Genomic DNA, 60,948 nt, shown 5'->3' on the forward strand with positions numbered 1-60,948 from the left:
TCTTAGCAAACACTAAGGGGCTAGCTGATGAAATCTGAGGATATGACTCGCTCAGAAACCTTTAAGAAATGAAAGATGAAGAAATTCCCAGTAAGGGATGACCAAGTCATCCCTGCAAGTCAGGGAGCCCTATCAAATCTCTCCTTTCTGATTTCCTACTTTTAAAGTTATCAACATTCCAAAAGTCCAAGAAGATCTTTAAAGGGTACTCCAACCCCCCTCGAGAAACAGTGCAGGTGCAAGGCACTGGATTTGCTATGCTTTGAAGACAAGGAAGTGGTCCTGACCAGACTCAGGACGATGTACGCAGGAGCGAGGAAGACTGGACTCAAGGCCAGGCTCTGCCACTAAGTGGCCAGAGGTTTCTGGGCCCCTCACACTGCTTGTCTGGATGTCTGTCTCCTGACTAAATCCATGAGAACATTGGCCTATAAAAACTACTTCCATGATCACGATAATCCAGTTAAACATCCAAAGGATTTTCACCCACGGAAGTGATAAGTAATAAATGATCAGTTGGTTGTTTACTTGCCTGCAGCCCTTCTCACAGAGGACCCCTGAGCTACCATTCACAAAGGCACCTTCAGGATGCCCAGGTCTCTTGGGTCACCCCAGAAGCACCTGAGGGGCATCATCTGCCCAGCTGCTGTGCTCCTGGTGCCAGGCCCTGATGCCGTGCTCTGCTCCTTACTCTTGTCATCTGCCAATTACCCTGGACCTCCTCTTCTTTGTGTCTTCACTGGCTGTGCTCCCGAGCCCTGGGTCAGGGCCAGCTTCATCAGGACTCTGGGCCAGGGGTCAGATGCACCCGAGCCCAAAAGACAGAATCAAGAAGCAACAGTGCGATCTGCTCCCCACAAACCACTGGGCAGTGCCAGGGTTCAGAAAGAATGCTAAGGTGAGAGTGGAAAAGGCCATGACGAGTTCCCATTCTCTGAGTGGAGGTGGCTGCTGCCGCCCCGGGTGGGCAAGTCGGAGAGGAGCTGGGCATAGAGATCTGATGGGGTACCCTGTGCTCGTGGGCACACCCCTCAATACAGGGTCTCCACAGGAACTCTGGACTGAGAACCACAACCACATGCACTCTTGGGGAAAAAAAGTCCAAAAGAGAAAGGCTGGAGGGACCTCCCTGGCCAAGGACAAACACAGCTTCCCTCTCCGGGCAGGAGGAGCCCAGGCTTCAGTGTGGAGAAAAACGTGTTCTTCTCAAACCTGTGTCCAGCCCATGTAGGCAAGCATGTCCCTGTCAGGGACCAGCTGGAAGCTTCCTGCAGGTCCCAATGCATCTGGTGTCTTCAACTCAGAGGCTGCACTGCAGGATGAAAACCTTAAAAACTAGAACATAATCAAAACTCTAAATGCATTAGGTCATTTTTGTAAGATTCTCCTATAATGAGAAAGAGAAGTCATGGTAAAAGAAACTCACATCGAGGATATGCTGAAAGAACAGCAACAACAATCACTGCAAACCAGAACAGACCTAGCTCTTGTCACCAGTGAGGGACAGCCTTAGGACAGTGGCCCTAAGGCCATAAAATCCCAAGGGAACCACCCCAACCATCCAACCAAAGAATCAGTTCTGGAAACAAACACCGTTTTCCAAGGCAGAGAGCAAATACACACATTGCACATCAACAACGAAGCAGATGGAAACGTTTCTCCGGTTAGTCCTTGGAAAATTAGACACTTTTATTAACTGATTCTTGAGTATCTGGGACCTTCCTCGAACATTCTGGTGATATGGCACTTGTAAGATATACAAAGTATTCACACCCTGCGGCTTGACAAAATCAGACACTCAAATCCTTTTTGGAAATGAGATAGAGAACAAAATAAAATATAAAAATCCACAAAACAATATGGAAAAGAAAAGGGGACAACGTGATAGGCTACTTTTTCATGGCCCTTCAGAGGCCTGGAAAGGTTAAGTGTATCTCGAAGTCGTGACAATGGCCGTTGTCCAAAATTTGAGAGGCACCTCAAGGCATTTGGAAGAAAGTACCACTTGGCTAGGAAAAGTGGTAACAAGGGAGGTTTGGGTCCATGTAACAATAATTTTAATCAAGTGACTAGAATTGGCTTTGCACAGGCTGTCTCTGCAACAATTGGCAAAGAATATCTTTCTGTTTATTTCCACAGTTGACCCCAAATCCTTCTTCTCTAGCATGCATTAACATCTTCATCTACTTGTTCTTAACATTTAGGAGGTCACAGATTCATCTGAGAATCCAATGAAGCTAGGTACTCTGTCTACCAAAAATTCCTGTTGGCACACAACTGACAATGAATTTGAAAGGACCCCAAAGCCAACACGTAGACCTTGGTTTGGAACTTCTGTGCTAAAATGGATGCCATGTGGGACCTGTGAACCAAAGAGGGGTGCGGGTCCATTTCCCAACAGCTTCAGTGTCAGAGACCTATTGTGTCTGGGAGCCGATGGGAATATCCTAATCACATGAGAAGAACATCTTAGCAGCTCCCAAGTTTGTCCTGGGAATTTACCATACATGCTCATTATTGTGGAGGCATCAATCCAACCTGCCCAGGGCCATTTCTCCCAGGTGCTTTCAGGTATTTAAAAACTACTGATTGGATTGACCAGACAAGAGGTATAAGACAGGACAACCTAGCAGTACTCAAATCAGGGACTGTCCTCCTTAGGTTCTATTCTGTAACTGGTGTGTGTGTGTGTGTGTGTGTGTGTGTGTGTCCTTAGGTTCTATTCTGTAACTGGGGTGTGTGTGTGTGTGTGTGTGTGTGTGTGTGTGTGTGTGTGTGAGTGTGTGCATGTGCGTATGCTTGTCTGCCCAGGAATCTCCAGCAATCTCAATGGCTGGTTCGGTTAATCTAGGCTCACCTGAACCAATTCTTTACTTTGGAGCATTTCCCCAAAGAAATTGTGGAAAAAAACAACAGAACAAACAATTCAATGGTTTGGCCCAGAAATGATCATATCTCATCCCTTCACAGCCCTTTGGCCTGGAACAGTCCTATGCCCGTGCCTAAGAGGGTGGAAAAATGGAATCTCTCACAGAGTCCAAGAGGGCAGAGCCGGGGATCTGCTCAGAAGCTCTCCTCCACACTCGACTTACACAAAAGGTCTGAGGGACCACCTCCCCTGGGACACTCTGGGTCTGCAGGCCTCCCCCTATCCCACACTGGACAGGAACATTAACGGCAGTCCCTGGCCTGATGTTACTGATGTCTTGGAATACTGGCTGTGACACAGGTGGATTTCATCTGACTTCCGAGTTGGCAATGCACCACGAGCCTCCCGGTGGGCTTGAGGGTCATGCTGCAACATTTGGTCTCCATGTAATCACTGTCACTAGGGCACACAGAGCACGTTTTCCTGCTGCCCCAAACCTGCTCTGGCTGCAGGTGCCTTCAGCAGGGCCCATTGTGACACAGGGACCAGGGAGGCCACTGGTGTGCAAGCCCCTTTTGCTGGGGCCTATTGGGAAGGAGCCAGAAGGTCAGGGGGGCATTGTGGAGGTTGTGAAGGGAGGTTCGCCTTCGTGTTGAGGCTTGGTGGTTTTAGATGTAGATTCTGAGCTTCCAGTCTGACATTGTGCCCACAGCTGGGTGATGCTGGGGGCCTGGGAAATTAGCCTTGCTGGGGCTCAGGCCTTGGGAGCCCAGTCTTCACACTCTGAGCCAAAGGGCTAAGCAGGGACTATGCCTGAGGGTAGGGTCCTCGCCTTAGGGTAGCACCTGAGGCCCATAGCAATGGTTGAGCCAGGGTCCTGGGGTCCTGGGTGGGACCCCTGCAATATCAGCTAAGAAGGGTTTGGAGTCAAGTCTTTGTCCCTAGGCTCCTTGTGCTGGCTGCCTGTCCCCTACACCTGATTCGGGGGTTTGCGTGATTTATTTTGAGAGCACTTTACACTCAGAGGGCCCTGAGCCCTCCCCTGTCCCAGGGCTCTCCCTCGTTTCCCTGATTCTCTCTCTCTCCCCTGCTACAGTCCCTCCCTTGCTGCTGGTATGACATCCGTCCTCGGAATTGACTCTGCAGAGTGATTTAACCCTGGTAGATATTCCCGTCAGACACTCTGGCTTAGGGAAAAAGCTGGAAGTTTTTGTCGGTAACACGGCTGCCTTCTTCCCTCGGCAACAGCATTACATACATCCCACTTTTCCTGGAATTTGCCCTTCCTGCTCTTGTAAGCCTGGGCTGAGCGATGGGAGCCTCCCCGTCGGCTGCTTCCTGCAAGTGTGTCTTTGGCCGGCCACACAGAAGCATCAGATCCAGCTAAAGATTTCCATTTGTTCCTTCCATCTCCCCCTTCCCGGCACCCTTTCAGTTCACTCTGAGGGTCTTTGAATAAGTTCACGTCTCTGGCTCGCACTGTTCCAGTTGAAAGTTCACTGCGTTCCTTACAACCAAGAAGCTTCACGCTGAGTATCTCTGAGAAACTCTTACTCAGTTGATTACAACATTGCTAAACTTTTGGCTGAACACATTTAATTAACATTAGTAAGTTTTTCTCCCACTCAGATTCTTGGTTTTGCATATTATATCATTTGTGGCTGAGTGTACATTGGGTGGGAGGTGGTATACAGAAGGGCAAAATGATACAACTTACTCACGTTGACAACCATGCTGTGTACTTAATTTTTCTCCCAAGGACAGGTATCTAAGAGCTATCCATGGCACCAAGCAAATATTCCTTTCTTTAAACCGGGTTTCTTTTGTTTGCGGAAAAAGCCACCTGCATGGGTCCTCCCCTCAGTGAGTCTTCCTCATGCCTCAATCACTTCCTACTTGGGTTATAGTTAGGTTTTGTTTCATGACTGGCCTACAATGATGTCTTTTGAATATCAAGGAGTCAAAACAGACATCAGAAAGATTGTTCTAGGCTCTGGAACATAAAATATTAGTCATCTGCTTTACTCACTTGTGAAACACGCTGAAGGATTAAAATTCAAATCACTCACCCAGATTTCCAAAGTTTTTGTCATCCCAGTTAGTCCTGTAATTCAAATCCAGAATCACCTTCACCTGTTACGTATGCCTTCCTTTCCTTGGTGGAGGTGAGGTGACCATTTCCAAGCCACTGGCCAAGGAAGACAGAGGAACTATGGAGGACCCTCCGTGAGAAGCCCAGGTCTGGCCAATATCCCGCCCAGATCTAGGGCTCACTTCGCCACAGGCCCAGCTGTCTCCAGAGGGATCTGTGAAGCTAGTTCTAAGGACCCTCTGACCTCCGGGGTGTCCTGGCCTGAAAGGACCCTCACATTGGACTGTGCTGTAACTACCTATCCCGGAACACACCTGTCTTTCTTTCACTCACCACCATTCCCTGCCAGGGCTCCCTTCTCCAAGTCTGCTCTCTACGAGGTAGGTGCCAGCCCAGAAGGCTGGAGCAGGGGACAGTCCACACACGTCTCTTGCCCAGCCCAGGCTCTGGATCTGGTAGTCTCACCCTCCTCTCTGTCCTTCAGCAAGTGGCCTCAGGGAGCAGCCTTCTCTCACAGTCACCTGCTTCCCTCTGGGCCTTGAACCTGCTAAGTGCACTCTACACCCAAGTGTGGGGTGGCCCCTGGGAGACCGCCCCTGGGTGACAGCCCTGCCAGGGACCATAGTTCCCACCTTCCTTGCATCCAGATGAAGCCATGTGACCACTTCTTACCAGTGGAAAAAAAGCGGATGTGCCATTTCTGAGTGTCATTTCTAGTTTGGGGGCCTTAGGGAGCAGATGTGACTTGCCATTTGCCAGCTGGAGAAAGAGCAAGCCAAGGGGCCTGGGGGATGGCAAAGACAAGATGGAGAGACAAGGCCTCTGACATAATGTGGGAGAAAGTCAACTGTTGGCCGAGTATGCCTGCTGTGGACTGCTGGTATATCAGTGAGACAGAAAAGTCTACAGTGCTGAGCCACTGAAATGGGGACCACGAGTCACAGCAGCTGGTGTTACCCTCACCTTCCCATGACCATCTTTGGCCCCTTCCCCCGAAGCTGCTTGGTTCCTGGCAGAGCATCCGCTGGGTGCGGCTGCCCACCCTGATGCGATCGCACTGCCGAAGGGCTAATTCTCCCGCAACAGTTGAGACCAGCACCCTGCGGGCCAGCGGTAGCAGCAGTCTGAAACCTCCACATCTTTTGGTGAGATGATTTCTCCTGTCCTGTCAGGGGACGTCTGGTGGGTGCTGCCCAGGCTACTGTGAGGAGTACTAGGGTTCACTCTCCAGTAGGGAAGAGGTGAAGGAAGCTCTATGGGGTCAGTCCCCCCATGTGCAAATCTGCACCCTGACTGCACAGGGAGCCTCGTCTGTCTCTCCCTCCATTCCCGTACCTGCTAAACAGGAGACTGATGTTTGTCCACAGGGTAACTGCAAGGCTTCCAAAGGGTAAGACACCTAAAGTACCTGGCACGTGGTGATAGCTCAGAAAACATTAGCTCCCTTCCTCCCTCCTTTCCGAGGAGGAAACTCAGACACAAAACTGTCTGGCTGAAAGTCACCTACAGAAGCAAAGTGGGAAAACCCCCTGAAGCCCCAGCCAGGGCAGGTCACTTCTGGCTGTACCCTTCCCAGTTGGGGTGAGCTTAGCAGGCCTTCCAGCATTCCAGAGAGCTGAGCCAACTGGGCCGGGGTCCTCAAAAACAGCCACCCCAGGCCGTGCATGACCAGAGCCCCTGAGGGGGCCACAGGTTGCATGCAATGCCCATGGGAGCCTCTCGCACCACACTGAGGGTGTCTCGTGGCAGGAAGGAAGCAGTTCTGGTGTGCAGCCACCTCCTCCCATCTAGGATGCAGACTCAGCGCTCCCCGACTGATCGTTTATTTATGCGATTCAGTCCAGGCCTTCACTCTGGAAAGGCTGCAGCTGCTTTCCAGCCAGCTGCCTGACAAGGCGGGAACACAGTGGTTCTTTTGCTGGCCCGGCTCCAGCTCTCACGTCTTCCGAGGCCCATCCTTGCCCTCCATGTCTCTTCCAGCACCTGGGCAGCCCAACCCAGTGTCCAAGGAAGTGCACCTCCCGTCCCGCAGAAACCAGGCCTGGGAGTCTGCTTGTCATGTGTCATCTCTTCAGGGCTCTGGCCTTTGTCGAAATCCTTCTGAGAGCACATGTTGCCTAGACATGGCTTGCCTGAACCCAGCTTCACTTCTGCATAAGGTCGGCCCTCAGCCAAACACTGCCAAGAAACCAAAGCCCACTGGATGTTTCTGGTGACATCGAAGAGTAATTCAGATCCTTTCAGTTCAAATGGAATCAGATACTGAAGGATTATGTTGGTTCTCTACCCTCTCCTAAGGCCCGATAGCTTCTGAATGTCTGCCAAGAGGAGCTCCGTTTGGGAAAAGCTGGTAACTTGTTGAAAGCCCTGGAGTTCATAAACAGAATCACCATTTCTTTACATGCAGGGGTGGGTGGGGAGCTCAGAATGGCCACTTCCTCTCCCTTCTTCTCAGGAGTAAGGGGCAGATGAGGAAGCACCCTCCATCCTTGCCCTAACGAGGCACTCAGCTGGGCAGCTATTTCCAAGAGGACTGGCCTGGGCCTGCTCTGTGGCCAGGCCCCCAGAGGCCCCCAGGCCAGCTTCCTGAGTAAAAAGGGAGATGCCAACTTTGGATGGAAGGGAGGAAATGACAATCCCAGATTCTCTTCCAGACCTGCATGGCAAAATCATGAGTATTTTTGGAGTATGTATAGAGGATACCCTTCCTAACATTTCTTCTCTGCAGATGGAGCCCACAGTCACTAGCACCCCGGGATCTCCAACAAAGCCCACATACCAGCCAGGCCTCCAAAGTCAAAGTAGGGGTATTCATGTTTTCAGCAGGGGAAAGGGAAAAGAAAGCCTGAGAGATGGCAGCTGTGCATGGCAAGGGTGGGGACAAAAGGGACTGTCGGCAATAGAATCAGGAGACCTGCTCCTCCAGGGTCCCCTACAGGCTTTGGGCCCCATTGGCAAAATCTCAACCACAGCAGGGTCTACAGGAAACCAACCCGTAGCTGCCCAGATGTCCCCCAAGTGACTTAGACATTTAGAGAAGACTGTTAGAATCCACAATAAAAGATTCTTCAAATAAATGAGATTTGGAGTTTGCGGCTACTACAACACTTAGGCTACAGATGTCAGTCGTCTCTAAAATTATAGACAAAATCCTTCATTAGAACATGTTTTTAAGCTTGACAAAATGCTAGCAAGTGTTTAAAGTACTCTTGATTTGTCAATGCTGCAAAACCATCAGACTTCAGAGTTTTTTGACAAAGGTAAAACTCTGAGGAATACCCAGGTATTTCAAGGACATCAGCTGCTTCATTAACAGTCATCCCCAGGAGGTCCCAGGTCAGCCCTTGGAGGCAGGGCGGACACCTGCCTGCATTCAATCAGGGGTAGGATTTACATCTCAGACGACTCTTGGTGTCTCTGTGTGCAAGGTTTGGCCATGCACCTCAAGTTTCTAACTTTGCATGTGACACAGAGAGGACATTCTGCAAGGACATGCTATGAGGTTTGTGAAAGAGGCTGGGATGAGGGTCACCATGGGGTGTACACCTTGTAGGAGGAGAGTGGTTAGGAGAGGGGGCCTGACGTGCTCCTCAGCCCTCCTCCTGGCCAGCCTTTCCTCTCTCTCCTCACCCGATCATGGCAGGTAGCACTCCCAGGTCACAGACTGTGGTGTTAGTATTGCCTTTGCAACATGTGCACCATCTCTTCACCAGATGTCGTAACACAATGGTCATAATGTCATCCACCTTCCTAAGAAATTTGTTAAGCACCCACCAGGTGCTGGTTGAATAAGACACCCAAGGGTCCCACCTTCATGAAGCCCACAGATTTGTGGGAGTAGAGTCTCCTAAGCAGATGATACAGGGAACAAAGAGACCACCTCCACACTAGGTGGGCAGAGGAGGCTTCCTGGAGGACAGTATGTCTCACCTGAGACCTGTAGGAAGCCCAGGATTCAACCAGCAGAAATGGGGGTCTGAAACAGGACCTAGGCCATGACCAGGCCTCAGAAGCAGCACGTACAGAGGCAGCAAAGTGAGAGAGAGTGCCATGCATGGGGAAGCAGCCAAGATGCCCAGGACAAGAAGTTTGAACTTCACCCCAGGGGCAACGTCAGGATGAAATCCTGGCACGAGAATACAGGGTGGGTAGCTACCCTCTGTTGTAGACTCTAAGATGCCATCAATTTGAAGCCACAACCTATTTCAGAAATGTTAAAATGTAGAAAACTGTAATTATTAGAATATGAGAGATGGAAGGCCAGCTCACTGAATGAAAAAAATGGTATCAGATCAAAGCAACCAACACACCAGAGTTGTGAGGCAATCCTTCTTGGGGTGGGGGTCTGGGGAGAGGAGGTTTCACATAGCACCACTTTGCTGGGGACATGCATCCCTTTGTTTCCTTCTCGCAACCATTTTGTCTAGGCCAAAACAGATAAAGTAAACCTCAAGGCCTAAGTTAAAATGAAAAAAAAAAAAAAAATGGAGAAAAGAGAACCCTATACACTGTTGGTGGGAATGTAACTTAGCACAGCCATTATGGAAAACTGTATGGAGGTTCCTCAAAAAACAAAAATAGAATTGTCATATGATAGAGTTTGGATGTGTTGTCCCTGTCAAAACTCACATGGAAATCTGATCCCCAATGTGGCTATGTTGGGAGATGTTTGAGTCATGGGGGCAGATCCCTCATGAATGGATTAATGCTCTCCCTGCAGGGTGGGGGTCTGAGTGAGATCTCGCTCTCTTAGTTCTCATGAGAGCTGGTTGTTTAAAATATCCTGGCACCTCCCCCCTCTCTCTCTTACTTCCTCTCGCCACATGATCTGCTTGTACCCGCAGGCTACCTGCCACTTTCCACCACAAGTAGAAGCAGCCTGAGGCCTGCGCCAGTTGCAGCTGTCCCAGAATCATAAGCCAAATAAACCTCTGTTCTTTACATATTACCCAGTCTCAGGTATTCTTTTATAGCAACACAAAATGGACTAATACATCATATAATCCAGCAGTCCCACTTATGGGTATTTACCTGAAAGATTTGAAATCAGTATGTCTTAGAGATGTCTGCACACCCACATTCACGACAGCACTACTTAAAATAGCCAAGTTATGGAATCAACCTGAGTGTCCATCAATAGATGAGTGGATAAAGAAAATGTGGTATAGATACAAAATGGAATACTACTCAGCCCTAAAAAAGAAATTTTGTCATTCGTGACAACACAGATGGAATCAGAAAACTTTACTCTAAGTGAAATAAGCCAGGCACAGAAAGACAAAGACCGCATATTCTCACTTATACGTGGAATTTAAACAATCAAACTCAAAGCAGACAGTAGAATGGTGGGGGGGAGGAAGAATAGGGAGACAGGGGTCAAAAGGGACAAAATCTCAAACAGGAGGAATAAGTTTTTTTCTTGGAGATACATTGCACAGCATGGTGCATACAGTCAATAATAACGTATTGTACATTTCAAAATCACTAAGTAAGTAAATTGCAAATGTTCTCACCACCAAAAATATGTATTTGAGGTGATGAATACATTAATTATCCTAACTTCATTAATCCACACTGTATTCATAAATCATCACCTCTTTTTGTAGCCCATAAATATATACAACTACAATTTGTCAATTTACAATGAGAAAAATAATTTTTTAAAAGAAGTCCAGAAAAGGGTTTCCTGAGTGGGATGTGTTCTTTTCGACGGGGAACATGGGCCAGTCCTCTGCACTTGAGGTTATTCCCCTCCCCCACAGAACTGCCTTTCTAACCCCCAACTCAACAGCAGTCCCCAGACCATCTCCTGCTCTGTGTCCCACCCCGTAGTAAGGCAGCAGCCATCCCGCCCTCCTCTGGATGGCCAGCATTCACACATAGTATTTCCCCATGGGTATATTCAAGGTGGTGGCATTTCTCCCTCCTGAAAAGCTGTTACTAAATTGCTGGTGCATCTAATCATTAATGTACGATCTAGAGCCTTAGACTCTAGAATATTCGGTAATCCACATGCCCAACAGATCATGCTGTAGCAACTATGACTTATTTGAAAAAAAAAGGGTACTCATGCTTTTTTTTTTTAACACTGCTGTCTCCAACTGGCCTCCCGTTTTTGCAGATGTGCACAAATAACCACTAATAAACAAATTCCAAGCTCTATTGGGTAATTCCTCTTAAAAAGGAAAATAACTCAGAAGTGTCTTTAGGATTATAGGAATTAGGGTCACAAGTATTTTATGGGGTGCTTTATACCTCTCTATGTAATAGTACAAATTTTGTAGGGTGAGAAATGACCCCAGCAAAGTAGAGGCTGGGCTTTGTGGCTGACTACAGTTTGCTTGGCTTGCTGGCTGTCATTTGACTGTGCCTGTTGACACACACCAGCCTAGTCATCGTCACAGGAGTCCAGTGACCACTGTCTGGATGTGGGACTGAGTGCGGGAGGTTAGGGCACTTACCTGTCTCAACGCAGCAACTTGAACACGGTTTATCTAATTCCGCAGACCCACAGAGATTCCCATGGTGTCCATGGTCCTTTAAGCTGAGATGCAAATCAGCTTTCCTGAAAGTTCCTCCCAATAGAAATGGGCATGTGGAATTCACTGCTCAGCTGCATAGCACTTCTGGGTTCGAGAGGAGTCGCAGCTGGGGGTAAACTCGTGAAACCTTTGTTTCTTTCCATCTCTGGCCCCAGCTACATGCTGAGAATGGCCCTTTTAACCACAGAGCAGTTGGCAGGGCTCCTCACCTTCTGGCGATGTCCAGAGAGCAAAACAGCACAGTCCAGGCTGACTGCCAGCCTCCTGCCCTGCTTACCTGGTGGCTCTCAGGAAGCCTTTCCAATGTGGCAAACTCAGGCCTTTCGTTGGCAGGTGCAAGCCTCTGTGCCAGCGCCTGGCCTGGGGCTATGGGAAAAGCCCCCTGAACATCCTAGTGACAAGGCTGCCCCTCAGCAATAGCATGGGCATCCCAGTTGCCCCATCTTGTCCTTCTCCCGCTGAGAAGACTCACATGTTTCCATGGCCTTCTATCACTCTGATGAGCTGGCTTTGAAAGGTGAGCCCTCATCCTTTCCATCTAAATCACGAGTCCAAAGACGAGGTGGAGGTTGACAAGACCAACGAGGACACAGACAGGTGAGGCCTGATACGGTGACTGATATGGGCTGACTTGTGTCCCCCAGAAGTCACGTGTTAGAGTCCTAACTCCCAGTACCCCGCCATGTAACCTTATTAGGAAAGAGGAACTTTGCTGACTGGACCATGTAAGATGAGGTCATTAGGGTGGGCCTTCATCCCATGTGACTGGTGTCCTTATAAAAAGGAGTGGTGTGGACACAGAGATACACACGGTGAAAATGCTGCATGAACATGAAGGCACAGATCAGGGTGACCCTTCAACAACCCAAGGAATGCCAAAGACTGCCAGCAAACTACCAGCAGTAAGAGAGAGGCCTGGAGCAGATTCCCCCTCACAGCCCTTGGAAGGAACCAACCCTGCCCACACCCCGACCTAGGGTTTCTGTCTCCAGAACTGTGAGGCACTACGTTTCTGTTGTTTAAGCCGCTCCGTTTGTGGTGATTGTAGCAGCCCTAGTAAACTCATACAGTAACGAAACATCCTGGATTCTCCAGAAAAGTTCCAATTCTGAATGTTGTAAACCTCGGTTTCTCATAAGTTGTCAAAATGTTCCAGAAATTCAAATTTAGGGTTCAGCAAATATGGTCACCAAATATGCAGATCCCTCTCCAAAGGTCTGCCTCATTCAGGACTCAATTCACCCAGCAGGGAAGCAGCCAGGTTTTCTCCTGTTCTCCAGATTCACATGACTGAAAGCCAAACAAACCCTTGTCACGCCAACAGATGGCTGAGTCTTCTCACACATAAGGCCCGAAGCCCCCAAGAGGGAGCCTGGTGACATTCCTGGCCTTTGAGTGCCACTTCCTGCTCTCAGAACATTGTCCTTCCATTGGCGCTGTGAGTGGCCCGTGGGAGGACAGTCCCTGTGCAGCTCACACACAGGCGAGCTCCTTCAGACCTGGGGACAGCTCTGACGGCCACGTCACTGCCTGTCTGTGCTTGACCAGTTGTGACAAGGTAGATTGATTTAGTTTATGGCATTTTTACTGTTTGAAAAGTGTTTTTGTTAGAAAGCCCCCCAGCACTCCTAGTAGAAATTAGAAGTTAAAAATCCTGTACTTAGAAAAATTTTAAATTCTGCCTGCCTTTGCTGTTTCCCACCTATGCTATTCCTGGCTGATAAAACCAAGAGCTGTATCCAGATGTATCCAGACAACCTAGGGAGGAAACTGCCCTGGGGAAGTTCTTGCTGTCCCTGAGTGATTTACTGGCTTATCTTGGCTTCTGTAACCAGCTTGCGCTAGGCCTCACCAAACCCCCTCTTTCCTCACACCAGGAGGAAATGTGTGTGACTATATGATAATTTGCCTGTGTGACTATGGGACTTTTTGCCTTCAAAAGGCCCCTTAAACTTAGACTCGGGGCTGCTTTCTTACCAGAATATCTGGGGAAGCAGTTGCCGGCCAGCTAATAAAGACCCCCCTTTTAAAATTCTCCATTGGGTGTTCTGGTTCCTTTTCTGAGCGACAGCCTCACAACACAGTCTCAACCTTGCTGGCTGTTATTGGGTCACAGTAACTAGTGTTTCTTGGGGGACAGGGATGGGCGGGAGGATATATCCAGAAAATGCTGCCTCTTATTTACCATAAAGTGTTTCAAGCTGGAAGAGCATGGTGTTGACCATTGGTTGGTGTTGCTTGATTTAGGTTTGGAAGCTGGGCTCTCCCACAGGGGCCTCTCCCTTCACTGGACTGGCTGACAAGCACCCAAACACCCCTGGCAACCTGTGCAGCTCCAGAGCTGGCCAGAAGCTTCGGAAGCCCTGGTCTGAGTGGAGAAAATGATTCAGGGTAGCATGTGCTGAGGTGGGTTTCCCACAAAACCCACCCCACAGTGGCTGATGCTTTAAAGCATATCACCTGGGCTCTGGGAGAACAGTTTAAAGATGCCACAGTAAAGTCAGACAAGGGATCGGTTGAGACTAAATGCAGTGCTTTCTGGCCCCCTGAGGCACCCTGAGTGTGTCTAGAGACAGACAGACATGGGCCACTATCCCACCTTCAGTACGTCCTCACTGAGTGACTTCAGGCAAGTCACTGAGCCTCTCTGTGCCTCAGTTTCTTCATCTTTACCCAGAAGTAGTAGCTCATAGAGTCATTGTGAAGCGTTAAATGAAGGAGAACATACAGTGAGCATGCATGTGCATATGTACGCACCCATGTGTCAGCGCTTCAAATGGCTTTCAATAGTCACAGTCTTTGGTCTATTTGAGCCAGCAGGGCCCGAATCACCTAGTGCAGACAAGGAGTGACTAGCCAAGGGGAAGGCTGTGGTGCTCCAAGGGTTAGGGCAGAGCCAAGTGGCAAATGGCTCTCAGGCCCCCCTCCCCGAGCTGGGGTCACTACACGGCGTTTCTTTTTCAGACCCCAGTAACTCACAATGTCAGGAAAGATGATTTTCTTTTGTACAAGAGCCTCTTATTACAGGAAGGAAACAATTTTAACATGACCTCTAGAAACAGCCACTTAGGTGGGAACATAGAGACCTGATGATCTTCTGTCCTCCACTTTCCCACCCACGTTCTGTGAGGGTTTTTCTGAGTGTGGGTGTGTATGTGTGTGTTCAAACACAAACAAGTCTGAGTCACAGAATGTAACATCTAAGGAAGGGAATTTTCAAGTGCGCCTCGTCAGCGCCAACTCTGTGGGACCAACGAACTTGATCTGTCTATTTACTTTACAATTCAGCTGTTGGCCTGAGAGATGAAATATGGGCTTGTAGGCAGGGGGTGGAGGGGATAAAAACCCACCATGGTGTAAAGAAATGAGGAATAAAATCCTCCATCCACACAAAACCAAACAGGCCTGGCGGGCCCTCTTCTGGCCCGGCCGCCCCACCTCACCTCAGCTGAAGTAAACACACCGCACAGGGAAACGCCGGTCAGACAAAGCACCGCACGTCGCCAAACACCACTAGTTCCTGGAAGGGACACAAGCATTTCCCAGCTGCTGCTAAGTGGCCAGATGTTTTCTCCATTAGGGCTAACCTAGGGTAGAAACGGCTCTTGCCTGTTTCTTGCTCAAGTAGATTAGTAATCATTCCATAAGACCTGGGAGCTGCCTACTTTCAGTTGCCTTTAGAGATGAGACTTTTAAAATATGTTCTAGTCTACAGCATCATCTATGACATACACCTGCCAAAAATGTTTAGCCTGCATCCAGACTTGCTGCCAGACTAACTTCCAGTTCACAGGAAATACCGAAGGTAGAGGAACAAGCTAAATGGCACCAAGAATAAACAGCCACGCACACCCAGAAAACAGGATATTCTCCAACAGCTCTTCTGGACTCTTCAGTCAATTTCTTTTTTTTTTTTTTTTTTTTTTTGTGACCGGTAAGGGGATCGCAACCCTTGGTGTGGTGTCGTCCGCACCATGCTCAGCCAGTGAGCGCACCAGCCATCCTTATATAGGATCCGAACCCACGGCCGTGGCACTCACAGCGCCGCCGTGCTCCCAGCACCGCACTCTCCCGAGTGAGCCACGGGGCCGGCCCTCTTCAGTCAATTTCACGGGATTAAAAAAAAAAAAAAAAGGTGGCGGGCCGGCCCGTGGCTCACTCGGGAGAGTGTGGTGTTGAGAACACCAAGGCCCCGGGTTCGGATCCCATATAGGGATGGCCGGTTCTGAGCGTGGTGCTGACAACACCATGTCAAGGGTTAAGATCCCCTTACCGGTCATCTTTTAAAAAAAAAAAAAAAAAAAAAAAAAAGGTGGGGTGAGTTGTTCTGAAATAAAAGGGAGAGAGGAACACAACCAGATGTGTAAACCTAGATTAGATCCTGGTTAAAAAGTTTACATCGAAACGGTTAAACATTCTTGAGGCAACTGGGGAAATTTGAATGTGGACTGTATTTTTGATTAGATGTGGACTTGCCATTATTTTCTTAGGAATGATATTGGGATCATGGTTATATCAAAGAATGTCTTTAATCTTGGATGCAGAATGAAATATCATAATGTCTATAACTTACTTTTAAATGGCACAGAAAAAATATATATACATGTATGTACACACAGAGATAAAACCATGAAGTTAAAATCTTTACAGCTGTTGGATCTACATGGAGGTATCTGTTTATTTTTTTGGCAGTTGGCCGGTGCAGGGATCCAAGCCCTTGACCTTGGTGTTACAATACCATGCTCTAACCACCTGACGTAACCAGCCAGCCCCATGAAGGTATTTACTGTACAAGGCTTTCATATTTAAAAGGAGGGGAAAGAAAAAAGGAAAAAGAAAAACAAAGAGAAAGCCAAAATAATAAAAATAAATAAAAGGAAAAATAGTTTAAAAACTAATAATTTAAAGTTGGGGGGAATCTATTCTAATTAGAAGCCATTCATTTGACTATTTTGTCTTCTGAAAAGCATAATGGAGAAAATACTGCCAGAGTGCACGTATGCATGATAAAACAGTACTAATCAAAAAAGGAAACAACAATATTATAAAATCAAAATGCAGAGTAGAAGTGACTTCTGAGGAGCAGGAGAAGAGCATAGATGTCAATTTTATTTATTGTCAGTATTTTAGTTCTTGGGTTGTGTGGTGGCCTTATGGGTGTAACATATTATTAATAAATGAATTAATAAAATGGAAGAGGGTCATGCATGGACCAATGATGATAGCTCTGAAATCAAGCAAAATAAAATGATGGATGAAAATCTTCCATCAATCTCAGTCCTCTGGATGCTGAAGTAAAACAAACACACTCATTCCGGGATGTTTCAGTTTTTCCACTTTTTTATTCATTCCACAAATATTTACTGAGGGTCTGCCATAATTCAGGCATATACCAGGGATAGTTACATAGACTGGATGATAGAGATAAATGAGACATAGATGTATGTCCTCTATGCCAAGGGTCTGCCACATTCTGGACTCGGGATGGTATGCCCTGTGCGTCAGGGATTGTAGGCTCAGAGCAGCTCCAGTGAAGTGGTATGGGTCAGAGAGGGCTTTGAAGCCATAGTAAATACCTCAGATTTGGTGTGCTGGAAGCAATCAATGGGTTTAGAGTTGGATAGTCACATATCTGATTTGTATTTTTAAAGGTTAAAGGTGAGCAATTCTCTTGAAAAAGTGAAACAGAACATCATTGTATCCATGAAGGTGGGGGTGATATTCAAAGGAGCAACTTACAAGACAAGGGCTCTGACTCATCAAAGCTGACGCTCGTCCTCAGACAAGAGCCAGGTGACAGAAAGGGGTCAATCCTGTAGCTGCTGGTTCTAGGTGGGGTCTCTGAGGTCCAGGAGGACTGGGGCAGTGGGGGCAGGCGACATTGGAAGGCCCAGGGAGTGCCTATTTGCCCATCTGTATGTAAGTTGTAAATATTTTAACAAAAGAACAGGTAAACACACGTATATGTGTGTGTGTGTGTGTGTGTGTATGTGTGTATAAACTATAAATAAGACTAAACCATGCCTTCACTTAACTGTCTAAAGTAGCTAGGATTGAGCTAAAAGTTTAATGAAACCCAGTCAATGTCATCAACGAGAAGCTCTACTTCTGCCTCAGCTGCCTTTATCCATGAAAATAAGGAAACATCCATCCATCTGTCCATCCCTCTGTCCCTCTATTCATCTGTCCATCCAGCTATGCATAGGAGCAATAGTTCTCGAGCCGCTGGTATGTACTAAATGCTGTTTTAGTACAGAGGACAGATATATCACTGAACATGACAGGCAACGTCATCGATCTCATGGAGTTTACATTTTATTGTAGACAGACAATAAACAAATACACACCAAGCCAATTTCAGCCTAAGGGAATACAAGCCCTCGATGATACAGTGATGGGAAGTGCGTTGGATACTTCCCACCACTAGCTCCTAGAAAGAAATCAGCAAGAAAAAGACAATATAAAAGAACTTGTTCTTGCTGTATCCCCAGTCCCTTGAGGAGCACCTGGCATATAAAAAGTGCTTACTATATACTGGTTGGAAGAAAAATTGAACATGGAATATTATTTAGCCATCAACGAGAATTAGCTGTATCTGCACATGGTAACATGGAAGAGTGCCTGTGAGTATAGACAAGCAAGCTGCAGAGAGATCATTTTTGTAAAACTAAACAGATGCACAGATAGATGCACAGAGACAGCTGGAAGAATCCACACTACGTGGTTACACTGGGACGGAAGGAGAAAGGGTTTTCACTTTTTCCTTAATGTATTTATTCACCAATTACATTTTTTTTTTTTTTTTTTTTTTTTTGTCTTTTTCACGACCGGCACTCAGCCAGTGAGTGCACCAGCCATTCCTATATAGGATCTGAACCCACGGCGGGAGCGTAGCCGCGCTCCCAGAGCCGCACTCTCCCGAGTGTGCCACAGGCTCGGCCCCACCAATTACATTTTAAGGGTATATGCCAATTTTGAAATAAAAAGGACTTTTCAAAAGATGCAGACCATGATTATATGCATCAGGACGGGTAAACTGGAAATGGAGCGGGAATACTGACGAATAATTGGATCCAATCATGAAAGCTACACAAGACAAAATCACTTTACAGGTGACGATCCTTCAAACGTTCAGCAAAGCAGCTCACTCATGTGCAATGCCCTAAGCCTGGCTCCCTGATGATCCCGAGGGCCTCTCGTGTTTGAGGAAATACTCGAGTGGAGCACCTTGCACTTTCCAATGTACGTGTGTTATCTCAGAAACAAGGGCAGAAGGTGTAAAAACAGAAAAATAAAGTACTTCAAGTTTCAAATTTCAGCATCCTGTTGGCACCACTGAAATAACTTGCCAGGATCTACTAGCAACTAAAAAATTCAGGTCCTCGCCATGGAGGAAGATTAGAGATACTGACTCGATGAACTCAATCTAGGCGAATTCTGTTACCAGTGTACAACAAAAAGAAGCGGAAAGGATGAGACTGTCCTTTCAGTTTCTCACCTTAGAAAGACCCTTTTCGTGTTGGGAATATTAAAAACCCAGAAGCAAAGGCATCCTGTACAGATCGTTGGGAAAGTATTAGGAAACTAACAAGGCATGCCTCCCTAAATTCTCCTGAGGAGTGTTGGTCTAAGAGCCCCATCGTGGACAGCTGCACACAAAAAGCTGGCAGGTGGGCTGTCGGCAGGAGAGCGTCCAAGTGTGGGGACTCCCTGACCCCAGAGGCTGAGTAGGCAAATCAGGTGACTCAGACTCCTAAAAGACCCTGTAATTTTCAGTTGACTAAATGAGGGGAAAATCAATATGTGAATCACCTTTCAAGTATTTAATTTAATTAGACAAGGAAAATGAGGCTTCTTTAAAATTCTTACTTGGTATTAACTTCTGTCACAAAGCAGCCTAGAGTAATTGGTAGAAGTGAAAAAGTGATTACAGAGGCTTAAGCTTATTTATCACAGCTGCTGCACTTTTACAAAGTGAGTTTTATGGTGCTGAACCCTCCACCAGAGCAGTACAGGCCCCGGAGCGTGGATTCCAGTCTTTTCATAAGCCACCTTTAATAAGCCGTGGTAAGTGGGGGATGAGTGGGGAGGCGAGGATGTCAACAAACGGGCAACCTGGCTTGGGGCTCACAGGTTGATCTGGTGCCCATTCTACCCCCTCCTGGCTTCTCTGTAATGTCAGGGTCATGCAGATGGTAGGTCAAGAAGCCCACAGCTTATTCCTCTAATCCCTGGCAAATGACTTGCCCAGAATCATAACATCGGTTACCAGGAAAGCCAGACTTGAACCCCAGGCCACATGATGCCCAAGTCAGTGATCTTTTCTCTCTTTATCGAGCTAATCAGAAAGAAATTGGAGCTGAATCTCAGGAATGTCATGCAGCAGCCCTTTATCTGTAACTCCTCTGTGGCTGTGCTGTCTTTCCAGTGCATTAGTAATTTTAGTTTATCTTCACTTTTCTCCAAGGATTTAAACATTTGGAAGGCAGGTTGCCGATCCCATTCCTCTTGCAGGACTGATGGCAGTATACCAGGTACAGAAGGCACTGGATACAACTGTGATGAGAGAAAGAAATCTCTCCATGTTAACCACAAACCTAACTGGTGAACTTCAGGAGTTTGTTTCCTCAACTAAGACAGAATAAAACTTCCAAGTAAGGAGGAGATATTTGCAATGTGCTGGAATTCAAATACTGAGGGAAAAATAGACCCATCCCACAGAAAACTTATAATCAAGTGGGTGAGAAGACAATTTTCCTTTTTCATTTTGGGAAAAATTTGAAAATGAAGGCTCGGAGAATAATAGCATGAACAGCTACTGCTCACTTCCAAAATATGTAAATTTTGTCATATTCACTTTGTCCCTTCCAACCCAAAACAGACAAATAAAAGCAATACTATAGCAGGCCAGGAATGGTTTGTGATCCTGAACCAGCAGGCATGGGTTTTGGCTGCATTTTCCTTCTGAACATTATTTAATTAGGCAAGTTAGGAGATACAGGAGTTGGAGAACATGACTGTTGAAATCCTTCTAAGGGTTCAAAGACCCTATTTTACTAAGAAACTCTGCCTGATGAAAGATTTCTGATCTCTATCTCCCTTACATTTGGCAGGCTGTGTTGTTGTCATGAGGGGCTACAAAACTGCCAGGTGGGGGCAGGCCAGCCAGCAGCCATCTGCCTGGGGACCAGCCTGGCCAGGCTTGGTAGCCAGGGTGGCTGGGTTGTACATAGCAGCCTATCATACTTTGAGAAACTCTGGACATCCTGTCCTTCAGAGCTGTCTCTGTTTTCCCACTGTCAAATGGTAATTGATCAAACTCATCAAACTGTACACATTAAATATGTTCGATTTTTTGCATAACAATCACACTTCCATAAAGCTGTTAAAAAACAAAAAGGAACCCATCTTTGTTTTAGCAGGCAGTTTCCATGCAGAGTTTACTGTGTCCGAGGTTCTGAGCAGCTCCTGGACCAGCAGAAACAACAGCATCTGATGTGGGGCTATGCTCAGCTCCTAGCTGGTTTATTTATTTTTCTTAAAGTAGATAACACTAGCATAGCCCCCAATTAGCCTAGGCTGCATCCAGGGGCTGGGAAAGGATTTGTAGGTGCTGTGGTTCCCTTTGGGGGCTATGCTTAGGCTGCAGCCAGCTGGATCTGCCAAGGTGCCCTCTGTTATCAGCAATTGGAGCAACGCTGCCCATGCCTCTATCTTAGGGACATGCTGTTGGCAGCCGGCCTCGCCAGCAGTGCCAAAGTGCATGCTGGCTGAGGCAGCTAGAGTCACTGTCTGTCCCAACCCGGAGCAGGCTGGGGCTGTCATTATTAATGTTTGGCACACATATTATTTATGAGCTGCTAAACTAGACTGAAGAACAGTAACAGCAGGGTCGGAACCACAGGCTACTGGCTTTGTCTGTCCCAACTTAAATTAAGTAGTTGCAAAAGATAATTGGAGACAAAGGCCTAGACTTACAGTCAGTGTTTAATGTGGCAAGAGAGATTTGTAGTCTTTGTTAACATAACACATACAGAATGATTCAAAGCTGGCCCATAAAATAAGGAGATCTGTTTTTACACGTGGGTTCTGAGCATCACTAGAACTACTTTTATTCACGTAGGTTTCTGCAACATCTCACAGTGACTGTTGGATTTCTTCCTTTTTCTGTTTCTTCTTTTTTAAAAATCTGTTTCTTTTTTGCCATGGGAGAGTCTAAATGCCCTAATACAGTGTTGTAAGTGTGGTCCCCAGACCAGCAGTATCCACATCATCTGGACACTTGTTAGAAATGCAGATTCTTAGGCCCCACCCCAGGCCTTACTGCATGCAAAATTCTGGGGGTGGGAACCAGCAATATTTTAACAAGCCCTCCGAGCATTTTGAAGCTTGCCCACTTGCATTTATGTAGACAGTAGAGGTCATGATTCCACACTCCAGGAACTATGGACATCTTGAACTTGGGAAGTGGAGTCCTTGGCCATACACAGCCCTTCCCTGATCACTCTCTAGCTTAGTCTCCGTCCACAAACCCCTCTTCTCTCCTGTGTTCATCCTCTGGGCTCCTACACTAGCTCTTTCTGAATGCTGCCACTAATCTGGTCCTTCAGCACAGGCACTCAAAACATATACTGCATGAGCAAGCGATGCTCAAGAGGATCGTTTCTAGACTCCCCCAGGACTCTGTAAACATATTCAGTAAAGAACAAAGTGTGCAGTCTGCAAATATCATGTAAGGAATCTCCCGTGCAGAACTAAACAGGGGTAATGTTTATGTTAGGAGGATCAAGGGACTCCTCTCAGGGTCTTCATTACATAGTTTCCAGGGGATATATTCTGACTTGAGGAATACCTCAATCTATATATCATGTGAAGATGAGCTTCTACTAAGCAACCATTTTATTAGTGCCCATTAAAACAGAAGGTGATTAAAGTGCTTTTTAATTAAAAAAATGATTAAATGGAGTAGGAAGTAATGGTATCAGTTAACCTCAGGGTAGAGTTTTTTTTAACCCACTAATAACTTCCTAGACATCAAGCATTTCCATGCAGCTAGCCAAAGTTAATTATAGGCTCCATGAATAAGGGTTTCTATAGACTTCTCAAAGGAATCCTCAGGATCCTTGTATGACACAGTGTTCAGATGTTCCAGGCTGGAGCCTATGTACCAGTCCTTTTATCTTAGTGCGCCAGTGTCCGGAAGAGGATGCAATGCCGAGTTCAGCATCTTAGGGAGCCAGCCTGGCTCAAGGCTGAGGACACTGACTGAAGGTTGGGAACTCGGTGCCATATCCCCACCCTGCTTACCACGGGCCACTGCAGGGTCCCGTGCGGGTTACACAGTGGCCTCCGTGAGCAGGGGTCCGCTCGGGCTGGTAGGCACCCTCGCCGGCAGTAGCACCACAGCGTGTCACCCAGGACATGACGCTGCCGTGTTCCCCTCCCAGCTCCAAAATCTTTCTGCAGAGGGAGCCAGGCTCCCTAAAAGCTCTGCATGTAAGACAGCACCCACTTGGAAAGAGTTAAGTGAGGAAACAAAAAAAGCAGGGGGAGAAAGTGGGGAACAAGGGAGCAGGCTCTGAATTTCACGCAGCCCAAGCCAGGGCCAGGCGGAGACGCCGAGGCGTGGGAGGCTGAAGAGTATGCAGCACATGAGTACCACCCAACTCCACGCAGCACACGCGGGACTTGGACAAAGGACCCAGAGGAGAGCAGACAGATGCTCGGGAACTACCACAGGGTCACTCAATGTGCTGCTGAGCCTTAACACTATTGTGACATAGCTGCAGGACAATCCCCCCAACTCGGCTTTCTGAAGGACTGCGACAGGGCCAAGGGGTGGGAAGGTGGAGGGCGAGGGCATCCTCACGACTGGAAAAGGAATACCTCAGAGAAGTTGGACCAAGAGGCAGCTCTAACTGCATCCTGGGTATGCGCCGAATGTCCAGCAGGACAGGAAACCCCTCCCTCGCTCTCCCTCAGCTCCAAAACCAGCAAGTAACTCTCGTGTCCAAGCACCATCCTGCTCAACCACGTCCTCTCCTCACATTGTTTCCCTCCCTTTCTAGACCTGACCACTCTAAAGCTACAGTCCCTCAACACCGAAGCCTTCCTCACTATGTACAATCACAGCCAGCCTCTCTGAGGAGTAGCCACATGCCCAGCCTTACCTCCATGGTCAGGGACAGAGCTGTCATTTCCTCCACAACGCTTTCCTTTACCAGAACCTTATCTCTGTTCACCTAAGTCCTTATCACTAACACATATGCATGCACACCCCTCTGGGAGTGGGTGGTAACACTCATTTGTCAGGTACACTTTACAGGACAGATGGGTCCTTAGGACAGATTTAATAGGCACTGGGGCTAAAGGTGAGTATTCTGAACAGGCTGTAGCAAAGTTGCAGCTTCTGGGGCCCACAGCAGGCATAGGGCACATTGGAAGAACTCTCCAGGCCCCAGGGAAAGCAGTGTGCCCCATTCTTTGAGGGGCTCCACATAAGGATGCTCCTGCCACCAGCCCTGCCTGTCTCTGTTCTAGGCTCCAGGTGCACCTTGAAGTTTGTCACTGGACCACGGCCATGTGTCCTGCTCAATTTCTCCCAGGGCCAGTCTCCCCACAGGAGAGGTGTGTGGCAGGGGATGTTCATCTCCCACCGCTGGAATCACCCCAGCAGGTGGAGGTCCTGAACCACTACACCTCATGCCCTGCAAACACCTGCCAGGAATGGGTTGAAAGAGAAATGCCCACCTTGTCACTAACATGCCCACTGTAATTTTAACTGCAGGACCTCAAAATGTTCTATGGATGGTGTATTTGAGCCAACAATACTTTCTTGGAGCTGATAAATACTCACAACTTGACATTCTCTAAGTCAGCAACTACGTTCAGCCCCCCACATCTAAACTGGCAGTCTTACTTTTTACTTGCCAGATAATGAACTGAAGGTCTAACAAACTGACAGATTAGTTTAATTTATCTATCAGCTTCTTATATAAACTTCAGGAGAAGCTTCAGAAAAGTAAATGACAATTTTTAAGTGTGGACAACAATCAAATACTTGCTATCTGATACAAAGACACTTATTTAAACTCAACTTTATTTCTAAGACAAAATATCCCAGTTCTTCTCCCTCCACCTCCCGAGTCTCTTCAACTTTCAATGGAAGTATAAATGTGAGTGGCCATAAAAAATGATGAAAAGGGTGCTGGGGTATCAGTCTCTCAGCTGCCTGTAATGAAGCTAAGTATGCTTCTTTGTGCAAGCTCATATATTCAATTATCCAACTCATCTTGTAAACACACAGTAAAAAACAGACACTGTGACCAGAAGTTAATTCCTCCTGCCACACTCACACGGCTGGCAAAGGGCACACGTAGTTCCTAAGAACACCGCCAGAATCCAAGCTCCTTCCTTTCAGTCAAGATTATTCAAAAAGGCATGGTGGACTCTCAGAACATGTTTTGTAGGAAGTTACAGGCATTTTATGGATGTGTGGGCTTTAAATTCAAAAAGTATATATATGAAATCCTGAGCCTTGCCATCTCTTGCCAAAATGTGTCTCATAGGATTACTGCTCTCTTAACAGTGGGCTGATTTCCGTTCCATGGAAAAAAGCTGATGCAAGCAAAGGCAGAGCCATGCTAATCCGGGATCACTGAAGATCAGGTCCAAGGCTAAGGTGGCCTGGCTTCTACCCCTGACACTATCAGTAATGCAATGCACAGCCCTAGCTACTAAATCACTTCTATTCTCAAATGCTTGGCTTGCCCACCTGTACAAGGAAGGCTTTGGACTAAACCAATCCATCTGAGAAATACTGGAGTGCCCACTATGCGAAAGCCACTGTGCCAGGTGGGCACTATGCAGAGCAGAAATGGTTCCAGAGAATAACGACAAATTATGCCAGTGCTTTCCTACTGCCTAAGAAATAACACCATCTGTGCAGTATATGGAAGATTAGAGAAAGAGCACATGGCTGGTGATGGGGCAGGGGCACCACCTCAGTCCCCATTCAGTTGCCCTGAGAACTGAGGACACCTCTGTCCAAACATTGTTAGAACCATGGCGACCCCAGCATGCTGCGGCTCCCTGTGGAGAAGCTCTAGCTACACATCTGCCAAGTGTACCATACCTCCTTCAGAGCTTGAAGCGCTGCAGGACTCATGGAGGGGGTCTGTGAATGACACAATTCCCTGCAACCAGAGTCTAGTGGTCTCCCTTGAAGGTCGCCATCACAGTGCCCACTCGAGAGTAGATCACTTGTGTCCACTGCCCAGTGACTCTGAAGGAGGGGAGGCCAGAGGGGTGGGGCAGAGAGAAGAAGGCAGGCACAGCAAAAGGCAATATTGACAGGAATTAGGAGGACTTCACTTGCCTGAGATTTGGAGCTACATGAAATGCAGATGCTGTCATCCATATGGCCCTGGGCTCCTTAGAGGCTGGAAGGAACAAAGCTGGGCCAAGGATCAAGTGCCACATGTGGCTAAAGCAATGGAAAAGGGATTCTTCTGTTTGACAGCTGAGCAAATAAGAACAAGGGTCTGTCCTCAAGGGGCTCCCTGCCCAGTGGACTTACAGCAAATGATTTTTTAAGAATACCAGTAGTAAAGCAGGAGGAAATGGAATTCGTTCCTCTCTGGTGCCCCCCAAGTTGGAAAATGGCTGTAGCACAAACTAACTTATTACAAATTCTTCCAAAATGATATTAAGCTGTATTTCCACTGAGGTAAGGCAGGAAAAACAAGCAAGTCAAGAATTCTAAAACTGGCATGCTAAAGCAACTTGACGAAGCCCAAACTGTGCACAAGCATTAACTTCACTGAAGAGTTAAGAGACCAGGATTAAGAGAGGGAAAATCTAGGAACCCTCTAGAGAAATCTAAAATGATCATGTACAGTAAGTCCATGCCCTACAAATGTTCTTTTATTCTGGTAAAGAAAAAGAAAACTAAGCAGTGACCTGACCCAAAACTATCATAGGAAGAAAAGCAACATTAGCTCAAGACTGAGCAGCAAGAAAAATATGACTCCATTTGCCAGATAAAATAGGAAATCTCTGCAGCTGGCTTACCTCTGTGTCCATCACAAAGGGTCAGTCTATTCATCACATGACTGAATTTCTCAACTTAAACCGAATCGCATTGTCCAAATTCAGCCATCTATTTTCTGATTCGTAAAATACTATTCCACAGAAAAGTGAATCACTTCATTACTTCTTAACGTAACATAAGTTAGTTACATGTATATTAATTTAAAACAATTTCCTAATAAAAAGGAAACATAAAGAAGGTTCCAACTAAGATTTTTTAATGCTGGAACAAACCAAGATTTAGTTTAAAATATATTTATAATAATTACAAATGATTACATGATTTTTTTAAATAAGGTCGTATCTGCAACAGAAGAGAAATAATTTGCCTAAATCTGATCCTTTACTTCTAAAGGCTTAGGAATTGGTAAATCACTTAACTTGCAGATGCACCACTGCAGCACAGGTACTCTGGGCACAGGTGAATGAATGAAACTGAAAGGGTACATCTAAACACTTGGTGTAAGACACTTGCTCAGGACGGTGAGTGACTACACACCTCAGCAACAGGGCTAGGAATTCAGGGTTTTATTCCCACGCTGATGGTCTCTTATAGAACATATGCCTCAGTCTTTTCAAATGTGATTTAGAATGTTAACTGTCACTAAGGAATCACAGACTTCTTCTGGAAGATAAATATCTATAAAATGCACCATGGTCTTCAACAAATATATTACAAGATATATTTGGAACACTATTTACCAACAGCATAGAGGAAAAGTCATGAGATCCAGCAGCACCATATGGCCAAGTGCCAAAGGTTCTGATTATCTAAGATTTAAGAGATCCAATAGGTAATGACAGAATAGCTAAGGATAGAATAACAAAAAATCATCTTTGTATCTTAGGAGTGTACATCAACTTTGGCCTAAATCTTAGTATCTGGCAGTGGATGTTTAAAATCTTTATTGGTATTTAAGCTAATAAAAGTTCTAACATCAATAGTTGTTAAGCATTACTCTTCTGCTTAAGCGAACATACTGTTACATTAAATTACATAAATATACCTTCCATAATCCTGGGGGCTAAGAAGAAAAAAAAAAAAATTACATAAATACAGGCAGACGATACAGATCCATTCTCTTTCATCTTATATATTCAACTACATGGGATGTGGAAATACTTTTTTGTCAAGTAGATAATCTGTTTTATCAATCGCTAGTAAACCATTTTTGCAAACTGTCTTTCAGCTGAGAAAACAATATGTTACTTACATCATATTGGAAAAAGAATGACTCCAAGATTTCCAAGCAACACAGCTATTTTTCAAATCTGAACTCCCCTGCTGATCATTAGAAATAGTTTCAAATGTCCCATTCTTGGCCTTCATTTGTGCCAAACCCTGGACAAGTCTGCAACAAGGTCATAATTCCAAAACATCCACTTTCTGCATGGGGTGCTAAATAGCCTGTCCACCCTTTCTCTTAGCACGCCATCATTCACTTTAGTTTGAGGTCTCCCCTGAAGCAAGCTGTGCTTATGTTATATAGAGGAAGTGTGGAATCAAAGCTATTTTGCTTCTATCTGCTGCAGGCTAATCAACTACTTCAAATTCATTACTTCCACTGCACTTACTGTACTGTGTTTAGAAACGCCATGGAGCAAACCCTGTCTTCAGTCAAGGTGCAGGTAGGTGGTGAACATGGCCCAAGAAGGTTCAGTGCTGGATCGACACACTCAAGATTGTAATAGTAGTTTGCTGGTTGGTCTTTGCAGGATGTATTTTTTAAAACAAACAAAACAAAGAGGGTAAGAACTCACTTATCAGATGACAATCTAAAGTGAGGCTGTTTTCTGTATCACATTCTTACCTAATTCCCAGTGACTTTAAATGCTGATAAACGAAGGACAGATTTTTGTTTCCTTTTACCAAAGAGCTGAAAATATTAAAAAGTTAAGGTAGACTAGAAATAAAACACAATTCCAATATGTTTTAAACCAGATTTAAATTTTTTTTGTTTAATTCAAATTGACCCAAAGCAAAACTTACATTACAAAGGAAGAACAAAATACGTTATGATATAACACACTAGGAGTTACATGAAAGCTAAATTTGTGGGCAAATGGCCTTATCCCAATCACATTCTGGGCTAATGAGTAATTCTGCAGGAAAGTTAGAATCTCAATTTCTTATGGTCAACTCTGGTAATGAAACTACACATTCTTGTCTCGTAGGGTGTGCATCTGACAAATCGTGCTAGACTCCCTCAATGCTCCAGATGTGTACTCGTGCTCCTGCCAAAACACTGAATTCTCTAGCGGAAATGCTGTTCCAAGCATGACTGATAATGAATTAAAAAAAAAAAAACAAAAAACAGTCAAGTCCTCCAAACTAACAAGCATGGATTATTCTGTAGTAAATAGTTCAGAAATATGGGAATTAAATAATCTAAAAAACACTCTTACTCTGCTGTACATTTATAAACACAAATATTTACAAAAAACTTGTTTGGAAAATATGAGGTTTGCAATTTATTAATGTTCATAATCTTTTATAAGCTGGTTTCTTTGGTGTACTTGCCACATATATTTTTATAAAGGTTTAGTAATAGGCTTAAATAATAAATTTCAAAGAAACATAGGAGAATCAGTGACAAGTTTGACAATATTCTGAACATTTTAGCCAACATTCTGGAAAAACTTGTTAGTTGACTATCTGAAAATACCTGTTCTCTCTACTCATTATGTGACCACAGAATGCTTCTCTGCCGATCAAGTTCAAACGAGGACTTGAATGTTCACCACTATATTCCACCAGTTACCAACTTGAGACATTTTAGTTATTGTTAAGTATGAAATGTGATTGGGATTTTATTAACAACAAAAATAAAACATTCTTTTTAAGCTTCCAGGTAAATCAAACCTCAAACAATAAATAATGGAATTATACACTTCTTCATTAAATAGAAATTTCAGTTCCAGGAAGAGCTCATAATTTTTTTCTGAAGTCACAGCAGCAATACAGAACAAAGAATTTACCTTAATCTAATCTTTTTACTTGGAATTCCCTGACTCAAACTTAGTGGCTAACTTAGTTTGGATATCTTTGAATGGCTGGGGAGAGAAAATCATTTTAAACTAACTGAATAAATTAATACACACAAATATGGAAATAAGCCCTGTGCAAATGTAACATTAAACATCATTGTTCAGAATGCAGGACCCCCACGCACCCTCCAGCCTCCTTACCTCCCTGGGTCTGGGGTTTTAGGGAGAAGTAACACTCAATATATTTCTGGTCACACCATGTCCCTAACTCTGTTGTTAATGTGTCTTAGCCCTGACCTTGGTATTGGTTTAAAGAATGAGAACACAGCTCAACAACTATCTTCACAAGGGACTCTCTCTCTGGAAATAACATTTGGAGATATTTTATGGGAAAAGGACAGACCTTCCCTTGCTATCCATCAGGCTCCAGCTACAGTTTGGGGATTGGTTACAAAACTGGCTACACTCTGACTCGCTGCCTGCAAAACAAGTCTATGGACCACTTCAGCCATCCCCCAAATAATCCTTTTTCCCAAAGCTGCCTGATCTTCGGAAACCTGGGCACTGCCTAGGCACAAGCAGATCAGATACTCTGATTCCCCAGCTACTCTGCATCCAAGAGAACGAACTCTGTGCTTGAGAAAGCAGCACTGCTGGCTCTGAAGAACGTAAAGCCAGAGCAGACTCCTGATTCTGTTTAGTTATACTTCCAGGTGAAGTAGTTTTATGCTTTATGACTTAAATCTAGAAATTCAGACAAGAGAAGCCCTTCATCTTGTAAACTTCTGATAACAAACTTATTAATAGTATGTAAATATTTTGAAGTTTCCCAAAGCACTAAGAAACATACTGGGACATTTGAAAAGGTTCTTCTGAGACTAATATGACCACAAATCAAGCACAGAATACATTCCCGAGGGCTTCACCATAGATGCCTAATGTCTCTGGAATCTTTCCCATTGTTATTGACACTTTATCATATCCATGTTTATACTGCAAAACGCATGCCCAATCAACCCAGAAAATAAAATAACTCTCCTGAAGAGCTTCACTGTGTATAACCTTAAAATAGATAGGAAATATCTATATTAGGAATTAGCATATTAGGAATTAACCAGACTTACAAATGTGCACCCATCAGAGATTTTTACCCTTTATTTTTTTTTTAACTAGGAAGAAAAAAAAAACTACCATGAAATCACCCCAAATTATTTAACCATTAATGCCAAATGGTTTAACAACATTTCAGGCTATTTTTTGGTAATACTTTACCACCAGAATATGAAATTTTCTGCTTAAAGTGAAGTAAAAGACAAAGCTTAAAATAGAAATTGCAACTGACATACTACGACTCTGCAATGAAAATTAAAGTGGCGGCTCCTGTTCTCACGGGCATGTCAAAGCCAGCTGTGGAATGATGAACAGCAAGTGAAAAAATGGATAAAATACACCAGAAAGAGTATTGCACGGGAGGCACTGTTTTAAAAACAGAATACACTGGCTTTATAAAGTTATTTTCTTTCCCATTAATTTTTTTGAAAGCACAATTCAACTAGAGACAAAAGTTGAGACACAATGTCTCAGGGTAGTGTACTACAGTTGTTAAAAAAAATAAGTTAAAAACAAGAGCACACCAAAAGGAAAGCAGAGGTACTGAATTTATGTCATCCAAAAGCTACATTAATTAGGAAAAAGAACAGTTCAAAACAGCCAATTTGTACTCATTAAAAATGAATGAGGTGACAGCATTACTTCAAAAATTTCTTAGGGCATTTTCCAGTATAACCCAGGACGCCCCTGGGTGAAACTGTGCCTCCAAACTTTAACAAGTGCTCTGCTGGTTTATAATACCGTGCTCACCAATGAAACCATACATTTGGAAAGGGTAAATTCTCCACTCCAAACCTGCTTGTGTCATTTTAGAAAAACAATATTTCTAAATGCAATATTGTATAGAAAGCTTGGACCTCTTAAACTTGGACCAAGAAACCAAATTAAGACCTTCAAGCATGTGGTGTGTGTGTTCATATATATAAAAAAATCCCTCCCCTACGATGAAAACCAAACAAACAAACAAAAACCTAAAAGTGTATACCTGCTTTCTGACTTCACAGCAAATCAGAAATTGCATAGGATATACTTTGTGCAAGGCAAAAAGCCTTTTTAAGTATCTGGAATATAACTTCTAATCTCGCTCACAGTTCTGGTATCTCAGATATCATCAAATTTGTGTTTTAAGTAGTCTTTCATGACCTTGGCAATTGGGAGCTCATCAAGTAGCTTTAGGTTTTGAAGGCCTATACATTGTCGAATTTTAATTCGGCACAGGTCCTGCAAGTTTCTGGGCTGTCCTACAAAGACAGAAAAGAAGAAAATGTCACAAAGCTACACAAGGCACAACAATTAAGGCAGGCATTTAGGTTTTAAAAAGAATTGTTCATTTCACTGGAAAGCTTTCTCTATGGACTTTACATGCAAAAGACTGGAAAGACATCAACTAAAATGAAGTGTCCTGGATACCTTCATATGATGTTTCATTTGATACTTTTCACAACCCCAGGATGGAAGATAATTTTAACTTCCTTTTACAAATAAGGATACTTAGTATCAGAGATTAAAGTAAATTGCTCAACATCAGATCATCAATAAAGGTTTTATTTAGACTGAAACTAGAACAATTTCTTCTGATTCTGAGCCTGGTATTCTTTCCATTAGAAATCAGGAGAATTCCAGTTTTCATCTTGATAAGAAGGCCTCTGGGTGAGCCTGTGTGAGCAAATCACTTCTCTGGCCTGTTTCTCCATCTGAAAAGTGTGGGGACTGAAGGGGATGCTCTCTACTGTGAGGCCTCCTTTTAGCCCTGGGGCTAGAAGCCTCCATGCCTATGCCAGTCCTGCGGAGCTTTCCAAACAACATCTGTCCACCTGTTCACCATGATTCTGAACACGGCAGAACCTTAGTGGTGAGGATGAGCAGCAGGGAGGGGTGTGAAAAAGCACCTCAAGCTATCCTGAATCTCTGCCGCTTCCAGCCTCACATCCTGACCACCTGCTAATAAAAACCCCTGCTATAACCCAACTCAAAAGAAAAACCATAAAATCCAGCGTCTTCCACTTTCAAACACTGTTTTACCAAAATAATACAGATGGCCATGAACACAAGCTGAAATTCTTCAACAGTGCTTCAGTAGCATTTGGAGTCACAAATATTCTGCTTTCACGTTAAACAGTAATAATAATAAAAGCTCACATATGTTGAATACTTACTCTGTACCATGTATAAGCTCTTAACATATATTAACTCCTTTAATCCTTTTATGAGGGAAGTACTTTGATCATCATCCCCATTTTATAGAGCATCGCGGAGAGATGAAGTCACAGGCCTTAAGTCAGGTAGAATGCCACATTTCAGTTGCTCTCAAAGCTTGGGTCCAAAACCCCTTTACACTTTTAAACATTATAAAGAACTCAAAAAAAGTTTTATGTGGGCTATAACTATGGATAATTACCATATTAGAAGTTAAAACAGAAACTTGAGAAATATTAATTCATTTAAAAATAATAAAAATAAACCCATTACATGTTAACATAAATAATAAATTGTTATAAAAAATAACCATATTCCCCCCCCCAAAAAAAGTTAGTGAGGAACATGGTATTATTTTACATTTTTGCAAAGTTTTTCAATGTCTGGCTTAAGAGATGATAGTTGAATTTCCATATACACTTCTGCACTCAATCTGTTGAAATAAAATCACATCATCAAGTCTCTGGAAAACTCCACTTATACTCATGAGAGAAGGAGTGTGAAAAAGATAAATAATATCTAAGTATAATTAAGAAAATCATTCTAACCTCACAGATACCCCGAAAGAGTCTTGGTAACCTGGAGAACCACGTCTGTACTTAGTTCTTTATCCCTTACATGAATTGCACTTGTTTATAGTGATCTCCATTATTCAGAATTAAGTAATCCTTTATAAATGAAAAAGGCTCCCTAAGACTCACACCCCTGCTCTGTGAGGCCTGTATGAACATGTACTTTCCACAAGAGTTACTGAATATACGGTTTCTGACAGAACCGCAGCAGAAGTAACTGCTCTCTCGGAAATGTCTGTAAACAAGGGTATGTGTATCCACAGATGTCTGCACAAGAATCCATGCCTGGATGTGCCTCACACACTCATGTGTCTCTTGGCAGGACTGTGGCTCCTCCATCTTCCAGATCTCTGCTAATCTTAGAACTTCACCAGAGGAGACTAGGTCAGCTTCCCCATCAGACACTCTCAGAGCTCCTTTCCTTTGGAACATTGAGCAAGGTTGTGACTTTACATTTATTTGGTGATTATGTATTAATATTAATGCCCATCTTCCTCACTGTATGACATGTTCCATGAGGGCAGGACCATGTCTGGCTTCATTTGCCAATGCAAACCCAACGCCTGGCAGAGTACTCAACAAATACTAGATAAACGAATGAATGCTTAATAGGTTTGTCCTTAAAGGATAAAAGTCAACTCATTGCAAAACATACCCACATCAGCAGCAAATCATGTCCTAATCTGTTTTGAATTATTTTTCATCACCATTCATGCGCTACCTTTAGAAAGGGAATAAATTATTACTGCCATTTTGCAATAAATGCTTATAGTATTTTATCTGCAAATGTAAACCAGAGTATAGATTAGATGTGAACCTTCTTTTTTTAAAGTAAAGAATTTGATTTTTCTAATAGATGGCTGGTTCTTTTCAAGTGTAGTTTTAATAAAAAGAACTACAATGTATTCAGGCAAAAAACAGATGAGGATAAAGTTGAAATATATAAGCATACATGCACAGTTAAATGAAAACATATCCAAGAAAGTGGTAAAAACTAAATTATTGGAATTTGCTTAGCTAAGGTAAAAAAGAAGGGATTGAGACAAAGGTTACGTAACAGGGGGTCTTCTGATACAGTCTTGTTTTGTGGCAGACTGTACTCTCCAAAGATGACCACAATACCTCCTATTCCTCACGCTCTTTTTTTGCAATGTGACTGAACACTCCTTCCATTAAGAGATGAGGTCTATGTTCTCTCTCCTTGAAATTGCGTGGGCTTGTGACTATGGTGAAGTAGTGCTATGTGACTTCCAAGGCAAAGTCATAAAAGATGATACAACTTTCACCTGGGTGGGACAGTCACTCTTGGAACTTAGCCACCATGCCACAAAGAGGCCTCAGCAGCCTATTAAAAGGAACTGAGGTCACTGGCTGACAGTCCTAGCTGAGCTCTCAGCCAACCACCAGCACCAACTCACCAACCATCTGAGTGAGCCACTGTGAAAGTGGAGAAGCTCCAGAAAACACTGCGTGGAGAAGAGAAATGAAACAATTGGCTACTGTTGTTTTAAGTCACTACATTTTGCAGCATTAGATAACTGAGTGAGATTCTGGGACCTGGAAGTGAGGTGCTGCCATAAAAAAAATCTAAAATATGTGGCTTCCCATTGGGACCAGGTAGTTGGAAGGGCTTTGAGGTGAGTGTTAGGTGGAAGCCTATGGAGCTTTGAGGGGGCTGTTGGTCAGGGCTTCAAGGAGAGTTTTAAAAATATTACTAGAAAAAAGAAATGTTAGAAGGTAGAGGAAAGGGGAGCCTTGTATGAACTAGTGGAAAGTCTGGGAACACTGGCACTTGCAGTAATGAGGAATATAGGAAATGTCCTAATCTAGTTAAGAAGATTACCCAGGCAGAACACTGAAGTGTCACTGGTTTCTCACTGTCATGACAAAATGCAGGAGGCAAAGATAGACTCACAACTTTAATTCAAGGGAAGCAGCAACAGAAATACTACCATCCTCATGAACCTTTCCCAGGGAAAAATGTGTATTCCAGGCCTAAACACATATCTGAATGCTTTACTCAATCTGCTACTGATTTTTCTTCCCCTTAAACAGTGTGTCTTGGTAGTCCTTTAATATTTTAGGAGGATCTGATCTTTTAAGGATTTCTTGACGATATGTAACTCCTGTCTGCAGAATTACTTTTAATGACAGAGGCGTATCATAGTGGTTAAGAGCATCAAGTCTAGAACCAGACTGCCTGGGTTTGGCTCTTAGTCCCGCCACAGACAATCTGTGTGATCTCAGGCAAGCCACTTAACCCTCCACTTGTTTTTTCATAATAATAACACCCACCTCAAAGGCTTTATAACTGTTAAAAAAGTTAATTTTGGTAAAGTGCTTGGAATAGTGCCAAGCCCATAGTAAGTATTTGGTCAATAAATTTTAAAATAATAATTTTAAAATATTTTTAAGGATAATCTTTGTTTCCCATTCCCAGAAAAGCAGAGGGCGACTCTTGGAAGTTGGAGTCTCCATCTTCCTGATGTTAAGATAGTAAGAAAACTAGTTTACAGCTTAACAGTAAAGGAACAATTGGTATATTACTGGGAAACAGTCCTGGGCAAATTGATGCAAATAGTATTCTGGAAATCACTACCTGACTGGAATCAGGCAGAGATGAGAGGATTTCTAACTGTATAAAAAGATATGCAATGATGAAGTGAGGGGTACCATCATCCTGTTTGTCCAGGAATATACAGAGAGTAACTCATGCTGTCATACGTCAGTATCGCTGAGTGAAAAGTAGACTAACTAATAAAGAGTAATAAGAACTACTCATTGTAATTACTGTTATTTGTAAGACTAAGGAGCTATTTTTTTTTCAGAAATAGCATTTTAAGAATACAAGATTATGACTGAAATAGAAGTATTTATTTCTTGTCAACAGATCACTCAAAAGTATTTACTGAGCACCTACTATGTACTCAACAACCCACTGTCCCAAAGACTCAAGGGGCAGGGAAGAGGAGGAGGGTAGAGGCAGAGGAAGAGAACAAAGGGAATGGAGGCAAAAAAATCAACACTATTTACCAGGCGTCTCAGAAAATTAATTCCTACCCTGTTAAAGAACAACTAGGATTATAACAGGGGAAACCTGGGGGACATCTCACAAAAGAGTGTAATTTAAGGGATGATAAACGCTTTGGGGGATGCAAGAAAACTACAGGATATTCATACTAATGAACTACAATGGAATTACATAATAGTTTAAAGGGTTGTTAGTCTTTCAATTTTGTAAAGAAGTCCATCATTAGTAATAATTGGGCTGGTATAAAATAGGAAATCAGCTTTTGAAGGGTCTGGTCAAGTATAAACTACAAACCAGGGCCAACAGCATAATTTAGGAAATTAAATATCCTAAACCATCTCCCTTTGACATCACCATCACTGCATTTACAATAGGGTAGATTTATTTATTTGGATAAAAAATCTGGATTCACAAAGGTAAACAGAGAGGCAAAGCATTTTTAAATAACCTAAGTGAACAAAATGAAAGCAAAATAAAGTCCCAGGTTTTTCTTCGGGGGTAGGGGGTAGAGACTGGAGGTGGAGGGGTGTATGTAAAGAAATAGAGAGAGAAGGTCTTCGCCTCCTCTGGATTGCTTTATACAATCTGACTGTTTTTCCTTCAAGAACCTCTCCACCTTAGGTCAACATCTGGAATCGTCCCCAGTATCATTTTATCTCAGGTTCCCATTTTAAAACCCTGACATAAACACATTTTATTCCTTTGCTCTTGCCTCTGAATTCCATTCACAGGACTTGGTATGAAATATGCTAAACAAATCTTACTTTATAGGACAAAGGCAGTTTCTACATCCCCTTAAAATAAAAAATCATGGTATTCTCTTGGATAGAATCTAAATGTATACGATATCATCAGCCTTATCACATTTGTCTATTGGTTACATTTTTTTCATAGGCAAATGAACTTTGACCTACAGTTTCCATTTGCACTAAACCAAACAAAACCATATATGGCTTACTAACAAATGAGAAGAAATCTCCAGATGCTTACATTATAAATAGAAAGTAATACAAACACTATGAAAAAAGTACAGAGCAAAGTATTTTCTGTATCAAAGAATCTTAAAATGTGGTGTAATTGGACTTAAAACTGTTCTACTTCATTTTTAAAACTGATTTTTAATAATTGGGATTGGAAAAGTTAATAGAGCCATGATACAGATGTCTGGCAAAATCCCTAACTTATTAGAAAAAAAATCAATAATCAAAATTAACCTTAAGTTAGATGTGTAACACAAATTATTTCTCCCAAGAGTTACATTCCGTAACACTGTTTTGAAAAAATATCCTACAAAAAAGTCAAAGCAGCATTTGACAGGAACACAGTAGGTAAGAGCACTTGATGTGGGGGCATTCTGTGTGACCATCTGCTCACATAACTATCACTGCATTGGACCTAGCTGAGACAGCCACAGTTTAAATTTCACTTAAGATTTTTTTTTTTTAAAAAGGAGTCATGATTTTTATTACTTCTTATTTTTTTTAAAAGGTTTTAAATTTGAAATCTTGTTTTTAAAGTTTTAGTTCTACAGCTAAAACACAGTACTTGACTACTGCTGAAATTTAAACAAAAACATATTTCAGGTTACTTTGATATCTTATAAGATAGTATTTTTAAACATCTGTGATTGATGTTCCACAACTAGCTTAAGTACTAGACAGATTAAGTCTCCTGCAGAACAGTTCACACCATTCAAATCCCATCTACCTAATCTTTTTTTTTTTTTTAAGAAATATGAGCCATTTAATTCCTTAAAACATACAAATAAAATACAACCCAGTCCTACCTTTTACATACAACTGAAGCATACTAATGATTACTTCCAGTCTTTGAACAGTATCTACTAGAAACACGGATCAATGCCTTAACTCAGACTCCTTAGGATATTAACACAAACCCAACTAGCATATTTCCTGCCCTAGGAATAATCTGGACCAGAGCTTGCCATAGAAATAAAAAAAAAAAGTTCTATAAAAGTAAGCTGGGAAAGTAAGCTGTTGACACTAGTAAACGAAGTTAAATGGTTTACTCAAGGACTTCTTTGCACCTTTGATGTGTTGTTACTGGACATAGTGAATCTCTGCAATTGGGATCTAGGATCTAAAGTACTAGTCTTCCAAACTGATTTGAATCAAGAATCCTTTTTACCACACAGTATCTGACAGTGCCAAAATTTTATAGACAAACTTTAGAAATCATTGATCTCTGCACATCCTAAAGTAGTAAATATGCTAGCATTAGGGCAAGCAATGATTTTAATATTTCATATTATCCACATATTTTAACTTTAAACAGAAATACATTAGAGATTTATCAAATTCTAAAATACGAGGCTAATAGGATACCCTTAAATACCTGAGTAGACACTGTATATCACTAGTTCTCAACGTTTTGTTTTTAGGATCCCTCTGCTCCTTTAAAACTGGAAGACCTCAAAAATTTTTTGTTTATATGGGTTACATTTACCTACTTTCCCATATTTAGAAATTAAAATTGAGAAATTTTAAAAATATTTCTTGACTCACTCATTTAAAAATAATAAATTCATCAGTTGAAATAAATTTTTATGAAAAAAAGAGCTGCTTTCCAAAACAAAAAGATTTTGTAAGAACGGTCCATTGGTCTATCCTGTGCTTCGAATGGAACTTTTATCTATGTGTGACTTTATAACATTATGCATTAGTCATTTGGGAAACACAGTTTACTGGGTTATGCAGATTTTCCAAATATTGACCTGTTTCATTTTATGATATCAAAAAATCACTTTTGTTAATATCTCCATGGATCTCAGGGAATTCTTCATGTACTAGGAATCTCACAGTAGTAAATACAAGTTTTCCAAAATTCTCATTGTAAATGCTCAAATTTTATGGCGGCCATAAATACTGTCAGTTGTTTTCTTATAGTGACAAGTGGACTTTATTCACCTTCAAGAAAATGTCTGCCAAATACTCAAGATTAAATGGCTATAGTTTGGCTGTCAAATCTTTCAAGTAAAAATCATGTTCCATGAAAAAAAGCTGCTGGTTCAGTTCAATCAAATAAAAGTTGCTTTTCTCATTTCAATCATCGCACTTTGGTAGCCAGTTAGAATACTTTCCATTTCCATCCCACAGAATATTAAAAAGGTACGTACTCAAAGGGATACAATTTAACAAAATTAATTTTACTGCTTCACCAAAGACATTCCTAAATGGAACTGGCACCCTTTTTACTGGCAGTGCCTGGTGGTAAAGAATACAGTGACTACTAGCACCAGCTGGTCCTCTGTCTTGGTTCATGCTCATGTGCCAGCTGTGTTACCAATCACTGGGATATACCACTAGTGCAAACGTCAACACAGTAAAAAAGGCAAATCTTAGTAGTGTCATGAAATTAGTTGTGACCTCATGGGCACCTAAAACAGTCTTAAAGACCCATAGGAGTCCACACTGAAAAACACTGTTCTACACGAATCAAAAAAAAAATTTTTTTTTAAATCACAATCAGTAGGAAATTATCACCTTCAAGGTGGTTATTGGCAAGAATTTTTAAAAGGGAGGGACCTCCAGGACAATAGTCCAACTCCTCCCATTTCACAGGAGGAAACAGATCCACAGGGTGTAAGGGAAGAAGCATCTTGCCCAAGTTTATAAGTCAGACCCTGAATCAGGAGCCTGTTAACTGCTCTCCACTGTCCCATTCTGATTCAATAGTACCTCTGACACAGGCACAGCTGAGAGATCTTCAGGATGACATAAGGGAGACATGTGCCTCTGATCCCAGTGGGCAAAACATTACTCAGCTCAAAGGACCACGGATAGGATGTGTTTTTCACATTCGAAGTAAAAATGATAAAATTAAATAGACTTCTGGTTTCAGTTCCAACATGTAAGGAGCTTGGAAGTCATCACCCACATCCTTACAAGAAGAAAAACCTGAACAAACTCAAGATCAATGACTTATCTTGGATCCTTCAGTGAACTGAAGTTGCAGTGAACCTCCACCACAAAATCTGGAGAAATAAATAAATCCAGAGAGCCACAGCTGAGATCTACTGCTGGGGCAAAAGCCACTGGGGCCATAAACTGGTAGAAACACTTAAATGGTAATTTTGATGCATCGCCAGAAGCTGTGTTTAGACCGGCCTGAGAGTGAGAGCCAGTCTCAGGATTACGCCGCCCATTTCTTTTACTTCCAGAAACCCCACTGGGTCCTCAAAGTGAAGAGCCAATAAAGATCTCCCCATCCCATGGCTCTGGCTGGGGAGGGTAAGAGTAACTAACCATAGTGAAATGAACCCAGAACCTTCTCCATGATGAAAAGAAGTTTTCTTTGCTCTCCAAAGGAAAAGACTTCACCAGAGTCTTATGCAATCTGGGGAATGGACATTTCTCTGGCTCCAGCCCCCTTCTAGCCTTCCTGTCTCACTTCACGGGGTTGGAAAAGACTATACAAGAGGAAACACTGAGGAAGGTCACGGCCCAGGGACACAGACCCACTAAAAAGGCTGAGACTTAGAAGATTATAGACCACTGGCCCTCCCCAACACCCTACAACCACACCAACAGGGCTGTGATGTAACACCAGCGATTACAGTGGGAAGAGCTAAGAGATGCACACTCTCTGAGGAGTACTTAAGGAAGCCCAGAGTCAAAAGGGGAGACAAAAACAAGGACACTGGAGGAATCTGAGCCCCCTGGCACCTGCAGCTCCAGCAAACATGACACACAACCCTATTTCCAGCCAGATTAATGTAAAACCTCATAGTAAAGTCTTATTTACCTCAGTTCCTATTACCCTATATATCATGTCTAGCCTCAATAAAAAATTACAAAAATTAAAAGGCAAGGAAAAAAAGTCTGCAGAGACAAAGCAAGCATCAGAACCAGACTTAGATATGACACAGATGTTGAATTACTGGCCAAGGAACTGAAATAACTATGATTATTAATTTAAAACCAATGAAATTATGATGGTAAGAGTAAAATCTTGACTATCAAATGCCTTAACAAAGGAGCAGCTGCTCTGCGGAGGCAAAGTTCCCAAACACAGTACACATGTGGATGTCACTGGCCACAGGGAGGAAGGGGTGACAAGCTGATGCCTGCAAAGCCCTGGACCTTGTCTGCTCACCAAGTCTGAGAAAGGGTAAAGCATTACAATGAAAGGATTTCCTGGGCAGGTAGCACAACATAGCACCTTTTCTGCAAATAATCTAGCCAATCAAACATGGAAAGTGCCTCCTGTCAAGTGGCTTTCCCTAGTGGGGAACCATCTCAACTCTGACTGGTCTGCATTATGAAAAACTTTCCTCCAGTTTTCATACCATTTGTACAAGAAACCGCAGGCACCAGTGCTCTTCAGCCCTTCTCTTCCACCTACAGAGTGGCTGGGTGAAGAGCAGACCCTACCTTACCATGTCTGTAATTTGTGCTTGAGCACTCCAAGGTGGGCTTTACCCCCAAACTATAAGTTCTTTCCTACTTCTCTTTCAACAAAATTCCAGAATGCAGATCATTAAAATCTCATCTTTTTTTTTTAATATAAGATTAAAAGTTTTTGCTAGTTACTGCCTAAGGTTCAGGTTTCTCATAGAATTCTTCTCTTTCTTTCTTAAAAGATTTCATATTCTGAATAACTCATTGGTCTATACTTTGACTAGAGGAGTTTACATTGTGAGGCAAGACATGATCAGAAAAAAAGTCACTAAATTACAATCCAGTTCCCTTGGTGGGTTCTATTACTATTTAATCCTATCCTTAGGTGAAGCTTTATTTATGAAACAGTCTTTTTGCAAAGTTATAAGATTGTACTTTTTACCAACATTTTCTTGTGCTTTCCCTTTTCTTGTGCATACATATTAAGTTTCTCTTTTGAACTGGGCAAACATTCCTACAACCTTCTGCTCTTTACCTTTGGCTAGGAATTTTAACCCATGCCACATGCTACCTTCCATGATCCTCTTAGCTCCAGAATGGTGTTTGTGCAAACCACGCAATCACACACAATTTGTTCAACTTTCACTGTGTGCACTTGCATGACCCCAAGCGTAAGCACCTCCTGAATGTTGTGCCCTCGCACCTCGCTTGCCTCACCCTAGCCCCGGCCCTGGTGCAAGGCACTGTTTGCCCCCTGACCCTGGGAGCCTCACCCTCAATGGACCGCCATCAAAATGTCCCCTGTGGTCTGTCCTCACTAGCGTTTTTACTCTTCACTGGTCACACCTTCATTGTTCTCTCTGTTGTCCCTTCAGTTTATTTGTTCCATTCTTCAGCTTTCAAGTAAAAAACGTAAAAAATCCAAAAACTAGCTTCTCATAAGCACTGCCAGCTTATGAAGAAACACCTTTCCTTCTGCAAGGCAATCCTCTTCACTCAGGTGGGCTCTTCAGCTCTTCTCAGCTGTTTATTGTTTCTGGGCGCAGAGAAGCTGCTTCTTCACTTGACTCTCTTCCTGCAGGAGGCCCCATGGGCTCCAGCCACTCTGGAAGGCAGAGGTTCCCGCGAGTCTGAATGCTGGTCTGGCTGTAGGTGAACAGTAGCAGTAGCTCTTCATGGCTTTTCCCTCCATTCATTATCAACAAGGCACCGGGAGATGCAACGTTGCTACCGAGCCCCTCAGTCTGCTCTGTCTGTAGGCAGCATATAACAGAGCTTTTACAGCAGTTTTTCGAAAAAGCCAGAGTAGTTTTCAAATTCCAGGATTATGATTTTTTGGGTCTCTTCCAACTTAATCTGCTCCATCAAAATGGTGCAACCAGCAGTCAGATGGCCCTGACTAAAGACCACCAAGTGGCACCTCTGCTGTACTTGCACCCAGTGAGTCCAAGTTCTGAGAGTGTAGACCAACAGCTCAGTGTCAGCAGCGTGAGAAGCCAGAAGGCACTGGCAGATTTGACTGTGCTCCCTGCACTACCTGACCTTCTTCCTCTCTGGTTTCCATGAGAGAGGGCTCAGTAGAGAGCTCCAAAGAGTATCAGCTACAGCTGCTCCTTCCAGCACACATGAGCGCACTTCAAAAAGTTCCTGGAAAGATTCATATTATCTTTTAATTCTATTTTTCCACGAACTTTTTGAAGTACTCTTGTATCATTCACTAGGAAAAGAAAATCTACTGGAGCCAAAGAATGCCCAGGTGAAGCAGCAACTTTATCTTTGGCAGGAACCACCACTAGAGAGCCAAGAAGTAATGAATTACATTGAGGCACCTGAAGGCAAAGGATAACTCTAGCCTTTTTTTTTTTTTTTTTTTTTTCCCAAAAGATGACCGGTAAGGGGATCTTAACCCTTGACTTGGTGTTGTCAGCACCACACTCAGCCAGTGAGCGAACCGGCCATCCGTATATGGGATCCGAACCCGGGGCCTTGGTGTTATCAGCACCGCACTCTCCCGAGTGAGCCACAGGCCGGCCCAACTCTAGCCTTAAAAAGAAAGTTGGCCCAGCATTTCTGGAAAGTGCTCCAAGTTTATTCAGTCCTCACCCCTTTTTGAATGCAGTCAGCCAGCCAACCAGCATCTACCGAAGACCTACTAGGTGCACTGCTCTGCTCTGTGTATGCAGGAGAACTCAAACACAGACAGAGACAGTCCTTGTCAATGTTCCTATCTGTTCCTAATCTGAAGGTACATGGGACTCTTTCTTTAACTCCACATTCTTGCTGTCCAGCAGCACTGCTGTGGTGGAACGGCAGGTCTGAGGGCTCAGGGACATAGGGGGCTGCTTACGTGCTTGTCATGCCCAACAGCTGCTGCTAGCCACCTGGCTGTGTGTCTCCACGTGCAGACTCTGCTCCTTAGTCTACAGGGAGGTTGGGGAGAATAAGAATCTAATGGATTCATTCTGTTGGTAGCAAGCCAGTCCTTGCTGCTCATCCACTTTATTAGTTACATATTTTATTCTGAAAAACACTTACATAGCACTTGCCATGTGCCAGGCACTGTTCTAAGTGTATTATAAATATTAACTCACTTAATCCTCATAACAAGCCTATAAGAGAAATATTATTATCCTAATTTTAAGATGAGGACACTGAGGCACAGAGTGGTTAGGTAACCTGCCCAAAGGTCACAGCTAATGCGTGGCAGAGTTAGGGCTCAAACTCTTGCAGACTAGCTCTAGTCTATGCTATTAACCACTGAGCAAAATACAGAACAAAAGGGGCTGAGGCACTTATGTGAGTATGTAACATGCCTTGCTGACGGCAGCCACACTAATTTAACCAAGTCTATAGTGTAAAAGCTAAAAGAACAAACAACAACATCAACAAAAAGATACAAGGCAACTAGCAGCTTCAGCACCACATGTGCATCTCCCGGCTTTGGCCACTTCTGCATACTCCACAAGCTTTCTGCAAAGGATGCTTACCAGACAGCCCAAAATACCTTTGCCAAGGCAGGCAGATCTGTGCTGACCAACACGGGAGCCACTAGGCACTTGTGGCCATTTAAATTTAAATAAATTACAATGAAATAAAATTAAATTAAAAATTCAGTTCCTCAATGGCATTAGCCACATAACAAGTGCTCAAAGAGCCACATGGCGCCATGGCTACCATATCGAACAACACACAGAGAGACCAGCAAGGTGGGTCAGACACTTCTGGGCTTTAAAAAAAAAAAGTGCCCCCACAAAAACAGGTCAAATGCAATGGAAGCCATGTAGGTCAGAGACAGTGGTGCCAAATTTCCCACTGCTAACAAATATTTTCTTACAACAGTTTCTAGCATCCTTAACCTGCACTATTAGGATACCTAAATAAATAATGCCACTGTTCCATCTCATGTGGGTTCACATGAAGCAGAAAAGCCATAATAAAAACGTGAACAGCAACTGAGCAATAAAGCACAAATTCTAGGATATTTCCACAGCTAAGGAATCTAAACCCTAAGATTAGATCTACTCCTCCTAATTCCTCAATCTGAAGTCCACGAAATCCTGGAAGGACTATCCTTATGACCAGGAGGAATTGCCTTGTTCTAAAATGGATTTTTGTTAATTCTAAAAATTCTGCTCTGTCTGTCCTTTCTTCATTTCTTCTCTCTCCCTTACTGTCTACTCTAATACTATTAGTAACAACTGAATTTTTATAAAATCTTGTGATATAGAACTTTTTTTTTTCTTGGTGGATGAATGAGGCATTATTTACCAAGCCAGACTTATAGGAATGATTAATGTCTAGTCATTTTAAGTTATAGAAGCACCTTAAGCTTCTCAGAAGATGCACATTTTTTAAATAAGATGCAGTAATAGTAATAACTATATTACATACTTGTGACTTCTTGTAAGAAATCCAAACATGGTCGACTACTTCCAGAAATACTTATTGAAACAGCCAGTGGGGTCTGTCCTTCATAGTTCCTTGTGTTCGTGTCTGCTCCGTAATTATACAACATCCGTGCACAAAGCACATCGTCCCTAAGGGCAGACAAGTGTAAAGGAGTCTGTCCGTCTTCTAAGCGACCCAAGTTTGTGTCTGCCCCTCTCTGAAGGAACATTCGGCAATAAGAGTGATTGCTTTTGATCACAGCGTATCGCAACAGGAAGCCGTTCTGGATGTCAATGTTGGCGTTGTGATCCAGGAGGATTTTCACACAGCTTGACCTCTCTCGGATAATGGCGAGCTGAAGCGGCGTGGTACCTTTATCACTGAGTGGGTCGACCTCGGCCTTGAACTCCAGGAGGAGTCGGACAAATGAGTCCCTACCGTAGTGAGCAGCTACATGGAGGGGAGTCCAGCCATCATTGCTTTTTGCATTAATAATGTCGCTCCTGTATTCAGATTCTAACATCAAACGTGCAATCCGAGCTCGGCCATGCATGGCTGCGTAATGAAGAGCAGTGAAGCCTCCGATTAAGTCCTTAACCGTGGGATCAGCTAGAGTTAAAACCAAAATGACAACATTAGCAGACTCTAAGACAAAACAACGAACTCTACCACAGTGCAGCACATTTTAGATGGTCCTCACATTTTGTATGAGGATCAAATGTTATAATGAACCTCAAATACTTTTCACTCCGTTTAAATGAAGTCTAGTTTTAACAGAAAATAAGTTTAGTAGAAAGTTATCACATCTGGATTAACGTAAGGAGAAAGACTTACAAAGTGTTTAAGAAGAGACATATAAAAAACATAAGACTTCAGATCACCACATCCCCTTTCTTTGCTAATTTAACCGACTGCTTTTGGCTATCCAACTCCCTCATCTCTGTATTGTTTCATGTTTCTCTTCTGTTTTGAACTTTTTGTTTTATTTTCTCTTGTGCTTCTTCTTGGTCTTAAAAAGAAGCATGTGTAGCAACATCTGCTGCTCTAAATTACGGATGTACTATGGTCTGGCAGACTGTGTTGTTTTAGGATGTATTAGGTTAAAAAACAATTTTTTTTTTTCCTGTGGTCTGTAAAAATTCCAACATATGTAGGACATATATTAAGTGATCTTGATAAATCGTGTTTTCATAAGACAAAAGTCCATTCTGAACTTTTAGTTTTACATGAACTTTGTAGTTTATAAGAATTAAGCAACACATTCTGTGAAAAATTTGGAGACACCTCAGCACTGTATAAATATTATTTCCTAAAACAGTTCCAAAAACTTCTAAATTGACTGATTTCTGGAAGGGGGAAAAAAAAAAAAACTACAATAATCTATTTGCTACATGCCTTCTAAGTCACAGACTTTTTTCACTGGCCTCAGATCTTGCATTAGGCCAATGGTCAGTTCTTGTGGCTCTCATCCCACTGGCATTCCTGGGCACTGGGCAAAATGGGGACAAGAACTGCTTCCCCACATGCAGGCCACTCCTGGAAGCCAGAAATTTCACGTAGAAGATAAATTGATCAGACCTAATACCTATGATTAAAATGCTTTCTTCTTATAAAAGTCACCCTTAATTTTGTTTTTTATTATGAAAGAGAAAAAATCATTGTTTTTCACACATATACAAAAGATGAGTTATGTGATTAAACACTCTTGTATCACTTAGAAAAATGTCATTTAGTTCTAGAACATATTATAGCAGCTGGGTTCTCTTAGAAAAATTTATGAGGCAGAAAACTATAGTTAAAATAATACTGTGGAGAGCAGAAATTTCAGTTAAGAAGGAGCTGCTAACAAAACCTATAAAATGTAACATTTTTAGGTAAGCTATACATGTATCATTTGAATTTCTAAAATCATTTAATATAAACTGCACAGAGCACACAATGGTAGTATCACTTTTATCTGTTTAGAGAAAATGAAGGTATTGTATCTGCATTGGTCTAAACTAAAAGAAAAATGTACAGTACCTATCTACTACGTGACTTAAAGGCAGGCAAGAACACTTTAACAAAGCACTTTGCTGCCATCTACTGGTAAGGAACAGACATGTGTTACTAATGTTTCCATTTTGACAGATGATGCTGAGCCCTCAAGTCACTCAAATCTGTTTCAGATACCTTGCTTCTCTAAAGTAGACTAGATGAAGACAGGCATGAAATCTAAAAGATCCTCTCCTATTCAAATGAAACAATAAATCTTGCCAAGAGGTCATTTCTAATCAATACCTGGACAGTTAACTGCTTGCAGACATTCCCTCTTTCTTAACCTGTGAGTGAAATTTAATACCTTCTTTCACTTCTCCCACCTTTCACTCACCACAGGTACCTTTAAAGGTGCCAGCCAACATCTTATTTGCATCCTATACTTGTTCTATTTGACAGTAAAATTAAAATTATGTTACACGAAATTGCACTTGAATCTTTGGTTTCCACTTTATCTTTTTTAGGTTTTACTTACATTTTGGTGCTATACTGAGCTAAGAAAAAGCATAGATTAACACACACAACAACAATCTTGCTTAATCTCAGTAAAAATCATTCAAATGAATTAAGTGAGCACACGCTGGGAACACAGCACAGAATGAAGAGCTGTAATATAATAACAAATGACATTTGTATCTTTACTGCCCTCAAGAAATTAATAACAAAATAGGAGATTCTAAAGCAAATGAAGATACAAACAAAATTTAAGGATTATTAGACAATGCAATAAGATAAGAAAAAGATCTCATTCTTCATAGCAACAGAAACTACAAAACAGAGAGAAAATCAGGGAGTAATGTGCAAGGCACGTGCAATCAAAACAACTTTGCTTGGGGCCGAGCCCGTGGCGCACACGGGAGAGTGCGACGCTGGGAGCGCGGGGACGCTCCCGCCGCGGGTTCGGATCCTATATGGGAATGGCCGGTGCACTCACTGGTTGAGTGCCGGTCACGAAAAAGACAAAAAAAAAAAAAAAAAAAAACAACTTTGCTTGAACTGAACTCACTTCATCTGTCTGCTCAAATGTCCTTTCATCAAAAAAGCCCTCCCTGAACACTTCATCTAATACAGCAACCCCACCAAACTTGTTACTTTGTCCCTTTAGCAAATGCCACACCCCCCCGTAAAACTTATTTTTAAACAAGCTGTAGCATAATCTCAAAAATCCATTTAATTCTACAAAAAATATTTAAATATATATAAATTTTTTAAAAATTCCCTATGAATATGGTTTCTTTTTTTATAACAGTTTTATTAAGGTAAAATAAAATTCACTCATTTTAAGTGTAAAGATTGATGAGCTTAGATAATTATGTACAGTCATGTAACTACCACCACAGTTAAAATATAGAACATTTCCATCACCTCAAAAAGTCCCTTCATGCCTCTTTACAGTCAATTCCCTTCCCAGATTCTGGGCCCAGGCAAACCACTGGTCCAATAAAGTTTTCCCTTTCCTGGAATTTTTTATAAATTGAATCATATATGTAGACTTTTGTGTTTGACTTAGTTCACTTTGCATGATTTTTTAAAAATACTTCCATGTTGTGCATTCTGATTGTTCAACCCTTTGTATTGCTGAACAGTGTTCCATAACATGGACATATAATTTTTTATCTATTCATGAGCAGATGAACATTTGGATATTTGTAATTTGAGGCTATTTGAATAATGCTACTATGAACATTCACGTACAAATGAATGTGTGTGGGATATATGTTTTCATTTCACTTGCATTAATAGTAGAGAACTGCTGGGTCATATGTTAGATGCACGTTAAACTTTATAAGAAACTGCCAAACTGTTAGTTTATAAGTGGCTATACCATTTTACATTCTCACCAGCTATATATGAGAGTTCCAGTTGTTCCACATCTTGGCACTTTAGTAATTTTAATTTTACCCATTCTAGAGAGAGTAAAATAGTGTCTTATTGTACTTTTAATTTATATTTCCCTAATGCCTAGTAATAGTGGCCTTATTCATTTCCTTTCTTTTGTGAATTATCTGTTCACATATTTACTCATTTTTAATTGAGTAAAATCTCCTCACTGTTGAATTGTAAGAATTTCTTCATATATTCTGGATATAAGTCCTTTGTCAGATATGTTTTGTAAGTATTTTCTCCTAGTTTGTTGCTTGCTTTTTCATTTTCTATACTGTGTTTTAAAGAGCAAAATTTTAAATTTTTATATAATCCATTATTTTTTTCTTTAATAGTTTGTGTTTTTTGTGTCCTGTTTAAGAAACCTTTGCCCAACACAATGCCACAAAGTTTTTCTGTTTTTTTCTATGAATTTTTCACTTTTAACTTTTACATTTAGGTCAATGATAACTTTTACATTTAGGTCAATGATACGCTGCTAGTTAATTTTTGTGTACAGTATTTTTGTGAAGTATTTTCCACTTGGCTATCTATTTGTTCCAGCACAATTTGTTAAAAAGACTATTTTTTCCAATGATTTAGAGCCTTCGCTGAAAATCAATTTACCCATAAATTTTCTGAACACTGCTTTGATCTGACCCGCTGATCTAAAAGTCTATCCACACACCAATACCAAACTGTATTGACTATTGTTAGCTTTATAGTAAGTTTTGGTAGCCAGTAGTGTAAGTCTTCCAACCTTTTTAAAAATTATTTTGGCTACTGAATTTTAGAATCAGCTTGTCAATTTCTTCAAATAAGCCTGCTGGAATTTTGATTGGAACTCCACTGACTCTAAAGATTGCAATCTCCCCCAAATGATCAAAATAATATTGATTATTCCAAACCATAAACATGAAATACTTCACTATTTATTTACGTCTTCAATTCCCCTCAGCAATGTTTTGTAGTTTTCAGTGTATACGTCATGCACATCTTTCATTAAATTTATTCCTAAGTATTCTAAATTTTATTGCTATTATAATGAATTAAAATTTTATTTTCCAGGTATTAACTGCTGGTAGAGAGAAAGAAAACTGATTTTTGTATATTGACCTGTGCATCCTGTAATCCAGCGAAATTCACTTTTTAGATCTAGCACATATTCATAGATTTCTTAAAATTTTCTACATGCACAACTATGTTCTCTGAAAATAGTTTCACTTCTTCCTTTCCAATTTATGACTCTCAATTATTGTTCTTCCCTTATTTCAATGGCTAGAACCTACAGTAAAATGCTGAATAAAAGTCGTAAAAGCACTTAGCTTGGTCTTGTTCCTGATAGAGGAAAAGCATTCAGTAGTTCACTACTGAGTATGATATAAGCTGTACCTTTTTAAAGATGCTCTTCCTTAGGTTTTAGAAGTTATATCTGCTTCTGGTTTGTTCAGTCTTTATCATGAATATGTACTTAATATCATCATGTGTATTTTCTGCATCTATTGAAATGATCACTTATTATTTATCTTTTACTCTATTAATATGATAAATTACTCCCCTATTGATTTAATGTTAAACAAACTTTGCCTTCCTGAGAAAAACTCTACCTGGGCATGATGTAATATTCTTTTTTATGTACTGATGGATTGGATTTGCTAGTATTTTGTTAAGGATTTTTATATCTATTGTCATGAAGGATATTGGTCTGTAGTCTTCTTTTCTTGCCATGTCTTTGGTTTTGTTACCAGGGCAACACAAGCCTCATAAAATAAGTTTGGATATGTTCTCTCCTATATTTTTCTCAAAGAGTTTGTACAGGATTTTTATTATTTACTCCTTTAATATTTGAAATAATTCAATAGAGAAGCCAGGTGGATCTAAAGTTTTCTTAGTGGAAAGTTTTAGTTATGAACTAAATTTCTTAAATCAGTATAGGGCTATTATTCTATTTTCTTCTTGGGTCACTCTTAGCAATGTGTGTCTTTCAAGGAACCTGTCCATTTCTCCTAAATGACACAAAGGTTGCTATGATCAGAATATGTGACCCTCCAAATATCATGTGGAAGCCTGATCCCCAGTGTGGCAGTGTTGAGAGGTGGGGCCTTTGGGAGGTGATTGGATCTTGAGGGCTCTGCCCTCATGAATGCATTAATCCATTCATGGATTAATGGATGAATGGGTTATCAAAGGAGTGGCATTAGTAGCTTTATAAGAAAAGCAAGTGAGCATTGTAAGCAAGCGCTCTTCACCCTCCTCACATGTGATGCCCTGCACTGCCTCAGGAGATTCTGCAGAGAATCTCCACCAAGAAGGCCTTTACCAGTCCAAGGCCCCTCAACTTTGGACTTCTCAGCCTCCAAAACTAAGAAATAAATTTCATTTCTTTATAAATTACCCAGTTTCAGGTTTTCTATTATTAGCAACAAAAAACAGACTAATACAAATGTGCTCATTATATTCCTTATTATCTTTTTGATGTCTATAGGATCTGTAGTGACATTCCTTTCTTTGTTCTTGATATTCATTATGTCTTTTTTTTCTTCATCAGACTAGCTAGAGATTTATGAATTTTGTTGATCTTTTCAAAGAACTAGTTTTTGTTTTTAATTTCATCAATTTTCTTTATCATTTGCCCATTTTCAATTCCACTGATTTCAGTTATTGTCTTGGTTATTTCATTCCTATGTTTACTTTGGGTTTAATTTAATTCTAGTAGTATATAGAAACTATTTCTATATAGCTCTTTCTCTTTCCCCTCATCTGGTGCTACTACTGTCATATATATTTCATCCTTATGTTATAAGCCCAATAATAGTTTACAATTATTGTTTTGTGTTTTCTTTTGAGAGATGAGGAAAAAATATATTCCTACCTTCTGTGGCAGAACTAAAAGGTAAGAAAAACAGCACTCCCTATAACAACTACTGTCATCATGATGAGACTTTCAGTTTTAATTCTATACATTTTTTAAAAATTATACATAATTGTAATCACATTCTAATTAACCTTTTCTCTATATTTGGGCACTGATAATGCCTCCATTTAAAAAATTATATATAACAAGGGAGGAAATTTTTATACAGAAAATATTTCCTGCTTTTAAGGACTGTTTCCTTGGGATAAATTAATAGAAGTAGATTTATTGGGCAAAAGGAGCTACCATTTTTAAGGCTCAAATACATACTACCAAACTGCTTTCAAAAGTGCTCTCACAAATTCCCATCAAAGTGCCTGTTTCACCACATTTGGGATTATCATTTGTAAAGTCTTTTGTTTTTGAAAAGCTAAAGATAGTTCTCAACATTCTTAGGTGGATTTTGGATAATTTCTTTCATCTCTCTTATTTATGTTCATGTGTTTCACCAAAAGGATTTTGCCTACTTTACTGACAGTAAACCCGAGATGCTTCTCAGGTTCCTCTGGGGATTTGCTTTATAGACTTACCTTCTAGAGCTTTAGACAATAGCCCTCCAGGCCAATTTGCATAAACACTGAATTTGAAGATAAACAAATGCACTAAGATACAGTCTTTTCATGTTATTTTCTTGAAATGTTCGACATGATCTTAGAATTTTTAAGAAGGTTCAAAATGGCAAAATGAAAATAACAATGGGTGCCTTACAATTCCCATCCTTGTATAGACTGCCCTTACAACTCCAACAGCACACTTACCTGGTTGGAAAGATTACCAGAATTTTTACAAATGTACTATTATTCCACTTACGTTTAAAATCTCAAATATTTTTGGACATTATAATACCCTAAGTTGTCATCGTTTTGAAGCAGGATGTTTTAAAGTAAAGAAGCAAACTCTTACCTGCACAGGACCATGTTTTACATCTCTGCTGCCCAATGAGGGCAGCAGCCACTAGCCACATGTGGCTATTGAACACTTAAAAACGTGGCTGGTGTGACTGTGGAACTGAATTTATTTAATTTAACTAAAATTTAAATAGCCACGCACACTAAGGACAGCATGGATTTAGATTAAACTAGAAAGAGAACTTCATTTTTGTTTTCCTTTTGGAGTATAGAGTACCAGTTACCCAACTCGAACTCACTCATTTTCTCAACAAAACTGGACTTCTCCTATAGCAGCAGCCAGAGATGCTCCTGCCAGGCTTCCCATGGTCCTGTCACTCTCATTGAATCACTGCCACAGGTACCCTCTTAGCTCTGAGTTTTCCTAGTTCTGTGTGATCACTCATGGGTGGTTTTATTGTCCAGGTGTATGGATTTGACATTGGTAAAATATGACCCCTTAAGACTCGTATACTTAAGATAATTTCTAGTTGGTGAGTATCTTGTATTAAATATCTACGTCCCATTTTTGAAACTGCATCTGGTTAACTTTCCCCTGCTCCTCTCCTAATCTTCACCTTTTTGATAAATGACAACTCTTTCCTTCCTGATCCTCAGGCCAAAAACCTCAGTTAATCTTGATTGTTTTCATTCCCACCTCATATCTCACCTGCTCTTCTTGCCTTAGGAGTTGGGCCCTTGTCATATGTTCACATACTGTAACCAGTGAACTTTCTAAAACACATATCTGTGCTTCTCCCATTCCTCCCTGTCAGATGTTTTGACGACTCACCAATGTTCCTAGAATAAATTACTGGATATGCTCTAATCATACTAAACATTTTTTAGTTCCTAAAACCAAAAGCGCTCCCTCTCTCCTTCAACTTTTCGCATGTGCTGTCCCAAGTGTCTGGAATAATTCTGCACTTCCATCCTTCCAGCCCCCCATCCCTACCTCACCTTCCATCATCTCCACTCAAAAGCACTTTTCCTGGGAAGCTTTCCTTGCCATCCCCACCTCACCCCAGCAGACAGTGAGGACCTTATGATACACGGCACTTAACTCACTGTTGGAACTGCCTTGCTTTCCTATGGCAATACAGAATCATAGTTAAGAAGATGGTTTGAGTCCCAGCTCCACTATCTATGAGGTACATGACCTCAGGTGAATTACGTACTCTTCTGAGGCTTGGTTTTCTCAGTGCAAAAACTGATGATACTTAGAACCCTTGTGGACATATTGGGAGGAATCTGGCACATATTAAATGCTCAATAATGTTGGCTATAAATCTATCCACCATTAGACTGTGAAGTGTCAAAGGCTAGCACTATGTTTGCTCATTTCTGTATCTCGGTGCCAAGCCCAGGGCCTGGCATATATTAAGCACTAACTAAATATTTGCTGAATAAATGATTTACAGAGGACCAGCTGGCCACCTCATCTATCTATATGAATTCTCACTCTCTCTCTCTCTCACACACACACACACACACACACACACACACACACACACACACCCAAAAACACAAAGAGCAAGCGGGGGGAGAAAGAGAGGGACACAGGGTTGGGGAGGGAAAAGTGAACCCTTTTTTTTATGCGGTATCTCACTCACTTTCCCTATTTATTCATTCATTCATTCATTCATTCATTCATTTATTTATTTATACTTTAAAAGATGACCGGTAAGGGAATCTTAACTCTTGACTTGGTGGTGTCAGCACCATGCTCAGCCAGTGAGCAAACCGACCATCCCTATATAGGGATCCGAACCCATGGCCTTGGTGTTATCAGCACCACACTCTCCCGAGTGAGCTACGGGCCAGCCCTCACTTTCCCAATTTAAATCTTTGACTTCATTTCAGCTTACTGTCTATCACAAAATAAGCTTATTAACAGGAGGGGCCAATCTGACTGGAAGTTTACAAGCTCTTAAAGAAACTACATGGTTTTGAAAAGAGCAGGTATGATGAATTCAGGCAACCTTCTAATCTCACCATAAGGCTGGCCCATTTTCAATCAATATCTTTTGATAAAAGAAAGGACTAGTCTTGTCTCTGTAAGACTGGGGAATAATAACCGTAGACAACCGGTGTTAAGTTTTCTTCCTCGTTGGGAGCAAAATGGTATGGGTTGTACCCTCAAGAAGCTTCAAGACTAATTGGAGTTATCGACATTAAATAGAAAACTATAAAATAGTTCATTATGCTTGTGATAGGTACTATAGGTGTTATACTATAAAGGTACAGGGAACAATAATTTCACATTACAGAAGGATAACAACATACAGGGAACAACAGTATCATGTAACAGGACCATAAATAAGGACCTTGTCTGAGCTAGTGTGGCTGGTAAGTGAGATTTGAGGGAGATGTAGGCATGAGCAGGGTAAAGGGGGCAGGAGTGGAGTGCAAATAAAAGTAAACCAGGCACGTCCTGGGCAAAAGCCCCCAAGCTCAGTGACTCTGAAAGAATGCAGAGGGGCTGTGGCTCAAAGCTGAAGTGTAAGAGGAGCCAGACATTGCAGGGCCATGTGGAGCACACATTAAGAACCCTGAATATTATCCTAAGAGAAATGGAAAACCACTGATGGATTTTAAAAAGGAAATATTTTAATTTTCATTTTTAACAGATCACATTTTTTGGAGGTTGGGTGGAAGGGGGCAAGAATGGAGGCAGAGGGCCGAGCCCGTGGCGCACTCGGGAGAGTGCGGCGCTGGGAGCGCAGCGACGCTCCTGCCGCGGATTCGGATCCTATATAGGAATGGCCGGTGCACTCACTGGCTGAGTGCTGGTCACGAAAAAGACCAAAAAAAAAAAAAAAAAAAAAAAAAAAGAATGGAGGCAGGGATGGAGGATACCATCACAGCAGTCCTGGTGAGGAACAACGTTTCCTTGCCCGAGCGGGGCAGGGCCACCAGTGAAAACAAGGGAAAAGATTTGACAAATATTTAGGAGGCAGAATCAGCAAGTCTTAATGACTGGTTGTGTTGGAGGTGAGGAGAAAGGATTCTAGAATTCTGCCTGGCATAACAAACCTAGGCTGTGCTGACATTTACTAAGAATGAACATGGTGGGAGCAGCAGCTTGTGCTGTCCTGGCCACGTCTATGAGCCACGAGAGTGCAGGAGCTGAACAGAGAGTTGGACACACTGGCCTAGAGATCAGAAGCCAGGTCTAGACTAAATACAGAACACATCTAAGCATCCCATATGGCCTTGAGAGAAAGGGACAGAGGGGTTTTCCTCTCCAACTAGTTTTTCCAAAGTGGTTCATAATGTGCTAGGAAAAACATTCTCTGAATCTCCTATTCTATCAGGGTAAAGCGAGCAGGTGAAAGGTGCTATACAAGAACAAATGAAGGGCTTCTTCAAAATATTTTCTGTTGTTTTAAAAAGATACCAAAACTTGTTACACAGCAATAGTAATTAAGACAGTATTATACTGACCCAGGGATACTACATAGAAACTCAGAAATGAAACCACATATATATGAAAACTTGTTATCTGACCTGGCAGTGCACAGCAATGAGGAAAGAAGGAACAATTTAGGCTATCTTTATGAAAAAAAAAAAAGGTGAAATTATACCCAACCACCACATATTATACATAATACCAATTCTGGATTGATTAAAGACCTAAACGCCACAAAACTTTTTAGAAGAAAAGATATGCAAATAATGACCCTGCAAAATGATGCATTTCCTAAACAAGACACAAAAGGCACAAACCATAAAGCAAAAGAAAAATATAATTCACCTACATTAAAATGCAGATTTCTGCCCAACAACAAAAACAGTATCAAGAATGTGAAAAAAACTACAAATTGGGGGAAAGTGACTGTTTCAATATAAAATAGTAACGGAGAATATACAAACAATTCCTACAGGTCAATAAGAAAAAGACTAAAGGCAGTGTTGCAATATTTTGTTACTCATATGTCATTTTGGTTAAAAAAAAAAAATTAAAAAATAGGCAAGCATATCACACAGGGGCGGAGCAAACCATTTGGTAATACACTGCTGGCAAAGAAGGGGGAATGGGCACTATCCCACCTGGTCAGTACAGACCTAAGTGATTACAACCTCAAAAATTAGGAAACTGGAGGACAATTTCAATATCCATCCAAAAAAATTTGACTTGGCGACTGCACTTCTAGGAATTATTCAAGACGTAAACTCTCAACATATGCTAAAAAAAAAAAATCAGTCAAAGACATTCTCTGTAATACTGTTTTTAGTAGCAGAAAAAAGAAAACAACTTAAAATGTCCAACAACAGGGGTAAGTGACATATATTTCATGAAATACAGTCATAAACTGACAAGGAACGATCACTAAGCTAACTGTTACATGAAAAAATCAAGATACAGAACAGAACATTTAACAAGGGGGAGCAGGCTAGAAGATAGAGGACGGAAAAATATTTATGCCTATATGCACAGACTATCTATGCAGGAGAAAAAAGAAATCAATGAAAGTGTTGGCCTCTGGGAAGAAAACGAAGGGACTGAGGCCGAAGAATAGATATTTCCCCTTCATTAAACAGTCTATAGTAGCTTTAATTTGGTTTTTAACCATGTATGCATTACCTTCTCAAAAAATAAAATTTCCTGCTGAGAAAATTTTAGCCATTCTTAATAAGTTAAAGAGAATGGTTAAACAAATGGTAGTGTATCCATGTTAATGCTATTAGATTCAATAGTTGAAAAGAATACAGTAAATCTCGATATATTAACACAGAATTGGTTCAAGGTTTCTTTCTCAGGTTATGAATGTATTCTAACCTTGACTGTGGTGATGGATGCCCAGCTCTGTGAATATGCTAAAAGCCACTGAACTGTATACTTTAAATGAGTGAATTGTATGCTATGTGAATTAAACCTAAATGAAGCTGTTAAAAATATATATACGTGTATATACACACGCATATACGAAGGTACTTCAAAAAATTCATGGAAAGATTTGTATTATCTTTTAACTTTATTTTTCCCCAAACTTTCTGAAGTACTCATAAATATACAGAGAGAACAGGGTTCAGAAACTATAGCCCACAAGTCAAATCTGGCCCTTTATTTGTTTTTTTTTCCCTCCCCCCCCACCACTTGTTCTTATAAATAAAGTTTTATTGGAACACAGCCACACCCAATAGTTTACATACTATATGTGGCTGCTTTGATGCTACAACAGCAGAGTTAAGTAGTTACAACAAAGACAGTAGGGCCCACAAAGCCTAAAATATTTACTATCTGGCCTTTTACAGAAAAAGTTTGCAGACTCCTGATATTAAAAAAACCTTTAAGTCATATAGTTGAGTAAAAAACAGTTGCAGAATTATTCAGTCAGTATCATTTATGTTCAAAAACCACACACAAGTTCTGTGAGTACATGTACAGTATTAGCAAATGATCTAGAAGGATAAGCACCAAACCAAACTCATACCCATGGTTACTTCCACACTGTGGCAGGAAGACAAGGACTGGAAGTCGTTCAAAGGGGATTTTGGCTTTATTTGTAATTTATTTGAAGAACTGTTTTATTTGTTTTAAGGAGACAATATTCATGTATCACCTGAACAACTGAACCTTTCTAAAATTTTTCTTTTTCTTTCTTTTTTTTTTAAAGTGTGGCTGGTGAAAGCGCAAAATAACAGGACTATGTGGAATAAAAACTGAGCTCTGATCTTGGTCTTCATCTTACTAAGCACTGCCAGAATTTTACGTGTTCTGATCCTATACCCACCTTTTAGTTTTTTCAGATCTTTTTCCTGGCATTCTGCTTAGGTTTCCCCTTTACTAACTTCAGAACTAAGGTTTTCAAGTTGTGAAGTGAAGTGACATGGAGGACAGCTACAAAGCATGCCCAGGCCTGTGAATTTCTTGTGCTGTCAACTATTCAGGACTATAATTCCCATTTCAGGGTCCCTGGGACACTCCTAGTCTGAGGTTTAGCATCACTTGCAATTAGTCCATGCTCATAGCCTCCATATTCACACATTCACATATTTCACAAGACCCTCATGGAACTGTGGGACTTCTAACATTTTTCTGCACTTCAGAAATGCAAGTAAGTTTGGATAGTCTTATAACAAAGTGTGCCTCAGGAATGAGACTAAATCACTGCTAACGAGCAATTCAGGCCCTAGAAGGGCACGTGTGTAACTTGAGTCCTAACCAAGCTGCTTTACACCATCGTTTACAGAGATAACATGAGTATAAATAATAAAATATATATAATCCATCTTTAGGAAAATAAAGTAAGTTGAAATTCAATAGAAGGAAAAAGCAAATTAGTGTAGGATGATTATTAGTTTAAAAACCTTATGGGAATGAACAGTTTATCCAAAGCAAAAACATAAAATGTCAAATGTAGTCTCTGACTGCATATATTTATACAAAATTAGACCTCATAACCAATCTTTTTGTAAGGTATCCAGAAACTATGTACAGTTCTGGAAAAGGCAATAATAATAACAATATTCTAAAATAATAATAATAAAAGCAAGCATACAAAACAAAAAGAGAAGTAAGTTCAAAGGACAGGGTATCATTAGGGCCATGATGTTAAAAGGGATCTGTGCTACTGCTTTCTGCTTGAGCAATTATCAACAGCAGAAACCTGTGCAATTCTCTAATTGTAGGTACCACCACCACTTCTGCTTCTGACTTGAAAGCAAATGGACAGCCTGAAGAAGGGTTGCTCAGCTGAAATAAACTGGCTGTATAAAAACTATAGTTACAGGCAGACAAAAAGGTCCATTCACCAAACTGATCTTTTAAACAATCTGGTTTTAAACAAAATTTAGCGTAATTATAACAAGTCTTCACAAAGGAGGGAGAATAAAATGTTGAGTATTAACAAAAGAGAAGCATTAAAAATTACACAGATGTGTGCACACACTTAAAATGAAATATCATTTCATTTTAAGTTTCTCCTTGGGAAAAAAGGTTTGCTTCTAGTAAACTCACCTCCATGTTCTAGAAATACTCGAACACATCTTTCCTTTCCTCTTGCTGCAGAGAAATGAAGCAGGGTCCAGCCATTAGCATCTCGGCCATTTGGAGAATAGCCTTGTTCTAACATCTTTCTTACTGTGTGAACATCCCCAGCAGCCACCGCAGCCTGAATCTGCAATTCTTCCTGGAGTTCAGGGTTCCTTCGACAATGGTGGTGTAACATCCTAGCTGAGTCCACTTTTTACAAAGGATTCATTAGGTCACAGGGATCAGCCTTTAAGGGAAGGGAGAATATGAAATTAAGAATGCTTGGCTCCTGATACTGTGTCCATTAAATATCACAGAATTTTCCCAATAAACTTTGGCAATGACAGTTCATACTACTAGTTAACATGTATTTGTTAAGATCAAAACTTTCAATAATTTCCCTAAGACTACGAACAATTTCAAAAGGAAAGCCAGGCATAAACCTCTAAATTCCTAAAACAGAAAATTTCTTTTGCCGCCTTTTGAAAACTCAAAGCAAACAACCTATGGACACAATGGCATTATTTTAG

At 41.7% G+C, this 60,948-nt stretch overlaps 1 protein-coding gene across 1 annotated transcript; it reads right to left on the reverse strand.

The window, feature by feature from the left end:
• Positions 1–31,792: 31,792 nt before the first annotated feature.
• On the reverse strand, positions 31,793–60,614 carry ASB7 (ankyrin repeat and SOCS box containing 7). The gene is made up of 3 exons (XM_063091833.1): positions 60,404–60,614; positions 45,742–46,347; positions 31,793–31,932 (listed from the first exon to the last, which is right to left on the reverse strand). Exons 1-3 carry the CDS (start codon positions 60,612–60,614, stop codon positions 31,793–31,795), a joined length of 957 nt encoding a protein of 318 aa, XP_062947903.1.
• Between the last annotated feature and the right edge of the window lie 334 nt (positions 60,615–60,948).

The sequence above is a fragment of the Cynocephalus volans genome, chromosome 3, assembly GCF_027409185.1.
Source record: "Cynocephalus volans isolate mCynVol1 chromosome 3, mCynVol1.pri, whole genome shotgun sequence".
Taxonomy (NCBI): Eukaryota; Metazoa; Chordata; class Mammalia; order Dermoptera; family Cynocephalidae; genus Cynocephalus; species Cynocephalus volans.

Coding starts and splice junctions, on each gene's coding strand:
- ASB7 (XM_063091833.1), bottom strand. CDS start 60,614: ATGTTACACCACCATTGTCGAAGGAACCCTGAACTCCAGGAAGAATTG. Junction 46,348..60,403: donor AGTATTTCTAGAACATGGAG/GTGAGTTTACTA, acceptor TTTTAACTCTAG/CTGATCCCACGGTTAAGGAC. Junction 31,933..45,741: donor TTTCTTACAAGAAGTCACAA/GTATGTAATATA, acceptor CTGTCTTTGTAG/GACAGCCCAGAAACTTGCAG.